Genomic DNA, 72,089 nt, shown 5'->3' with positions numbered 1-72,089 from the left:
GACAGCCTGTCTGCTGTTTTGACTGCTCTCCATGCCCAGAAGGGGAGATTTCAAATAAGATGGGTGAGTTCCTGCAGATAATTCCCTTCTCATGATCATTGATAGAGAAATAACCAACATGTTATTCTTCTGTGGTCACCCAAACCCCCCAGAAATGTTACTTTCTAAGAAAGAGATAATATGAGATTAAGGAACATCAAAGAAATATCCTGAAATATGTACTCAAGACAGGGTGTTTTTGATGTCTCTATACAATACAGGGGGAAAGTATTTGTTGTCTTATTTGTTTAATGAGCTAGAAATCTCTTAATCTTGTCCCAGAGGAAATGTTTTGTGTCTAGAGGGTATGTGTGAATGTGTGTGTGTGTGTGTGTGAGTGTGTGTGTGTGTGTGTGTGTGTGTGTGTGTGTGTGTGTGTGTGTAAGGCAAAGATGAAGAGACTTGCACATGTTTACACATTGATTAAGTATTGTAAGTAAGATTTGGATTCAGGCCTTCCTGACTCTAAGACCTGTACTCTATTCATGATGCTCCCTACTTATATTACATAGTAATATTACAGAGTTTCTTTTGGGATTTCTGTTATAATCAGCATTCAAGACTATTAGGATTTTTATCTGTAATGCCACAGAAGCTAATCAAGAGTTTGTGTGGAACTTGAAAAAATTTAAAGTTTAAAAAATCATAGATAATAAATGGAAATGAAAGGAGAAGAAAAGATGTTTAGAGAAGAGATGATTTTCTTACAGCAAAAATGGGAATAGGGAGCCAGAGAGAGTTTTGGAATGTCATTTCTAAAGCAAAATTCAAGATCTCATAGATCTGAATAAAAGGCAAAAATATGGTCAATCTGCTATTCCTAAAATAGGAAAAAGAATTACATCTATAATCTAATTAGAATTTGGCTTTAAACTATTAGTTAAACCTGATATTAATGGATTATGAAAAAGATAATTCAGTATATCATGAAATAGAATCAATTTCCTGGGGATTAATTGGAGGCTCACATACAAAATAAAAAGGGGTTCTCTATAAGAAATTTACCAACTATGCAATAAATCATCAAACACTGAATGGTCATTGATTATGTGACAGTCTTGGGGTGGGGGTACAAAGACAAAAAAGAGATAATTCCTGCATTCAAGGAGCTTTCATTCTGACGGAGACAATATGAACATAAACTATATAGGCACCTACAGAATATGTGCAAAATGAATAAAAATTAATCATAGAAGTGCACCAGGAGCTGGGAGAAATGAGGAAAGATAGACAGCTAAATTTGTGGTTGCACAACATGATTCACAAGAGAATATCTTTGCATTTGATACTGAAGGGCTCTAGTTTCTAAGTTAATTTTACTAAGAAAACATTTTAAAAGGAACAGGTATCATCAGTTAAGTAAAAGGAATACATTGAATTAATGTAATCTAAAACCAGCCAATAATCAAGGAAATGAACATAGGGGGACTAGACAGGTGCCATGTTACTTCTCAGTGACATTATCTCTCATCAAAGAAGGAAGGGAATTTTGCAACCTAGGGAGGCAAAAGGAATTGGTATATAATAGCTTTTTTCTACATCTGGCTCATTCTTAAAAAAACACTAAGCCCTTGTTTTTCTACTGTAGATGCAGAGCATTGTACAAAGTGCCCAGAGGATGAATATCCAAATAAACAGAGAGATCACTGCCTCCCCAAGATGATCACCTTCCTCAATGTGAAAGAGCCTTTGGGGATGATTTTTACTTCGATGGCTGTCTCATTCTCTTTCCTGACAGCTCTTATTCTGGGAGTCTTTGTAAAGTTCCAAGACACTCCCATAGTCAAAGCCAATAACAGGACTCTCAGCTATACTCTCCTCATCTCTCTTAACTTCTGTTTCCTCTGCTCCCTGCTCTTCATAGGCCATCCTACCACTGCCACCTGCCTCCTACAACAAACAATATTTGCAGTTGTCTTCACAGTGGCTATTGCCTCCATTTTAGCCAAAACCATAATAGTGGTTCTGGCTTTCAAAAGTATAAGGCCAGGGAGCAGGATCCACATGTTCATGAGTCCTAGATTGTCTATCTATGTTGTTCTCATCTGCTCAGGGATTCAAATGATGTTCTGTGGCATCTGGCTGGGCACCTACCCTCCCTTTCCAGAGACAGACACACACTCTGAATATGGTCATATAATCATTAGATGTAATGAGGGATCTGTCTTTGCCTTTTATTGTGTCTTGGGCTACATGGGCTTTCTGGCTCTGGCAACCTTTATTGTAGCATTCCTAGTCAGAAACCTTCCTGACACCTTCAATGAGGCCAAGTTCATCACCTTCAGCATGCTGGTGTTTTGCAGTGTCTGGGCCTCTTTTCTGCCCACATATCAGAGCACCAGAGGGAAGGCCATGGTGGCTGTGGAGATCTTCTCCATCTTGGCCTCCAGTGCTGGGTTACTGGGTTGCATTTTTATTCCCAAATGTTATGTGATCCTCCTGAAGCCACAAAGAAATACACAAAAACAAGTCAGAAATAATCAACATTCTAATGGCAAGATTTTTTCTGGAGCACAGCCTTATGCTTTAAGTTCTGGGAATAACAGGTTTGAAGATTAAACTACATTAATCTTAATAGCAATATTTTTTATTTTGAGTGATGTTTAAACCTTAGTTAATGTATGCTTCTATTCTTTCTGACTATTTTTCGAATTCCACTCATATAAATGAGTTAGATACACCAAATGCAATGATTATTGTTGTTTTTGAAATGTTACTACTACAAACAAAACCAATGTAAACATGATTAGAAGAGAACAAACTGGAAAAACATTTTCATAGCAAGTTTCTTTGATAAAGGACTAATTTCTCAAATTTATAAAGATACAAGCTATTTCCAACTGACAAATGGTTAAAGGATATGAATAAGTAGTTTTTAAATGAAGATATCCAAGCTTTTAATAATCATATGAAAAAATGTTCTAAATCCCTCTTGATTAAAGAAATGCAAATTAAAACAACTCTGAGGTACCAACTCACACCTATCAGACTGGCCAAAATGACAGTAAAGGAATGTAATATATGTTGGAGGGAATATGACAAAATTAGGACACTAATGGATTATTGGTGAAGTTATGAACTGATCTAACCATTCTGATGGGCAATTTGGAACTTACTCAAAAGACTAGAAGCGCATACCTTTTGATCTTGTAATACCACTACTAAGTGTATATCCCAAAGTGATCATAAAAAAGGGAAAAGGCCTACTTGTACAAAAATATTTATAGCAGTTCTTTTTGTGATGGCAAAGAATTGGAAACTGAGGGAATATCTATCAATTGGGGAATAGGTGAACCAATTTTGGTATATATTGATGATGGATTGTTATTGTGCCAAAAGAAGAGATGAACAGGGTAGAGCTAAGGTGGTGGCTGAATAGCAGGAGCTTTCTGAATCTCCTTCCAACCAGTCATTACAAAGCATCTCAAAAGGACAGAAATCAAAATTGGACAATAGTAAAGAGGCTTTCCCACTGGATGCAGTCTTAAAGGTAGACAGTGTTTGGGGATTTCCATGCTATAAGGGGATGAAATTACACTTATCAAAGTGAAAGCTGATCACCCCTCCCCCACAACACCTACCAGGCTAGAGTCAGAGCAAAGGCCAGGTCTAAATTCTTGAGGACTGGCTGAAGGCAACCCACACTTACCCCTGAGTGCAGTGCAAAGCCTTGGCAGCAAGACTTGTGACCTGAAGCTGAAGAGCACAGAGCCTGGTCAGCAGAGCACAGATATTGGTCAGAAACAAGGCTGGTCACAGCAGAGGCAGCAGGGCCTGGAAAAATAGCATTGTGGCAAAATGTTTTAAAGGATGATACACAAAGAACTGCCTGACCTCCTCACTCAGGCTTCTCACTGGGAAGGGAAGATACTACTAAGGCAAAGCCCTGTGAGATAGAAGCTAAGAAAGTAATGTCAACTAACCCCAGTCCACTAGTAACACTAGTAGAAAAGGAATAAGCAGAAGCAAAAAAAAGCTTTTGACCCTGGATAATTTCTAAAAAGAAAAAGAGCAAAATACAGTAGCAATGGCAGAGAGTGACAAACAAGCAAACACATCTAAATTTTCCTCCAAAATGTAAACTGGTCACAAGCTATCAAGGAACTCAAAAAGGAGTTGAAGACCCAAGTAAGAAAGATAGAAGAAAATTAGGAAGAAAAGCAGGAAAAAGAAATGAAAGTAATAGAAAAAGAAAATAATAGCTTAAAAGACAAAATTGCCTATATGGAAAAAGAGGCCTAGAAATTAAATGAAGTAATAAGTGCATTGGAGATGTGATAATTAGATTACGTTTACACTGCCCATCTTTAAATTTAATCACCAAAGGTGAGAACATCTCCAGATTTAGGAGGTCTGTAACCCATGTGTGCTAGAGTGGCTGATGAATCAGAATCAACTGACTGCCCCTTATCAAGTCCTAAGAGAAACATCTGTTGTGATTGGACATGCAAACTAGGAGGGAGGCACAGGAAGTGAAGCATAAGTGACTCTTTTACAAAGGGACCTCAGTCAGCTGGGCTCAGTCTTCTAGCTCTTTTGGTCTGTGGAGGACTGCTGGCTGGGACACTGAGACCTTGATGAGACTGCTCTTAATATTTTGTTTGGAATTCCACCTGGTGAGTATAAAAACTAAATCTTCCTGAACTTCTCTTAAGGAACTTCCCTTTAATAGAAACTCTGTGACTGCAGCTTTTGCTTCATCTGCCTCCAGGCCTCTGGGCCTCTGACTCTTAGCTTGGGTTAATTAGATCTACCTAGATTAATTAGAGAATCATAGTAATTTACCTACTGTGTTAGATTCTTATTTCCTTATTTCTTCTACCTCTTCTCAATTGTAAATAAATTCCTATAAAAGTCAATTTTGACTTGAGGTTATTCCTTAATTGGGGAAATTTCCCCTGGTGACCAAATTTTAATATATATTCAAAAAACCCTTTCCCCCCCCTTACAGAGACCAAAATTGACCTTCTAGAAGCCATGAAAAGCAGGACAGACCAAACCAAAAAGAAAAATCAAAAGATCATAGTGGAAAATCAGCCTCTTATCTTATTCTGCATCAGTTCATACATGTTGCCCTACATTTCTCTTTATTCATTTTGTCATTCCTTACATCACAATAACAACCGATTATATTCACATGACATCATTTATTCTACCATTCCCAAACTGATGGACATCAACTAAATTTCTAAATCTTTGCCACCATCAAAAAGAGCTTCTAGAAATAATTTTTGTAGATATAATATCTCTTTGCATTTATAATTTGTCTCTTTGGAAATAGAATTAGCAGGGGCCAAACAGTATGAAATTTCATGATCTTTTGGAAATAGTTCCAAATTCCTTTCCAGAATATCTGAACACATTCACAGTTCTACAAACAGTTCATTAATGTACCTATTTTCCCACACTCCCTTCAACATTGGTTATTTTCCGTTTTAGTTATTCTTGAAAATTTGATAAGTATGAGGTGGATTTTCTGGTTTGTTTTAAATCACATTCATTTTGCAAATGTAAAGTGCTCTATAAATCTCCTTTATTATTAATCCATCAATCCCAATGCATACACCAACACTCTCCTGTAAACTATTAAAATAATTATGGGTGAGCCACAAAAAAAAAGACAAAAACTATGGGAATACAGTTTCAAACTGTTTCTGATATTATTGATAGATGTAATCAAAAATATCTTCAGTAATAAGGTGAAGTGAAGCTCATACATGAACTTCCCTTCAGGGCCAGGCACAAGAACTATTCAGGAGACCCTTGTTATAGAAAAATAAACTATTTATTGAAAATATATAAGGATTTCTAATTCTAAGGGATTCTAACTCCACCCAACTAAAACTCCCTGGTTCCACAAGGAACTGCTTCTCCTGTGTTTCATAGGCTACACTAATCCTCCCTGATCTTACTAACCCAAATTTATACTATTCTAAATAAAATTACCACTATTATCTTTATAAGTCTCAACTTTGCCTTTACGATATAAAATAACAAAGGCTGGCTGGTTGAGTCTCAACAAGAACAAAGCTAGGACTCTGAGCCTTAACAGACTCAGAGTCCAAACCAAAGACCAGGTTTTCTTTGATCTTCTCAGAGTTAAATCAATTTACAAACAACAATAGATAATCAATAGTGTTTCTCAAGTTGGAAAAGAAAACACTGAGCTCCTTCAGGTCTTTCCCTCAGACAGTGAAAGAGAGAGGCAAAGATGTTACCTCCTCCAGCCCTGAGAGAGAGTCCCTGTATGTGTGTCTCTACCAACTGCAAGTGCCACACTCAGAAAGAATAACTGACAAGAAAGATGGTTAAACTGTCAACATTTGGAATAGAATACTCTCTCAGCTCTGCTTCAAACTCCAATTCTTTTCCAAGTCAGCTTCTTCACTTCTTATCTCTAAACTAATAAAACAATATCTAATTTCTAATATCATCCTTATAAAACATTTCCCCAGACAATAAAGATGTGTTTGCTCTTCTAGTATCACATTTCATTTTGTTGATTCCTCTAAAATCATGTATCGTGCAATACTAGGGATATAACTTTCTCTACATGTCTCATTACAGTGTCTTCTCCCCTACACCCTAACTCAGAACCTCATCACTGCCATTGAGGCTATTGCAGTAGCCTCTTATTGATCTCCCTGCCTTCAGTCTCCCCTCCACAATCCTATCTACTATCAAGGTTATTTTCCCAATTTTCTAAATTACTAATTACAGCATGGCCATGTCACCTCCCTGCCCAATAAATGACAGTCATTCACTATGTCCTATAGGACAAAAAAGTTACTTTCCTCTTGGTATTTTAAAGTCCTGCATAGTCAGGCCCAAATAAACTACCGTCCTTTTGGGCCATTGGGTAGAGCTAGCTTGAGAGCCAACACGGGATGGGAATCTCAAATCTACTATTACTTAAAATCCCTTACCTTCTGACTTAGAATTTATATTAAGTATCAGTTCCAAGGAATAAGAATTGTAAGGGGTAGACCACTGGAGTTGTCACTTGTCTAGGATTGCACAGCTAAGAAGTATCTGAGGACAGATATGAACCATGGTCCTCCTGCCTAAAAGAATAACTATCTTCTGAGCCACCCAGCTGCCCCATTCACACTGCTATTTTTAATACTCATGTGTACTTGAATCAGTTACTCTATTTCAATATGTATCAGTTTCCCTCTCTGTAAAATTAAATAATAGTGATAGATAAGCTCTAAGGTTCTTTAGGCTCTAAAACCCATGATTCAGCAGTTCTTCATATAACCTTACGTTTTCTGAAGTAATCGCTCCCCATTAGAGGAATTCTTGTCAGAAGGTAAGCAAAGGGCAATAGATAGATGTGAGCTCCATCTCTATAAAGGAAAAGGAAATCCATTGGCTTGTGACAGTCACAGTGAAGGACTCTTTCTTAGTCATTGCTTGCAATATCTTGACACTGAGTGTCTTAGTTGACTAGCCCTTCATCAGGAAGATGGCCATCTACCTGAGAGCCAGTGTGGTTTCAGAAAGGGCTAAGAAATGGTTGATATGGCATTTGCTGCCTGACTGCTCCAGGAGAAATGCCAAGAACAAAACACATCTGTCCATCTGAGTAAGGCCTTTTATACTGTTAACCATGAAGACTTAAGGAAATCCTGGGGAAATTTGATTGCCTAGGGAAGTTCTTAAAAAATGTGTGACGGGGCAGCTGGGTAGCTCAGTGGATTGAGAGCCAGGCCTAGAAATGGGAGGTCCTAGGTTCAAATACGGCCTCAGCCACTTCCCAGCTGTGTGACCCTGGGCAAGTCACTTGACCCCCATTGCCCACCCTCACCACTCTTCCACCTAGGAGCCAATACACAGAAGTTAAGGGTTAAAAAAAACAAAAAAAAGTATGACAACTCTTTGACAGAGAACTCCCATGGGTTCTAGATAATTAGCAATTATTATAGTTTCACAATCAACAATGGAGTGTAGCAGGGTCTTGGTTGCTTTCATACTTTCTACTGATGTTTTCAGTGATATTATCAAATGCTTTTAATGAGGATAGAAGTAGAATCAAAATCAGCTACCATACATATAGTAAATTATTTAACTTAAAAAGATACAGGCCAAGATTAAGTGGAGTGATATTTGGTGTATGACTTCCTGTTCACAGATGATTATTTATTCACTACAGCTAATGTAAAGTTGAAAAGACCTTGTACCCCTTTTAAAACTACATTACCCAAACTCCCTTTCACCATACCCTTAATTCCTTAAGACCTTTCCTATTGGTTGTGGGTTAAAATTACATTACTCAAACTCCCTTTCACCATACCCATAATTCCTTAAGCCTTTTCCTATTGGTTGTGAGTTTCACAGGTGGTTTTTGATATAGTTGTTGTGGGCGTGGAGAGGAGGCAGGGTGATTAAGGGTGAGTTAAGACTTTTTCCCTGTGCTTTAAATAAAATCCTTATAAGTATCATACTTTGGAGGCATTGAATATTAATTTTAAAACCAACAGTTGGAGACCACGAAGGGACACGTAAAGTTGTTCTCCTCTGGGTGACTGTTATTTCTATAAATTTGGACTTGAATTTGACCCTAATTTAGAACAGAAGACTACCTCCCAGAATTCAGAAGACGCCATGAAGATGCATGCAGAGATCACACACTGCACCAAAAGATCTAGAGTGAATTTTGAGACATGGCGAATTTGAACTTTGGGGGGTTGAATGTATTTATTTTGAATAGACACTTTATGCCAGAAAAGGGGACTGCCCCCTAAATGGCTTATTGTAAATGCAGCAAAAATTGGTTTTGTTCTTTCTCCCTTTTATTTCCCTTTTATCTCTGAATTATTGTAAACTTTAATTTGATTATGTTTTCATGATCCATTGAGGAAACTTGTCTCCCAAAGGATCACAGGGGGAAATGTAAAGTTGAAAAGACCTTGTACTCCTTTTAAAACTACATTACCCAAACTCCCTTTCACCATACTCTGAATTCCTTAAGCCTTTTCCTATTGGTTGTGGGTTAAAACTACATTACCCAAACTCCCTTTCACCATACCCATAATTCCTTAAGCCATTTCCTATTGGTTGTGAGTTTTGCAGGCAGTTTTTGATATGGTTGTTGTGGGCGTGGTGACAGGTTTTTTTTGGAGAGGAGCCGGCATGGTTAAGGGTGAGTTAAGACTCTTTCCCTGCGCTTTAAATAAAATCCTTATAAATATTATACTTTGGAGGCATTGAATATTAATTTTAAAACCCACACTGGTAAGACTGAGATGCAACAGAATATGGGTCATTTCTCTACTACTTGTGCTAATTTGGGTCTGGTAATTAACACCAATTCTACTGTGCTTATCCTTCCTCCCCCAGGCCATATAGAATGCCCATAATCAGTGGCAATAATGAAACCGGTTAGTCCCCAATCACTGACAGGCTATCCCAAGGTTTGCATTCCTTCTCCTCCACTTCTGAATTCAACCCATCTAATAGAATCCTCATTTATGTCACTGATGTATTATGCTTAATGACCTTTGCAGTACTTTATAACTCTGGTGATCCCTAAAGGTAAAATTTTTGTAATGGAACCACACAGACAGATACAGTTCCACTTACATTCTGAATGGATAAGCTAAGTTTATGCACTTCTGTAAGTGTCAGTAATGAGTAATTAGAAGAGTACTAGATTTTGAAATAGAAGTCAGAATTCACCTGATACATATTGTATAAAGGCAGGAAAATAATTTACTTTCTTGGACATCAATTTACTCATTTATAAAATGAAGGTGTTAAATCAATTTATCTCCAGGGTCTCTGGCAGCTCTAAATTCTTTACTCCCATCATCAAAAGAGTTAAATGAATATCTCTAGAGCCAGTTATTTTAACTTTACTCAGGTAAGGAATATGAGTTTTCATAAACCTGTAATGCTAGTCTTTGGAATGAGAACACCTCTTAGGTCCCTTTTATCTCTGAAGTTGTATTGCTATGATCCAGTCCAAGGAGAGAGAAAAGCAGAAGAAAGGATTTGTTGGAATTCTGCATACTATAATGTCTTCAAATAGACCAAATTGAGTTCTGAGTATGATACCTAGCTCACATTGCCCCTGGTGCACAGAGTAGGTAGAAATCAATATCATTAGACTGACAGGCTATAAGGGAAAATGTCATCACTGAAGAATTCTTTAAAAATTATATCACTTATGGAGGAATTTTTAATTGTCATTTAGCCATTTTGTCACTTTATACAATCTTATAACTGTGAGATTATATATGAGAATTATTTCTGTTTGCATTTCACTAATCAGTAGTAATTTATAACATTTTTTCATATATTTATATTTAAATTTTATTTCATATCAAAAGGACCTCTTCATATATTTTGTCCACTTATCAATGATAGAATGACTCATTCCAACATTTTACAAAGTTTTTTACATATATTTAAGTGAGACCTATAACTGAGAGAATATTTATGAAATTCTCTCCCTTAAATCCTACTTTCTTTATAATTTTGCCAACATTTGTTTTATATTTACAAAAACTTTTCAGCATGATATACTTAAAATTATCAATTTTACCTCTCCCAAATTTGTCCATCGGTTGTTGACTCATTAATTCCACTCCTATTCATAAACATAATAGGTAATATTCTCCCTGCTCTTCTTGTTTTCTTAAATATCCTTTGAGATATAGATCATGTATCCATTTTGATTTTATCTTTTAAGATATTCTTCTATGCCTAGTTTCTGAAAAAAAATATTTTCCATTTGTCCCAGAAATTTTTATCAAAAAGTGATTTCTCATACCAATAGCTAGATCTATATTTTTATCAAAAACAAGGTCAATATATTTTATTACTGATTCTTGTATGTCTTCGCTGTTCTACGGGCCTACCAATGTAAAGTTGGAATTTGGGATTTATATCAAGTTATTTATAATTTGTAACAAGTCACTGGGATTTATAGCAAGTCAGTGAGACTTATAGCAGGTAGTGAAGATAAGGTAGGAATTTGGATTTATAGCAGTTAGAAAATGTAGAATATGGATTTATGGCTGACAGAGAACCACGCCTTCTGGGAACTGTCTGCAGCACTCTTGGGATACCCTGTTATCTTACTTATGCAAACATTGAGGGTTATATAACCACTGTAATCCTTTCCCTGGGTGGCTCTACTTAGGGGCTGCCCTAGTTCACGCTAGTAATAAAGGTGTCTCCTGTAAACTTGCATTGTCTCTAGATCTCCATTCTGGGGTCACAATTCTAAACTCTAACACCTTTTGAAGCTGTCCAGCAGCTTCACAAAAATTCCTAGTGGGTAGGACACTCAGAAAGGGGAACCAAGGACTGAGTGAAAATGGGTTATGGGTTAAGGACTAATGGAAAGAACATAAGGTGAGAATAAAGTCACACAGACAAAGAAAGTTCTGGCATAAACTAGTCAGACAGCTCTGGTGGACAAGACCTTAATCCTCAACTGTCATATTGCTACTTTTTATTGGGGTTACAACAGTATAGAGGGAAGGGGAGAGCCAAGGGTTTGAAATATTAACATTATGAGGTAATCATCAGGAGATACAAACTGCCAGAACCTAGAACAATAGGTAGAGCTAACACCTGGATCAAGAGCTGATAGGCATCCACTGATGTTTGATACATATGTTAATTCATCATTGTAGGTAAAGTAAGGAGACTGAGATAGCTGACCAGTCTTCCAGAATGTAGCCTTAGAGAAGGGCTAGGAATTTGGCAAGGTTGAGATTCAATTCAACTCAAGATTACAGAAATCAATCAATACAAGAGTTAGTTTTTGAGCATTCTTAAAATAATATCAAAATTACTGTATACCTGGATTTCTACACCTTTCTATTTCTTAGCTAGTATGAAACACTTTTTTTTTACATTTTAAGATTTTTATTTAATTAATTAATTTAGAACATTAAGCCATGGTTATAGGATTAATGTTCTATCCCTCCACTCCTCCCACACCCTCCAATAGCTGACACACAATTCCAATGGGTTTTCCATGTGTCATTTATCAAGACCTATTTCCATATTGTTGATATTTGTGCTAGGATGCTCATTTTGAGTTAATATCCCTAATGATATCTCCATCCTTCCATGTGATCAGGCAGTTGATTTTCTTCCAGGTTTCTACTCCTACAGTTCTTCCTCTGAATGTGAATAGTGTTCTTTCTCATAGTTCCCTCATAGTTGTCCTGGATCATTGCATTGTTGCTAGTAGAGAAGTCCATTACATGATATTTTAACACAGTGTATCTGTCTCTGTGTATAATGTTCTCCTGGTTCTGATCCTTTTATTCTGCATCAATTCCTGGAGGTGATTCCAATTCACATGGAATTCCTCCAGTTCATTATTCCTTTGCACACAATAGTATTCCATCACCAACAGATACCACAATGTATTCAGCCATTCCCCAATTGAAGGGCATACCCTCGTTTTCCAGATTTTTGCCACCACAAAGAGCACAGCTCTAAATATTTTTGTACAAGTCTTTTTCCTTATTATTTCTTTGGGGTATAATCCAAGCAGTGCTATGGCTGGATCAAATGGCAAATAGTCTTTTAAAGCCCTTTGAGCATAGTTCCAAATGGCTATCCAGAATGATTGGATCAGTTCACAACTCCAGCAGCAATGCATTAATAACCCAATTTTGCCACATTCCTCCCGAACATTTATTAACTTTCCTTTGCTGTCATTTTAGCCAATCTGCTAGGGGTGAGGTGGTACCTCAGAGTTGTTTTTATTTGCATTTCTCTAAATAGAAGGGATTTAGAGCACTTTTCCATGTGTTTATTGATAATTTTGATTTCTTTTTCTGAGAATTGCCTATTCATGTCCCTTGCCCATTTATCAATTGGGGAATGGTTTGATTTTTTGTACAATTAATTTAGCTCCTTTTGAATTTGAGTAATTAGAACTTTGTCAGAGGTTTTTGTTATAAAGATTTTTTTTTCTCAAATTGTTGCTTCGCTTCTAATTTTGGTTGCATTCGTTTTGTTTGTACAAGACTTTTTAATTTAATATAATAAACATGATTTATTGTACATTTTGTAATTTATTATAACTCTTGCTTGGTCTTAAAATCTTTTCTTTCCCAAAGATCTGACAAATATACTATTCTGTGTTCACCTACTTTGCTTATAGTTTCCTTCTTTATATTCAGGTCATTAGCCCATTCTGAGTTTATCTTGGTGTAGGGCAGGGGTCGGCAACATATGGCTCTCGAGCCATATCTGGCTCTTTTGAGGGCCAGATATGGCTCTTTCTGCAAGAGCCATAAAGTCAATTTTTTTCAGGGGCTGTTTTCAGGAGCACGCACTTTTACAGGAGCGTGCACTGTGAGCACTGTATGGCTCTCACGAAATTACATATTAAAAAATGTGGCGTTTATGGATCTCATGGCCAAAAAGGTTGCCAACCCCTGGTGTAGGGTGTGAGATGTTGATGTAGACCCAATCTCTCCCATGTTGTTTCCCAATTTTTCCAGCAGTGTTTGTCAAAGAGTGCATTTTTGTCTCAAAAGCTGGGTTCTTTCGGTTTATCATATACTGTCTTGCCGAGGTCAGTTACCTCGAGTCCACTGATTTTCCCTTCTTTCTCTTACCCAGTACCATATTGTTTTGATGACCACTGCTTTATAGTACAGTTTAAGATCTGGTACTGCTAGGCCTCCCTCCTTCACTTTTTTTTTATTATTTCCCTTGATATTCTTGATCTTTTGTTCTTTCCAAATGAACTTTGTTATAGTTTTTCTAATTCAATAAAAATGTTTTTTGGTAGTTTGAAAGGTATGACACTAAATAAATAGGTTAATTTGGGTAGGATGGTAATTTTTATTATGTTAGCTCATCCTACCCAAGAGCAATTAATATTTTTTCCAGTTGTTTAGATCTAGTCTTAATTGTGTGAAAAGTGTTTCATAGTTGTGTTAGTATAAGTCCTGTGTATGTCTTGGCAGATGGATTCCTAAGTATTTTATTTTATCTAGGGTGATTTTAAATGACAATTTAACTCTTGCTGCTACAATTTGTTGGAAATTTATAGGAATGCTGATGAATTATGTGGGATTATTTTGTATCCTACAATTTTGCTAAAGCTGTTGATTATTTCCACTAGTTTTTTATTTTATTCTCTGGGATTCTTTAAGTAGGCCATCATATCATCTGCAAAGAGTGATAGCTTGGTATCCTCATTGCCCATTTTAATACCTTCAACTTCTTTTTCATTTTTAATTGCTACTGCTAGTGTTTCTAGTAGAACTTTAAATAATAGAGTTGATAATGGGTATCCTTGCTTCACTCCTGATCTTATTAGGAAGAGTGTTATTAGTGTCATAAAGAGAATTTGGTAGAACTCTTTCTTTGCTTATTATGTCAAATATTTTGTATAGTATTGGAATTAGTTGTTCTTTGAATGTTTGATAGAACTCACTTGTGAATCCATCAGGCCCTGGAGATTATTTCTTAGGGAGTCTTTTGATGGTTTGTTCAATTTCTTTTTCTGATATGAAATTATTTAAATATTTTTTCTTCTTCTCTTAATTTAGGCAATCTATACTTTTGTAGATATTCACCCATGTCTCCTAGATTGCCATATTTATTGCCATATAATTGGGCAAAATAGTTTTTAATGATTGCCTTAATTTCTTCCTCATTAGAGGTAAGGTTTTCCTTTTCATTTTTGATACCGTTAATTTGGTCTTCTTCTTTCTTTATTAGATTGACCAGTACTTTGTCTATTTTATTTGTTTTTTCAAAGTACCAACTTGTAGTATTATTTATCAATTCTATATTTCTTTTGCTTTCAATTTTTATTAATCTCTCTTAATTTTTAGCATCTCTAATTTAATTTTCATCTGGGGATTTTTGATTTGTTCACTTTCTAGTTTTTAATTTGCATGCCTAATTAATTGACCTCTGCCTTCCCTATTTTGTTAATATATGCACTCGATATAAATTTCTCCCTGAGTAATGCTTGGGCTGGATCCCATAGATTTTGGTAAGAAGCCTCATCATTGTCATTCTCTTCAATTAAATTATTAATTGTTTTTATGATTTGTTCTTTAACTGATTTTGGAGAATCATATTATTTAATTTCCAATTAGTTTTTGGTTTGCCTCTCCCTGTACTTTTGCTAATATCTATTTTTATTGCATTATGATCTGAAACTTTTACATTCATTATTTCTGCTTTTTTGAATTTGTTTGCTGTTTTTAAGTTCTAGTACATGATTAATCTCTTTGAATGTACTATGTGCTGCTGAAAAGAAAGTGTATTCCTTTTTGTTCCTATTTATTTTTCTCCACATATCTATTAATCCAGAGATCTATTTATCATCTCTGATAATTTGTTAAACATGGTTTAGTTGATAAGGAAGCAACAGACACTGAAGATCTTTTAGTTTATGCTTCCAGCTCTGTCTCCAGGAGCATGGAGTTTATTATATATATTACAAGACTCATTTCACACAAAAGAATCCCCCCAAAACTTCACAGATGTGCAGAAGTTACAAATTATGTCATATCAAAACACAAATCATCTTGTTGGCTTCAGAATAGAACAAGGCCAAGGCTGATTTTGTCTTGGTTCTTATCAGAAAGCCAAGTCAGGGAATATTTTCTCAGGGTTGAAATGCCCCTGCTAAAGTTTTGGCCTTGGCTGTACCAGGCAGCTGCATTCCTGGCCAAAGGGGAAGAGTGTTAACCTCTTAAATGTAGGTTTTCTAGGAACTTAAAGCTTTTCAATAAGGCCACAATACTTTTCAACAAGAAATCACAAGGATCACAAAAGGGGTCAAAAGAGGAGTTTCAGATTTTTCTATTCTCTTATTGGCTTCCCACTTATTAAGTCTAATTTTTCTAAGATTTCATTCACATCGCTTACCTTTTATTTTTTGTTTGATTTATCTCGATATTATAGAGGAAGGTTGAGGTAACAGACTAGTATAGTTCTATTATCTACTTCCTCCTTGAGCTTTACTAATTTCTGACTTTCCCCATAGGGTAAGATAGAATTTAATATCCTAATGGATCTAGCTGCTCTTCCTTCTCAGAATTGGTTCCACTGAGAGTAAGGTTTAAGTATTACCAATTAACACTCTCTTCCTCTCCTTAAAATAGTATTAGTATTCATCCCCTTCCCTTCCCATGTGCCTCTTTGTTTGGTATAGATTATCTTATTTTTCTTATTCCTTCAAGTTACTCTTGTTGCCAACTTCTATTCTCCTCCTTTTCTTTTATTTGCATATCGTCTTAGATAATTTTGTACCCCAACCTCTATGAATAATTCTTCTAATTACTATAATAGTGAATAGGATTTTTGAGAGTTACAATGTCATTTTTCCATATAGAAATACAAGTAATTTGATCTTATTGAAGCCCTTAAAGAAGCAAAGCATGAGAATTTTTTTCTTTCCCCTCTCTTTTTTATTTACCTTTTCATATGTCTCTTGATTTTTGAGGTTGGATATCAGACTTTTTGCTTAGTTTTGGTCTTTTCTTTACAAATAATTGGAAATCTTCTATTTTGTTGAATGCCCATACTTTCCTCTGAAAGTATATAGTCAGTTTTGATGGGTAGGTGATCCTGGGTTGTAGATGCAATTCCCTTGCCTTTCTGAATATCATATTCCAAGCCTTGTGGTATTTTAGTGTGGAGGCTGCCAGATTCTGTGCAATCCTGATTGGTGCTCCTTGATATCTGAACTGTCTCTTTCTGGCTTCTTGTAAAATTTTTTCCTAAGCTTGGAAGCTTTTGAATTTGGCAATTATATTCCTGGGCATCGTCTTTTCAGGATTTAGTGTAGAGGGTGATCTATGGATTCTTTCAATGTCTATTTTGCCCTTTTATTTAAGAACATAAGGGCAGTTTTCTTGGATAATTTCTTGTATTATGTTGTCCAAGTTCCTATTGATTTCTGGGTTTTCAGGTAGACAAATAATCCTCAAATTTCTCTTCTACACCTGTTTTCAAGGTCATTAATTTTCTCAGTGTGATATTTCATGTTTTCTTCTATTTTGTCATTCTTTTGACTTTGCTTTATGAATTCTTGCTGTCTTGCAAAATTATTGGCTTCTACTTGCCCAATTCTGGTCTTTAAAGATTGGTTTTTCTGCTATAATAATTTGATTTATTTTCAATATCATCTATCCTGCTTTTCCTAGCTTCTACAGGTCATTTCTGGTCTTCAATTTGCTTATTATTTCATTTGATTTCTGGACCTCAATTTCCAAGTGCAAAATTCTGTCTTTTAAACTGTTATAAACTGTTATTTTCTTTTTGAACTATTTCCCACGTTTCTTACCAAATCTCTTCCACCTTTCTCATGATCTCAGATTTTAACTCTTCAAGAGCTTGTGACCAATTTCCGTTTTGGGGGAAAGTTTGGATGTGTTTACTTGTTTGTCCTCCTCTGCTATCTGCTCTGTCATCTGGATTTTTCTCTGTAAAAATTATCCAGGGTTAGTGCCTTTTCCTTTGGTTTCTGGTAGTTAGTTCTTGGCTATTGCTTGCCATCACTATGCTGATTTTCCTTCTCAGCCACTAGTCTGAGGGAGGAGGGCAGTCTCTCTGTGTATGGAGTTAGGGATCAGTTTTTGCCAGAGGCTACTTTTCCAGTAGTCTCCTTGCCACTTCTGTCTACCACCCCTCTCCCTCTATCTCTGCACCCAAGGTCCGCACTCTTTAGCCTCCTGGGGTCTTAGATCTAGCTGCTTTCAGGGGTATGTCCCTGGTGCTCTAAGTCAGCTGCCAAGATGCTAGAGATTGCCCTACGCTTGCTGTTATTCTGGCATCCTGGATCTGGAACCATATGTGGAGCGTGGGAAGATTGATCACCTCTTGTTTTGGTGGGAGCTTTTTTTACCCCCTTTTAGTGGGGAAATGCCCAAATCCCATGTACCTTCAATGCTGGATTTTTTTTGTCTCTTTGATGTATCATGTATGGTCAGTCTTGAGGAGAATAAAGAGTCCTGTAACTACTCTGCAGCTATCTTAACCTGGAAGTCCTCAGTATCAAATACTTTTGATAATTACTACTTTATAATATAGTGTAATAATCTGATACCTCCAAATCTCCTTCTCTAACAACCTTTTTCATTTATTCTTGTGCTATTCTTGACTTTTTTATTCCAAATTAATTTTTCTCTTACTCACTAAGATAATTTTATTTTATTTTATTTTTATAATCAATACTATGTTTTGGTTCTAAGGCAGAAGAGTGTTAAGGGCTAGGCAATGGAGGCCAAGTGGTTTTCCTAGGGTCACATAACTAGGAAGTGTCTGAGGTCAGATTTTAACCTAGGGCCTCTTGTCCTGAGGCCTGGTTTTCAATCCACTGAGCTACCCAGCTGACCCCCTCACTAAGATAATTTTAAGAATTTTGATTGGTATAACATTGAATAATTAGATTAGGTTTGTTAGGTTTGTCATTTTAATGAGATTGGCTCTATGCATACATGAACAATTAGTATTTCCCCAATTATTTAGGTCTGATTTTATTTGTGTAAAAATATTTTATATTTATATTCGTGTAGTACCTATATTTGTCTTGGCAGGAATAACTCCCAATATTTTATCCTATATGTGTTTATTCTAAAAGGAGTATCTCTTTTATTTCTTCTTGCAGGATTTTGTTAGTAATATATGAAGATGCTAATGATTTCTGTGTTTTATTTCATGTCTGGATACGCTACTAAAATAACTGATAGTTTCAACCAACTTTTTAGTTGAACCTCTAGTATTTTCCACATATACCAACATATTTTCTGCAATAAAGTTATAATTTTATTACTTCTTGCCCCATTTTTGTTCTTCAAATTTCTTTCTCTTATCTTATTGCTAATACCAGCATATCTAATATTCTGTTAAATTCTGCTGTTGATGATAAAAATTCTTCTTTCATTTCTGATCTTATTAAGAAGACTTCTAGCTTATCCCCATTACAGAAAAACTCCATTTATACATATGTTTCCCAATGTTTTAAATAGGATAAGTGTTGTATTTTATTAAAGGTTTTTGTGCATTTATTGATATGAACATAAGTTTTTATTACATTTGTTAGCAGTATGCTCAATTATGTTGATAGTTTTCCCCACATCAAACTATACCTACATTCCTGGTATAAATCCTTTAGGGTCACAATGGATGATCTTTGTGATTTATTGTTGCAGTCTCCTAACTAGTGTTTTATTATGAATTTTTGCATTCATATTCATTAATGACAATGGTCTGTAATTTTCTTCCTCTGTTTCTGCCCTACCTGGTTTAGGTATCAGTCCCGTATTTGTTCCATAAAAGAAGTTTGGCCAAACTCCTTCTTTTCCTATTATTTCAAATAATTTATTTAATAATAAAATTAGTTGATCTTAAAATGTTTTGATGGAATTCACTTGTGAATCCATCTCATCCTGGTGCGTTTTTTTAGGAAGTTCATTTTAGGACTGTTCAAATCCTTTTTGTAAAATACATTTTTAAGACATTCTATGATATATATGCAGGATCTGAAAGGGATAGTTTTATATTTCTTTTTCTCTACATTTAACTCTAGTGCCTTTGTACCCAAATAAGCAGTTAATTTTTATAAAGGTACCATGTGCTGCTAAGAACAAGGTGTACTCTTTCTTTTCCCATTTAATTCTCTCCAGATAGCTACTATATTTAGTTTATCTAAAATTCTATTCATCATCTTTACTTCATTCTTTATTTGTTATATGGTTACGCTTATTCTAGTTCATTAAGGGGAAAATTGAGGTCCCCAATAATTATTGTTTTCTTATCTATTTCCCTAGGTCATTCTTTTGGGTTTTCCTCTACTAATTTGGACATTATAAAGTTTGATGCATATAAGGTTAATATTAAAAATGTTTCATTATTTATGGTACATTTTAACAATTATACTTTCCATATTTGTGTTTCTCAACTTCATCTTTTTCAGCTTTAATTGTGTCAGAGATCATGATGACTACTCTTGTATTTTTTGCATTTGCTGAAACATAGCATATTCTCTCTAGCTCTTTATCTGCTATCTGTATCAATTTTTCTGGGTGAATTCATACCATTCACATTCAAAGTTATAATTGCTCATTGTGTATTTCCTTCCATTCTATTTTTCCTCACTATTTTTCCTTCTCTTCTCCTTTTGCCATAACCTTTTTCAAATATCCAATATCTTTTCTCCACTACCTCTCCAATGAAAGTCCCTTCTTCGAATCACTTCTTTATAGTCTCCCTTTCCCTCTTAGTTCTAAACTGACTCACTCACCCTTATAAGGCTCCCTCCTGTGTCCTTTCCCTTCCTTGCTTGTTTCTATTTTATCTCCCCTTCAAAATGTTCCTCCTTTATCCCCACACTCTCTGCCTTTTTATTTCTTATTACAAATTCTCTTCTAAAATCTTTTCCTTATCCTACCCTGATAAACAGTCTCTTATCATCTCATCTTTCCCTCTTATTTCTTGAAATGTGCTCCCTTCTAGAAATTCTTCCCTTTTCTTATTCCCTTGCAATCTTTTTTGTTCATCCATATTCTTCTCTTTTAGTCCATTAAGTACCCTTCCTCAGTCAATTAAGGGAATTCTTAGTCTCTCTCCTATCCTATCTCCTCACCCTTCTATTTCTCTATAGGTTAAGATGACTTAAAATAGACTTAGATTGGGATGCTAGTTCCCTTTATGAATTGGTGCCTGATATGGGGTAGAGCTTCCTCAGATTGGTTTTTGTTAAAGCCTAGGAAATTTTCTAAATTTTCTATGAACCTAACCAAAATCAAGCTAGGGTGCTCATCCTCAACCTGCCTCATTTTTTCAAACTTATGCCACCATTTGGCATTTTAGCATGTATTTTTACAGCCTTGAGTAAATCAGTTCTACATTTCAGGAGTGCTCTCATATTTTCAGGTTCTGTCAAATCTATTGCTTCATGTCCACCTGGACACGAAACCAAATTTGGGTTGTCTCTTGTCTCAGCAATGAATTTGGCTTTTTCGCGGGGGGTGTAGAATTCATCTAAAATAAATTCAACGTCCTGGTAGGACAGATTAAAAAGGTTAAAGGTCCTTTTTAGCTCCTTGGCTGATTTATATGGGGACAGGGAATATTTGGGGAACCTCCTCTTCAGCACCTCTAAATCTTGTGCCATGAAAGCTTTGTATGTCTTCATGCTGATAGGTTCACCGTTTGGTCTGAATTGGTTCTGATCTATAATTGGCAACAATGACACGGTAGTAGGGGCAACTGCTCCATTTTCAGTCTGGGTAGCCTCATTGATATCAAAATCAGTCTGGATACAACTGTCCACCATTTTAGATCTGGGAGTTTCCTTGGTCTTAGGCTTGTATGTGTTCTCTATGATCTCTAACTGTAGTATGGTGTGTTCATCGAGAGTCTGTCCCTGCTTAATCTTATTATTGATTTCCACCATGAGTCTAAGCTGTTCCTTCATCACTGAAAACATATCCTCATTGTCATGTTTGCCTTTCCCAAAGAGAAACTGAAATATTTTCTTCACTGCCAAAATCCCATGAATCGTTGTCAGAAACATCACTACTATTGCTGGTAAGTAGGACAGGAAATCTGCCATGGTAAATGCTAAGTACTTTTATGCATCATATAATGTCAAAAACTTTATAAAATAGTCTGGGATAATCTGAAACCATAGCCTTATCACCCCTTGGGTAAAGGAATAGATGAACAGTGAGATGGTGGTAAAGATGAAAGTTGCCCTTGCAAACCCCATTTTATTTCCTTTCCTTCTAGTTAGCCTAGGTTTTTTTGTCCTCTGGCTCCACCAAAAAACTGTTATAAACAAAAAGGACCTAGGGACATATAGATATACAGTGATGTGAATGTATCTATCTATTCTCCCTAGTTGCAGATGATGGAGGAACACCAACCCCGATCACCCTTGATAGTTGTTATAATTTCCCCTTTTCTCTAACAGTTGCCCAGGGAGGACCCCGAAAGGTTAGGTGGATGGGTAACCCTTTCAGGTCCAACCTGGGGTTGGATACATTATTAGAGGGCTTTTGATTTGCCTTGGATCATGTTTGATATCTGACTGTGTTGACTTCCTCCCCAAGGGTCGTGATATAAAGACCACTCTGGAAGATATTTGTTAAACTCTCTTTATCTATAATCTATAATCAGGGAAAGAATAAACAGGACAGGAATGGGATTGGAGACCTTATCAACCTAATATCTATAAACCTACTTGACAATCAGGACTAGAGGCTATTGATCTAGTAGAAGCTGGAGTTTTATTCTCCACTATCCCTCTGGCCCAGCCTGGCCAGAGAATAGGGACTGCTATTGATGCAGCTGTGTTGGTTATCTTATTCTCTCAGCTTTCTCACTATCAGTGTTTGGTGATACACTAGCTCTCACAATCTTCAAGAAATATTCAGATTCTTCCTACCCTCTTCTTCATAGACCTCCCAGCCTCCTTTCACCTCCCATAGATCTAGAGACCTAAAGAGCTGGAGACCTAAAGACCTAAAGAGCCCAAAGACCCAAGACCAAAAGACCAAAAGACCCCTTTCAAGTGGCTGTCAGAGGAATTTATATTGCCAGGCCAACCAGCGCTTGCCCCTGGCTCACGGCACTTGGGAACATCCCATGTCTTTCAACTGCCTTCCCTGTCATTCAAGGTGGCATCCATAATTTCCCAGGATATGAATATAACACGCTATAGGTTAAGATGCCTTTTTTATCCTTTCAGTTTTATATGTTGTTTGCTATTTAACCCAAACCTGATAAGACAGGATGATTCTAGTTCTACCAGATCTTCAATTCTTCCTCCCCTTCTTTGTGACTCTTCTACCTCTTTTATGATTATTTATGATTACATTTATGATATATAATATAATTAATATGATATAATTATATTTATGATCATTATTCCATTTTGCCTCTTCCTACCTTTTTATTTTCATTGTTAGCTCAATCCATTTTATTCAACTTGACCTCATGTCTTCTATCTATATATACACTTTTAAACTACCCAAGTAATGATTTCTTTATTATATAAGGGACTATTTCATGATGTTTCTTCCTCACAGGCCATTTGTTGAACCCAGAACCAGGACGTTATTTTGCTTAGGAGGCACTTGTGTATTATAGCCTCTGCTGGGAACAAGGAAAAAAGAATCCAAAACATAATTTTGCATTTATTCTTTTCCCTTGACTATAAATACTCAGTTGGATATGCCTGAGGCAGTCTTTTCCCCCAGAGTCCATCATGCATGAAGATTTCTTTGTGGTGTCTGGAGTAGGAGGAGTAGTCCCCATCCAATGTCTAAAAATAAGTATCCTATTAGACAGAGTTCTGTCTAAAAGCAAACGAAACTATAAAAATTCCATTCATCTTGCACTTATTGTCCTTGTCTTGGACATGGACCTGACTAATGTCATATTTTGTTTTCTCAGGTGAGGCAGACAGTCCAGAGCCTAGGCAGCTACAAGGCAGGACAATTCTTTACAGCCTATGACTAAAGCAGCCAACTTTAGTCTGAGTGACTTATTGGTTTCCACAGCCTTAAAACTTTGGATAATTTTCAGGAAAATGTTGCCTCATATTCGGAAAAGTATTTCTCAATTGTTTTCTTTTCTTATTTTGTCTATGCTGCTGGAGCTTCCAGGCTCTGGGCACAGAAAAGGGAAGCTCCCCTGCTTCCACCAGAATAACCCCATCATTTCCCAGGATGGAGACTTGGTGATTGGCATCTTTTTATCCTTATTCTCAATTGAAGTGAACAGAGCAACGGGAGCAGAACTCTTTGAAAGTCTTCCTAACAAAGCTTGTAAGCCTTATCAGTAAGTGCCTTTCTATCCATGAGGGCTTATTTTCAACACAATGACTAAAATGATGTCTTTACACACAGCAGAAGGGTAGGCCCATGCATAGTGAGATAATGGTGCTCTCTCCCTCTTCTTGTCTCTGAAATCTTTTTTACATTCTTCTCAATTTCCTCCATTCTGATTCATTTTTACCATTGAGCAGAGAAATCATCTCACCTCTACTTCCCCCTTCACCCTCCCCTCCAAAGTACCTTTACCTAGGAAACTAAGTCCTGAGCAGGCTCAACCTTTTATTATCCTGCCTTGCCTTCTCTAACCTTATCTTGATACTTAATCACTGAAAGTAGAATCTAGGCCCCCTAGAACTATATTAATAACCTGAAGCAGCAAAAGTTCTTGAGGCCTGTTCTACTTTTTCATCCTCAGGCACAGTTATTGTTGTTAAATATTAATTATATGGATCAAGAAGAAGGGTACCCTATCCACAGGAATGAAAGCTGCCTAATTTCCTCTCCACATCTGCCTGTCTCTAAACAAGTGAATTTCCTGTTTTAGGAGACATATAACCTCCTTCTCCAAAGATGTTGTATTCCTTCCACTTCCCCAGACATTGGAAAAATACACCATCAGTCCCTTTCCCTCTCATGGGTGTAGGAATTGCTTTTCCCTCAATTCTTGTTGGTACCAGTTATATATTCATAATAGTTTAGTCTAGGCTAGGGCATCCTAACAAAACTGACTAGTTCAATGTGGGACAGAGCATAAAACTGAGGACAGAGTAGACTTGAGTTAATTGGGAGGAGAGAAGAATGTCCAGGACACAGTTTTAATAAAGATTGAGTGAGAGTTAGGAATGTGTTTCGGAGATGCCTCAGTGATGCTGGAGGATTCTAATTGTGTAATTATGGTAATATGTGAAGACTTTTTTTATTTCTCTAGGGCACTTCGTTTGAACTAAAGGTACTCAATAGAAGTAGAAACAGATTATTTTTCTTGGATTTTAACAAGATGTACTGGCATCTGTGCTGATTGCCAGGCCCTAGTTTTGTGCTTTGTTTTATATTAATTCCTTTAGTAGAAATCCTAGATTACTTAACAAGAACTCTGTGTCCACAAATGCAAACTCATATCTAAGTCTATGTAAGTCTGTCCTGTGTAAATTGGATCCAGACTAAATTACACCAATTCCTGGACAGTTTCACTTAGAGAAAGATAAGGAGAAGCAGATTAGGGTTTAACTTGGTCTTATGGCTGTGTGATATGTGCACTGAAATGTTCTTTGGAAAATAAACATTCTGACCTCTTCTTCTGTACCTTCTTGGGGCCAAATGCATCTATATAGCCTTCACTTTTAAAAATCATTAGTTACCTTTTTGAAGCTTTAGTATGCTTCTTTCTATTCTTGTTTCTGTCTTTCTTTTTCAACGAGGCAGAATGGATTTTTGGCTTAGAGAGAAAAAAAAGATTTTACTACTCCTTGGTAAAACTTTAAACAAAAATCCCGTTCTAAGTCAAATGCCCTTTTAAACTCTGTGCAGTCTTTTAATTTTCTTCTAAGACTAGCACTCCTTTGCAAAAGCAGGGGTTCTTATGTTCTCACTCATTCTAATTCAATAGTAGGAAAGAAGGGACACAGGATCTGAAATTCCCAGAACCCAAGTAAGTGACTTCTCTAAACAGAACTGAAAATTTTGTGGATGTTTTCACATTAATTGAGTTAGTCAGGACTTCAGATTTTGACCTGTAATACTTCAGCCTCTCTTAAAAGAGGACCAGATTTTCTACTGGTTCAAATCTTACTGGTTGGATATATTTTTACATTATCAAAAATGATAGAAATGATAGAAGTATTTTTCTTTTCTATTGACTTCCTGGTTAAAAACCTGCTACTTAGTCAAAATCTTTTAAAAGACAACTTTTCCAGTCTTTTTACCTGTGCCAGAAGGGAAGGGAGTTAGGAAAGAGGGAAGATTGAGTCAAGTTCTTATCTTGCTTTGGAAAGGTCATGCAGGACCTTTGTCTTATACCCAGAGCCCAAATTCATGGTACCTTCTTTCTGATAGTTATGTGAGTGTTTGTATCATTTCCTCCCCTCTTCCATAAATACTCATTTATCAATTTAATCATCACCTTTCATGGACCATAATGCCCTCCATAGAGTCTTCCCTTCTTTCTTCAGGAGTATGTGGTCTCCTTCTACTTATCTTTCTTAGATCTCAGTGCCATTGACCTTTAACATATCTCCTACTCCTCACATTACATTTATTGGTCTATATATTCTCTCCCCCATTATGCTATTTGCTTCCAGGAGTCAAAGACAATGCAGATTCTCTACAGGGTCTAGTATATACCCATGTTCGATGCCTACTGAGGAATGAGTGAGTGACTCAGGCAGGCACATAAGACCTTAAAGTCAGTAGTCATTACTATCTTAGTACTCACAAAAGGGGAAGAATATAGGAACAAGGCATGTGGGAAATGTGTTTAAAATACAAATAAAGTGAGCTGAAAAACTATTAGAGTCCTTTATTAGTTAGGTATTCCTTGACTAACATGGCTGGGGGGACTCTTCCTTCTGAAAAGTATTCTTTTTGAGACATTTATTAATATTTTATGACACCCCCATAGATGGCTGCACAAAAATTACCAGCTAGCCCTGTCTGTACTGTTTGCTGTGGAGGAGATTAACAGGGATCCTAATCTTTTGCCCAACATTTCCCTGGGATTCCACCTCTACAACACTTACCACAGTGATGAGAGAACCTTGGAGAGCTCTCTGAAGTGGCTGTCTGGGGAGGGTCAGGTCATCCCTAACTACAGTTGCAGGAAGCAGGACAAGTCTGTGGCTGTTATTGGAGGAATCACCTCAGCTCTCTCTGTCCAGATGGGGACCCTGCTTGATCTCTACAAGTATCCCCAGGTGAGTGATAATGAACCAGACATATTCCATGTCTTTGTAAACCAAAATAATAATAGCAACAATGAAAATAGCAATTATGAAATGCTTTAAGGTTTTAAAAATGTTTTACAGAAGTATCTCTTTTGTCTTCAGAACAAACTTTTCAGACACATGCTATTATTAGCCACACTTTACAAAGGGGTATACTGAGGCTTAGAAAAGCTAAGTAACTTGTCCAAATACTGAAACTAATACATTCCCATGGCAGGATTTAACCTCAGGTCTCCTTGATATCAGTTTAATGTTCTCATAACTGCACCATGGAGTTGCCTTAATCATCAGGAAAGGTGAACCTCTCCTGCAGCATTACCCAGAGTGTAAACTAAAATAGAATTGAAGCCATTTCTTTTCCAACACATGAAATAATCTGAGAGGAAACATGAATATTCTTGTCCATTACAGAGATGAAGTCACTGAAGACTGGAAAAGTTAAAATATTTACTCTCATTCTCTAATTCACTGGTGCAAGAGTAGGGACAAGAAATGACATGCCTAGATTTCCAGTTGAGTGATCAATCAGTATATTGCATCTATCTCTATATCTTCAATATCATTTAAGTCGTTCATGTTACTCCTGAACTTATTGAGAAGGGTATGATTTGTGAAAGGAAGACTGAGCATGAGCACTACTGAAGAAGGTACAAGTTTAGGGGAGTAATAAAACCCCTTTTTATAATGCAGTAGTAAAGTACCATAAGCACCTTTATGAATGAGCAGGTGGTGGAGTGAATTTATGACACTGGTCACAAATAGGTCATTAACTTTATTAATGGGTACAAAAGACACATAGATACCAGTGCTGGGAAAGATTTCTTTTCAAAAAATAACTTGACTTTTAAAGACTGGAAGGAATTTTCTATGTACAATGGCCTTTCAGGTAAGCAGTTGTACTTCTCAGCTTTACTGCTAATAGAGCTTTGTCATTGTTTGTCAGGAATAAAACTGACAGATTTGTTAGCTCAAAAACCAGGACAGAAATAGGAATGACTTCATGGAACAGAAATAAAAGAAAACATGAATCCCTGATTTAAATGAAATGGAGGGCACCTTTAAATGTAGAATTATTCATGTAAATAGAAAAATGACTCTCTTAACTCCCATCCTCATTTCTTATTTTAATGCTTGCATATTTTGATTTAATATTGTTTATCCCCATTAGCTCCAAAAACAAAGATTTAACATTTGTGGACCTTGAAGGAGTAGTTAAGGGAAGCTTGATGGTGTCACTAGCATTGGGGTTACAGAGAATTACTGTCATATACTTGGATACCAGAGTGAAAAATTAAACTCCAAGTTGAGTGAGGATTTAGAAATAGAATGATATCCCTAGTGTAAGGAGTTCATACAACAAGGCTGATCTTACACCAACTGTTTTCCAGTTTTCCCACATCCTTTAACACATTTGTCATTTTCCTTTTCTTTCATGTTATCCAATTTCTTCCATATGAGACGGTATTTCAAAGGTATTTTAATTTGCATTTCTCTAGTCAATAATGATTTATAGCATTTTCATATGACTATTGGTAGCTTTTATTTCTCCTCCTAAAAATTGTCTGTTCATATCCTTTGACATTTTTCATTTGGGAAATTGCTTATTTTTAATAAATTTTTCTCAATTCTCATATATTTAAGAAATAACACTTTAATAAGATACATATGATGTAAGAAGCTTGCTGCAATTTTACCTAGTTTCATTGAGGTTCAAGTATTGCTGCCTTCCTTCAACATACTATCTACAAATGTAAAATCTCTTCCTTGTACACCTCCTTCATGTGAGATAATTTTCCCATTCTTCTTCCCTCTTTGCCCTCTTCCCAGGATATCTCTTTCTTTTGCCTATCCATTTTTTAAATCACCTTAAAATAATGAAGTCATTCTCATACTCTTGTGTATGTAGAATCCTTCTGATAGCTTTAATAACGATAAATTCTTAGCATTTGCATATATCCTCTTCCCATATGGAAATATAAACAGTTTAAACTTGAGTTTAAATATATATAATTAAAACTCAGTTGACTCCAATATTCGAAAGTCAAGTTTCTATATAGCTCGGTCATTTCATCAGGAGTCCTTCAAAGTCTGCTCATCATTAAATATCTATATTTTTTCTTGAAGAATGATAATACTTTTTGTTAGGTTATTCTTTTTTTTAAACCCTTACTTTCCGTCTTGGAGTCAATCTATGTATTGGCTCCAAGGCATAAGAGTGGTAAGGGTAGGCAATGGGGATCAAGTGACTTGCCCATGGTCACACAGCTGGGAAGTGTCTGAGGCCAGATTTAAACCTAGGACCTCCCGTCTCTAGGCCTGGTTCTCAATCCACTGAGCTACCCAGTTGCCCCCTCATAGGTTATTCTTGATTGTAATTCTAACGTTTTTTCTTCTGAAATGTCATGGTCTAAGCCCTCCACTACTTAAATGTGGTACCTGCTAAATCATGTAGTCATTTGACTGTGGCTCCATGATGATTGCATGATTTCTTTCTGGCGTCTTTAATTATTTTTTTCTTTAAACTGGGAGCTCTGGAATTTAGTTATAATATTCCTGAAAGTTTTCGCTGTGGAAACTCTTCTAGAAAGTGATTGATGATTATTTCAATTTCAATTTTTCTTTTTAGTTTTAGGTTATAAGTGAATTGCTCTTTAATTATTTTTGGAAATATGATTTCTAGGTGCTTTCTTTGATTATGGTTGAAGCAGTCCAATATTCCTTCAATATATTTTTGAGGTTAATTGTTTATCCCATTGGATAGTTCACATTTTATTCTACAATTATTCTTTTGATTTCTTTTATTATACCTTGATATCTCATGAATTCATTAGCTTCCACTTGATTAATTCAAATTTTAAGGCATTGTTTATTTGAATGAGCTCTTGAGCCTCTTTTTTCCATTAAGCAATTTCTTTTTTGTTCAATGCTATTTTCTTCAGTATTTTTGTGCCACCTCTATCAAGCTGTTAATTGTCTTGTCATAATTTTCATTTCTCCCTTATTTCTTTACCCAATTATTACTATACCACTTTTGATTTTCAAAATAATTTTTAGACCTAACAAGAGTTCTAATAAGGGATCACTTCCATTCATGGTCTTTTTTTCCATTGAAACTGCTTATAGCATTTTTATTTGAAAGTTTTTATTTAATTATTTAGAATATTTTTCCATGGTTACATGATTCATGTACTTCCCCTCCCGACCTCCCATTCCTTCCCATAGCCAACAAGCAATTCCACTGGGTTTTACATGTGTCATTTGTCAAGACCTATTTCCATATTATGAATATTTGAATTAGGGTGATTACTTAGAATCTACATCCCCAATCTTATTCCCATCAACCCATGTGATCAAGCAGTTGCTTTTCTTCTGTGTTTCTATTCCCACAGTTATTTTGCTGGTTGTGAATAGCATCCTTTCTCTTAAGTCCCTCAGAATTGTCCTGGATCATTGCATTGCTGGTAGTAGAGAAGTCCATTACATTTGATTGTGTCACAGTGTTTCAGTTTCTGTGTATAATGTTCTCCTGGTATTCTATCACCAACAGATACCACAATTTGTTCAGTCATTCCCCAATTGAAGAGCATCCCCCCATTTTCCAATATTTTGCCACCACAACCAGCATGGCTATAAATATTTTTTACAAACCTTTTCCCTTATCTCTTTTCAATATAAACCCAGCAGTGGTATGGCTGGATCAAAAGGCAAACAGTATATTAAAGCCCTTTGGGCATAGTTCCTATTTGCCATCCAGAATGGTTGGATCAATTCACAACTCAACCAGCAATGCATTAATGTCCCAATTTTGCCACACCCCCTCCAATATTTATTATTTTCCCTTTGCTGTCATTTAAACCAATCTGCTAGGTGTGAGGTAGTATCTCAGAGTTGTTTTAATTTGCATTTCTCTAATTAAAAGGGATTTATAGCACTTTTACATATGCTTATTAGTAATTTTGATTTCTTTATCTGAAAATTGCCTATTCATGTCCTTTGCCCATTTATCAATTGGGAAATGGCTTGATTTTTTGTACAATTGATTTAGATCCTTATAAATTTTAGTAATTAGACCTTTGTCAGAGGTTTTTGTTATAAATATTTTCCCAATTTGTTGCTTCCCTTCTAATTTTGGTTGCATTGCTTTTGTTTGTACAAAATGTTTTTAATTTAATATAATAAAATTATTTATTGTATATTTTTTAACTTTCTTTCTAACTCTTGCTTGGTCTTAAAAACTTTCCTTTCCTAAAGATCTGACAAATGTACTATTCTGCGTTCACCTAATTTGCTTATAGTTTTCTTCTTTATATTCAAGTCATTCACCTATTCTGAAAATATCTTGGTGTAGGGTGTGAGATGTTGATCTAAACCTAATCTCTCCCATATTGTTTTCCAAATTTCCCAGCAATTTTTGTCAAAGAGTGGATTTTTGTCCCTAAAGCTGGGCTCTTTGGGTTTATCATAGACTGTCTTGCTGAGGTCACTTACCTTGAGTCTATTCTGATCCTCCCTTCTGTCTCTTAGCCAGTACCATATTGTTTTGATGACCACTGCTTAATAGCACAATTTAAGATCTGGTACTGCTAGGCCTCCTTCCTTCACATTTTTTCATTATTTCCCTTGATATTCTTGATGTTTTGTTCTTCCAAATAAACTTTGTTAGAGTTTTTCTAATTCAATAAAAAAGTTTCTTGGTAGTTCAATAGGTACGGCTCTAAATAAGTAAATTAATTTAGGTAGGATTGTCATTTTTATTATGTTAGCTCTTCCTACTAATGAGCAAATAATGTTTTTCCAATTGTTTAGATCTACTTTGAATTGTGTGGAAAGTGTTTTGTAGTTGTGCTCATATAATTTCCATGTTTGTGTTGGCAGATGGATTCCTAAGTATTTTATGTTGTCTAAGGTGATTTTTTCCCAAACATTTATTAATATTCATTTTTAACATGGTTACATGATTCATGCTCCTACTTTCACCTTCACCCACCGCACTCCCCCCACCCACGGCCAATGCACATTTCCACTAGTTTTGTCATGTGTCCTTGATCAAGACCAATTTCCAAATTGTTGGTAGTTGCATTGGTGTGGTAGTTTCGAGGCTACACCCTCAATCATGTCCACCCCGACCCATGCGTTCAAGCAGTTGTTTTTCTTATATGTTTCCTCTCCTGCAGTCCTTCCTCTGAATGTGGGTAGCATTCTTTATCATAAATCCCTCAGAATTGTCCTGGGTCATTGTGTTGTTGCTGGTACAGAGTCCATTACATTCAATTTTACCACAGTATATCAGTCTCTGTGTATAATGTTCTTCTGGCTCTGCTCCTTTCACTGCATCTGTTCCCGGAGGTCTCTCCAGTTTGCCTGGAACTCCTCCAGTTTATTATTCCTTTTAGCACAATAGTATTCCATCACCCACATATACCACAGTTTGTTCAGCGATTCCCCAATTGAAGGACATACCCTCCTTTTCCAATTTGTTGCCACCACAAAAAGCGCAGCTATAAATATTTTCGTACAAGTCTGTTTATCTATGATCTCTTTGGGGTACAAACCCAGCAATGGTATGGCTGGATCAAAGGGCAGGCATTCTTTTATAGCCCTTTGAGCATGATTCCAAATTGCCAGGCAGAATGGCTGGATCAGTTCACAGCTCCACCAGCAATGCATTAATGTCCCAATTTTGCTACATCCCCTCCAGCATTCATTACTCTCCTCTTCTTTCATTTTAGCCAATCTGCTAGGTGTGAGGTGATACCTCAGAGTTGTTTTGATTTGCATTTCTCTAATTATTAGAGATTTGGAACACTTTCTCATGTGCTTATTGATACTTTTGATTTCTTTACCTGAAAATTGCCTATTCATGTCTCTTGCCCATTTATCAATTGGGGAATGGCTTGATTTTTTTATACAATTGCTTTAACTCCTTGTATATTTGAGTAATTAGACCCCTGTCAGAGTTTTTCGTTATAAAGATTTTTTCCCCGTTTGTTGTTTCCCTTCTGATTTTGACTACATTGTTTTTGTTTGTACAAAAACTTTTTAGTTTAATATAATCAAAACTATTTAATTTACATTTTGTGATTTTCTCTAACTCTTGCTTGGTTTTAAAGTCTTTCCTTTCCCACAGATCTGACAAGTAAACTATTCTGTGTTCACTTAACTTATTTATAGTTTCCCTCTTTATATTCAAGTCGTTCACCCATTCTGAATTTATCTTGGTGTAGGGTGTGAGATGTTGATCTAGACCTAATCTCTCCCATATTGTTTTCCAAATTTCCCAGCAGTTTTTGTCAAATAGTGGATTCATGTCCGAAAAGTTGGGCTCTTTGGGTTTATCATACACTGTCTTGCTGATGTCATTTACCCCAAGTCTATTCCATTGATCCTCCTCTCTATCTCTTAGCCAGTACCATATTGTTTTAATGACTGCTGCTTTATAGTATAGTTTAATATCTGGTACTGCTAGGCCCCCTTCCTTCACATTTTTTTCATTATTTCCCTTGATATTCTTGATCTTTTGTTCTTCCAAATAAAATTTGCTATAGTTTTTTCTAATTCAGTAAAGAAGTTTTTTGGTAGCTTGATAGGTATGGTGCTAAATAGGTAAATTAATTTGGGTAGAATTTTCATTTTTATTATGTTAGCTCGTCCTACCCATGAGCAATCAATGACTTTCCAATTGTTTAGATCCAGTTTTATTTGTTTGGAAAGTGTTTTGTAGTTGTTTTCATATAATTGCTGTGTTTGTTTTGGTAGGTAGATTACTAAGTATTTATATTGTCTAGGGTGATTTTAAATGGTGTTTCTCTTTCTACTTCTTGCTGCTCTAATGTGTTGGAAATGTATAGAAATGCTGATGATCTTTGTGCATTTATTTTGTATCCTGCAACTTTGCTAAAGTTGTTGATTATTTCTACAAGCTTCTTAGTTGATTCTCTAGGATTTTTTAAGTAGACCATCATATCATCTGCAAAGAGTGATAGCTTAGTCTCCTCCTTGCCTATTTTGATACCTTCAATTTCTTTTTCTTCTCTAATTGCAACTGCTAGTGTTTCTAGTACTATGTTGAATAATAGAGGTGATAATGGGCATCCTTGTTTTACTCCTGATCTTATTGGGAAGGCTTCTAATTTATCCCCATTGCATATGATGTTTGTTGATGGTTTTAGGCATATACTGTTTATTATTTTTAGGAAAGGTCCTTCTATTCCTATACTTTTCAGTGTTTTCAATAGGAATGGATGCTGTATTTTGTCAAAGGCTTTTTCAGCATCTATGGAGATAATCATGTGATTTTTGTTTGTTAGACTCTTGATATGGTCAATTATGTGGATGGTTTTCCTGATGTTGAACCAACCTTGCATTCCTGGTATAAATCCCACCTGATCATGGTGGATGATCTTCTTAATTACTTGCTGGAGTCTCTTTGCTAGTATTCTATTTAAGATTTTTGCATCTATGTTCATTAGGGAGATTGGTCTGTAGTTTTCTTTCTCTGTTTTTGATCTCCCTGGCTTTGGAATCAGTACCATATTTGTGTCATAAAAGGAATTTGGTAGGACTCCTTCTTTGCTTATCATATGAAATAATTTGTATAGTATTGGGATTAGTTGCTCTTTGAATGTCTGATAGAATTCACTTGTGAATGCATCAGGCCCTGGCGATTTTTTCTTAGGGAGTTCTTTGATGGCTTGTTCAATTTCATTTTCTGATATGGGATTATTTAGGTATTCTATTTCTTCTGGTGTTAATCTAGGCAGTTTATATTTTTGTAAATATTCGTCCATATCTCCTAAATTGTTATATTTATTGCCATATAATTGGGCAAAATAGTTTTTAATGATTGCCTTAATTTCCCCTTCATTAGAGGTGGGGTTTCCCTTTTCATCTTTGATACTATAAATTTGGTTTTCTTCTTTCCTTTTCTTTATTAGATTGACCAGTACTTTGTCTATTTTACCTGTTTTTTCAAAGTACCAGCTTCTAGTCTTATTTATTAATTCAATACTTCTTTTACTTTTGATTTTATTAATTTCTCCCTTCGTTTTTAGTATTTCTAATTTAGTTTTCATCTGGGGATTTTTAATTTGCTTGCTTTCTAATTTTTTGAGTTGCATGCCCAATTCATTGATCTCTGTCCTCCTTAATTTGTTAATATATGCACTTAAGGATATAAATTTCCTCCTGAGTCCTGTCTTGGCCGCATCCCACAGAGTTTGGTAGGATGTCTCATCATTGTCATTTTATTCAATCAAATTGTTGATTGTTTCTATGATTCCTTCTTTGACAAATTGGTTTTGAAGAATCATATCATTTAATTTCCAATTAGTTTTTGATTTTCCTGTCCAGGTGCCCTTACTAATTATTATTTTTATTGCATTATGATCTGAGAAGGTTACATTTATTATTTCTGCTCTTTTGCATTTGTTTGCAATGATTCTATGCCCTATAACATGGTCAATCTTTGTGAATGTGCCATGTGCAGCTGAAAAGAAGGTGTATTCCTTTTTGTCCCTATTTATTTTTCTCCACATATCAATTAAATCTAATTTTTCTAGGACTACTTTCACCTCTCTTACCTCTTTCTTATTTATTTTTCGGATTGATTTATCTAGATCTGACAGGAATATTTAGATCTCCCACTAGTATGGTTTTACTATCTATTTCGTTCTTGAGCTCTGCCAGTTTCTCCTTTATGAATTTGGGTGCTATGCCACTTGGTGCAAACATATTGAGCAGTGTTATTTTCTCACTGTTTATACTGCCTTTAATCAGGATGTAATGACCTTCCCTGTCTTTTTTAATCATATCTATTTTTCCTTTGGCTTTGTCAGAAATCATAACTACCACTCCTGCCTTCTTTTTCTCATTTCACGCCCAAAAGATTTTGCTCAAACCCTGAACCTTAAACTGATATATGTCCACCCGCCTCATATGTGTTTCTTGTAGACAACATATGGTGGGATTTTGGTTTCTAATCCACTCTGCTATTTGCTTCCGTTTTATGAGCAAGTTCATCCCATTCACATTCAGAGTTATAATCATCAGTTGTGCATTTGCTGACATTTTCAAATCCTCCCCTATTCCTACCCCCTTTTCCCTTATACTTTTTCCTTTTAAACCAGTGGTTTGCTATTGAGCCACTATCCCTTATCCCCTCCCTTGATTAACTTCCCTTTCTACCCCCTCCCTTATTTTTCTCCCTCTTTTTGTTTTTAAAGGCCTTATGAATTCCCTCCCCATTCTCCCCTCCCTTTTTTTGACCTCCCCACTCCCCTGCTCCCCTTGGTTTATCCCTTCTAGCTTTCTCAGAAGGCTTAGATAAGAGTTTTATGTCCCAATGAATAGTATAGCTACTCTACCTCTCCGGGTTGATTACACTGAGAGTAAGGTTTGATTATTACCTCTTAATGCTCTTTTCCTCTCCTTCTTATAATAGTATTTGTCCCCTCTCCTTCCCATTCCCTCTTTGTGTGTAATAGAATATCTTATTTTCTTATTCACTCAAGTTTCTCTTGGTCTCCCCTGCTATTCACCCCCTCTTTCCCATCCCCCATGTCATCTTAGATTATTTAGTGTTCCACCTTCACCCTGTGAATTATTCTTCTGATTACTATAATAGTGAATATTATAACAGTGAATAGAGTTCACTACAGAGAATTATACATAACATTTCTCTACATAGGAATACTGATAATTAGATCTCACTGAGGCCCTTAAAAAGGCAAATTTAAAAATTATAAGTTTTCTTTCTTTCCCCTCTGTATCTTATTTACCTTTTCATGTTTCTCTCGATTTTTGTGGTTGGATATCAAACTTTCCATTTAGCCCTGGTCTTTTCTGTGCGAATACCTGGAATTCTTCAATTTTGTTGAATGCCCATACTTTCCCCTGGAAATATATAGTCAATTTTGATGGGTAGTTGATCCGTGGTTGCAGGCCCAGCTCTCTTGCCTTTCTGAATATTGTATTCCAAGCCTTGAGATCTTTTAGTGTGGAGGCTTCCAGATCCTGTGTGATCCTGATTGGTGCTCCTTGATATTTGAATTGTTTCTTTCTGGCTTCTTGTAAGATTTTTTCTTTTGCTTGGAAACTCTTGAATTTGGCAATTATATTTCTGGGTGTTTTCTTTTCTGGATTGAATGTCGCAGGTGTTCTATGAATCCTTTCAATGTCTATATTGCCCTCTTGTTGTAGGATTTCAGGGCAATATTGCTGAATTATTTCTGTTAGTATGGAGTCCAGGTTTCTATTAATTTCTGGTTTTTCTGGAAGACCAATTATTCTCACATTGTCTCTTCTAGACCTGTTTTCTTGGTCTGTCACTCTCTCATTGAGATATTTCATGTTTCCTTCTATTTTTTCAGTCTTTTGACTTTGTTTTATTTGTTCGTGTTGTCTTGAGAAATCATTAGCTTCTGATTGCTCAATTCTAGCCTTTTGGGATTGGTTTTCGGCTATGATCTTTCAGTTTTCGGCTATGATCTTCTGGTTTTGGGCCATAATCTTCTGGTATTCCTTTTCAATCTGGTCATTTCTGGTGCTCAATTTGCTTATCAGTTCATTTGGTTTCTGAGCCTCACTTTCCATTTGCAAGATTCTACCTTTTAAACAGTTATTTTCTTGCCATATCTCTTCCATTTTCCTTAAAATCTCAGTTTTGAACTCTTCCATAGCTTGTGAGGAGTTTTCCTTATTTGAGGATGGTCCGGATGCTTGTTTGTTTTCCTCCTCTGTTTGCTTGGTTGTCTGGATTTTCTCTGTGTAAAAGTTGTCGAGTGTTAAAGAGTTCTTTTTCTTTTTGTTAATCTTTCTCTTCTGAACTTCCTGAGACTGGGTAGCCATCATTAGCCCAGCAGCTTCTCAGGTTTATTCTCACACTCAGGGTCTGTCCACAGTCTTTTGGCTCCTGAGGTCTGAGTTCTGGTTTTTTCCAAGGTCAAGCCCCCTGGTGGACCCCCTTGCTTGATCCTCTACTGGAGGTTTCTTTACAAGTCTCAGGGCGCTGCTTCAATAGTCGTATACACGTCTGCACTGGCTCCCCACTCAGTGTTTCAGAGCTTTAGCTCATGGCTGTGTCTGCCTCCACCCATGCCTCCGCCCGTGCCTGAGCTCTGAGCCCGCGCTCTGTGTCCTGCGTCGGCTCTCTGCGGCCTGCTCCCGTGCTCAGATTTTGTGTGCATTCATTAGCTTTTTGGGGTCCTAAATCTTGCTGCTCTCAGGAACAGGCCCCGGAGCTGCCAATGACTCGATGGGTGCCCGAAACTTGCTCTATTTCTTTTTATCTGGCTTCTGCACTATAGGTGTTGTGTGTGGAGGGGGTGGGGGTGGGGTGGTTGCTCAGCCCACGATTTAGTGAGAGTTGTTTCACCCCTTTATAGCATGGAAATGCCTCGATTCCACATACCTTCCATGCTGTGCCCTGTTGTGGGGTTCCTCCGTTCGTCTGGACTTGTTTTTATGTCCCCTTGAGGAGTTTTGTGTGTTTTGGTCAGGAGAGGTTAAGAGCTGCTTCTTACTCTGCCGCCATCTTAACCCAGATGTGTAGGGTGATTTTAAATGGAATTTCTCTTCCTAACTCTTGCTGCTGAGATTTGTAGGAAATATATATGAATGTTGATTAATTATGTGGGTTTATTTTGTATCCTGCAACTTTGCTAAAGTTGTTGATTATTTCCACGAGCTTTCTAGTTGATTTTCTATGATTCTTTAAGTAGACCATCATATCATCTGCAAAGAGTGACAGCTTGGTCTCCTCATTAATTATTTTAATACTTTCAATTTCTTTTTTTCCTGTAATTGCTACTGCTAGTGTTCTTAGTAAAATGTTAAATAATAGAGGTGATAATGAGCATCCTTGTTTTACTCCTGATCTTATTGGGAAGGCTTCTAATTTATACCAATTGCAGATGATGTTTGTTGATGATTTTAGATATATACCATTTATTATTTTTATGAAAGGTCCTTCTATTCCTAAACTTTCTAGTGTTTTCTGTAGGAATGTGTGTTGTATTTTATCAAAGGCTTTTTCTGCATCTATTGAGATAATCATATGATTTTATTTTTGGTTTGCTTGTTGATATGATCAATTATATGAATGGCTTCTCTAATATTGAACCATCCTTACATTCCTGGTATAAATCCCACCTGATCATAATGAATAATCCTTGTGATCACTTGCTGGAGACTTTTTGCTAATATTCTATTTAAGATTTTTACATCTATGTCCATTAAGGAGACTGGTCTATAGTTTTTTTCTCTGTTTTTGATCTCCCTGGCTTTGGAATCAGTACCATATTTTGTGTCATGAAAGGAATTTGGTAGGACTCCCTTCTTTGTTTATTATGTCAAATAATTTTTATAGCATTGTGATTAATTGTTTTTTGAAAGTTTGATAGAATTCACTTGTGAATCCATCTGGTCCTGGGGATTTTTTCTTAGGGAGTTCTTTGATGATTTATTAAATTTCTTTTTCTGATATGGGATTATTTAAGTATTCTATTTCTTCTTCTGTACATCTAGGCAATTTATATTTTTTGAATATTCATCCATATCATGTAGATTGCCATATTCATTGCCATATAATTGGGCAAAATAATTTTTAATGATTGCTTTGATTTCCTCTTCATTAGAGGTGAGGTCTCCCTTTTCATTTTAGATACTGTTAATTTGGTTTTCTTCTTTTTCCTTTTTATTTGATTTACCAGTACTTCATCTATTTCATTTGTTTTTTCAAAGTACCAGCATCTAGTCTTATTTATTAATTCATTAGTTCTTTTACTTTCAATTTGATTAATTTCTCCATTAATTTTTAGGATTTAGTTTTTACCTGGGGATTTTAAATTTGTTCTCTTTCTAGTTTTTTAATTTGCATGCCCAATTCATTGACCTCTGTCCTCCCTAATTTGTAAATATATGTACTCAAGCATATACATTTCCCCCTTAATACTGCTTTGGCTGCATCCTATAAATTTTGATAGGATGTCTCATCATTATCATTGTCTTCAATGAAATTATTAATTGTTTCTGTGATTTGTTTTTTAAATAATTTTGGAGAATCACATTATTTAATTTCTAATTAATTTTTAATTTACCTCTCCATGTATCCTTACAAATTATTATTTTTATTGCATTATGATCTTAAAAGGTTACATTTATTATTTCTGCTTTTTTGTATATTTTTGCCATGTTTTTAGGCCCTAGTACTGATATGAATTTGGGAAGAAGGAAATTAATCAAAGGGGAAAGGCTGAGAATTGATGGAATGAAGGACTTCAAGGAGTACAGGGAAACTCTCATAATCCTGGCTGAGAATTCTGAGGGAGGTAACTGCAATAGGAGGAGTTAAGTTTGGACTCTGGAGGAGTGAACACCTAATAAACTCAGCTATTGGGTCCACCTGTTCCTGTGATTAACCAGCTATTTCCTGATATCCTCCTTTGGTCATCTAATCTGCTGCAACATCTGAAGAAGTCTCAAGCAAGAATTACCAGCACCAGTGACTGAACTGCTCAGTTGCTTTGGTGAGCCTTGGCTCACTGGGGTGACTTGGTCACACCTGGCATCAATTCTGATCAAAATCGATCTGCAGTTTAGCAGTGAATTTAGCATAGGTAGTCAGAATAGACAGGGAAATTGAAACATTGAGGAAGTCAGTATAGTCACAGTTTTGCTGAGGGCTGAATAGACTTTTTACAAAGTCTAAAGGTGGGAAAAGAGAGTTTTCATTAAGAATATGGAAAAACTCAGCCCACATACCTTACTTTACCCTTTCCCAATCTAACATCTTTACAATAAACCTGTTATTGTTTAACTGGAGTCAAAGTGGTTATCTCCTGGCCTAGTGAAGAGAATACCCATCTTGCTCTCTAAGCCTGAGAAGATCATTGCCCTAGACTGGATTCTGTAAACCTCCAGTCAATTATCTTATTTACCATCTTACAGTACAAGGTCAGTCTTTGTGGATGTACTCTGAACTACTGAAAAGAAGGTGTATTCTGTTTTATCCCTATTTATTTTCTCTATATATCTATTAACTCTAATTTTTCTAAGATTTCATTCACATCTCTTACCTCTTTCTTATTTATTCTTTCATTTGATTTTTCTAGATCTGATAGAGGAAGGTTCGAGTCTCCCACTAGTATAGTTTTACTATCTATTTCCTCCTTAAGCTCCAATAGTTTCTCCTTTAAAAATCTGAATGCTATACCATTTGGTGCATACATGTTGAGTACCGATATTTCCTCATTATCTATACTGCCTTTTATCAGGATGTGATTACCTTCCCTCTTTTAATAAGTTCTATTTTTGCTTTGACTTTGTCAGATATCATGATTTCAACTCTTGCCTTCTTTTCCTCAGTTGATGCTCAATAGATTTTGCTCCAGCCTTTTATCTTTACCCTGTGTGTGTCTACCTGCCTTGTGTGTTTCTTATAGACAACATATGGTAGGATTTTGGTTTCTAATCCACTCTGCTATTTGCTTCCATTTTATGGGTGACTTCATCCAATTCACATTCAGAGTTATGATTACCACCTGTGTATTCTCCAACATTTTGATTTTCTCTCCTTGTTCTGCCCTTTCTTCTTTCACTATTTCCTTCTACACCAGTGTTTTGCTTTTAACCAGTCCCTCTAATTCACACCCTTATTTTACTTCCCTTTATCCCTCCATTCTTATTTCCCTTTTACTTTTCTTTAGGGTCCTTTTAAATTACCCCTCACACTCTCCCTTCCTTGTAATGTTTCTCTCCCCACCAGTCCTTTTGTTACCCTTCTACTTCTCTATAGGGCAAAAATCAGTTCTCTGCCCCAGTGGATCTGATTGTTCTTCCTTCTGAGTCAATCTCAGTGCCCGTAAGAATTAAGTATTACCTGTCTCCAACCTCTTTCACCCTTCCATTGTATTGGTCTTCTCCCCTGCTCCTGCCATGTACTTCTTTATAAAATATAAAATTACCTCATTTTCTCTCTTTTCACATTTCTTAGTATTATCCTTTTTGCCTCTAGTTTTATACATACATATATACATATATATATATAGGCACACATATATATTTCAACCTATGTAGTTTGTCACTGTTCCCTCTAAGTATACTTCTTCTAGCTACCCTGGTGATAACAAATTTTAAGAGTTACCAATATAAGAATACAAATCATTTGAACTTATTGGGACCCTTAAAAAGGTTTTGGTTTTTTTTCTTTCTCTCTTAATTAAATTTGGGTGATTCTCTTGAGTTCTGTGTTTGGGAATCAAATTTTATTTTTAAATCCAGTCTTTTCTTTTTTGAATACTTGGAAGTCCTCTATTTTATTAAATGACCATAATTTCCCCTGCAAGAATATAGTCAGTTTTGCTGGGTAGTTGATTTTTGGTTGTAGACCCAGTTCCCTTGTTTTCTGGAATATCATATTCCATGCCTTCTGGTCCTTCAGTGTAGATGCAGCAAGATCCTGTGTTATTGTAACTGTGGTTCCATAGTATCTGAATGACTTCTTCTTAGCAGTTTGTAATATATTTTCCTTGGTCTGGTAGCCCTTAAATTTGGCTATAACCATCCTGGCCATTGTCCATTGGGAATTAAATGTAGTAGGTGATCTGTGTATTCCTTCAATCTCCACTTTCCTCTCTTATTAGAGAATGGTGGGGCAGTTTTCTTGGATAATTTCCTTCAAAATGATGTCCAGGCTTTTCCTTTTTTCATGATCCCCTTGTACATAGCCAATTCCTAAATTGTCTCTCCTGGACCAGTTTTCAAGGTCTATGGTTTTGTCAATGAGGTGTTTCATATTTTCCTCAATTTCTTCATTCTTTTGATTTTGTTTTTCTAGATTCTTGCTGCCGTGTGAAGTCATTTGCTTCTAGTTGTTGGATTCTAATTTTTAAAGACTGAATTTCATCCCTGGCTTTTTGATTATCCTTCTAGAGTATGTGTTAGGTTTGGGGTTCAGAATTTAAAAAGCCATTGATAAACTAAAGTGTCCAAAGAGGGATAACTTGGTTGTTGAGGAGTTTTGAATCTATGTCACATGGGAATTGGTTGAAGACTCTGAAGAAGGAGTTATGAACTAGGAAGGCAAATGCTCAAAGAACAATGCTACCTATTTTCCAGTATTTTAATTTTGTCATGTGAAGGAGGAAATCCATTTCTACTCTGTCACCTGGAAAGGCAGAATCAATAACAATTGTTGGAAATTACTGAAAAAAGGAAATGTAGGTTAGATGAAAGGAAAGGCTTTTGTTTTATAACAATTATAACTATACCAATTTGTGTGAGGTGGGATGGGCTATCTTTACATGCAGTAAGGTCATATAAATTAGAGGTTTTTGATAATATATTTAATGCCTACTACTCAGCTATATTAGATTTGGGATTTCAATTTGGATACTGTTTGGGTTAGATTCCACTAAACTTCTTTCAAACACTCATGACTCCTGTTCTCAAACAACCAGAAAACCATATCCCAGGTTCATGAGAATAAAATTAGGTATTCTCATTTGAAATAGAATATTTAAATCCAGCAATAATCTCTATAAATGAATTATGTTTTCAAATTTAAAAATACACTCAATGTCATTTATATATTTTCCTTCATTTAAAAAAGAAAGTCATGCCCCCAATTAAAGAATGTTAGCAGTTTTCATCTGGAAATTGACTATAGCCAAAAATGAAAATAAGCAAAGTAAAGTAGAGGTGGCTGGAGTAGAAGTAACAGAATCCCAGAATTTTATCTTAATGCAGTTATTTTCTTTTTTCTATCCTCAAAAGTGACCTGATGAGAATTTACCTTTTCTTTTAATTCTCTCACTATTTTGTGCAGTTGTTTTCAGTCATTTCTGACACTTTGAAAATACATTTCGGGAAAATATGGACTTCTGTGGCAGAATGAAGATGGAGAAGTAAACCACAGCAGCTCCGTGCCAACCCAAGAATCCTATCCAACCAAGTTTAAAATAGTGCCAGTAAACAAATATCAGAGTGAAAGCACCAACAAGGAGACAGTGAAACAACTTTCAATAAAAGAAAAAATAAAAGGTAGACAGAGAATATCTAGGGCACTGGGGGAGAGTAAAGCTAGTAAGATGCTGTAGCAAAGAGGGAAGAGCAGGCCAAGAGCTAACCATACCTGCCCCACCCCACATCTGCTGTCCTATGTTAGTAATGTAAGCCCAAGTCAACATTTAGATACTGAGATCCTGCCTGGGCAAATCATGGTGCAAGCCAACCCAAACCTTTTGAAATTTCATATCTGTGGAAGAGTCAGGAATCCCAGATCAGAGCAATCAGGGCTTAAGTGCCCTGATCTGTGTGGGCCCAGAGCAAAGCCAGGAATCTTAGTCTGGGCTTGGGATGAGTACTTACAGTTTGGGGTGAGGACACAGTTCACAAGGCCAGGGAAGGGGGCCAGATCTTTTTGCCCAAAACTAAGGACAGAGCTCCAGAACAAGTCAATCAAGGATGTGCCTGATTTGATTAGGTATACAATGAGACCAAAAAATGGAGTTTAAGCCTGGGGCTAGAATTTGATCAGCCCTTAACCTGATCAAGATCAGAGTGAGATCAAAAGCTTACACCCAAGCCTAATACAAGTCCTAAAACCATGAGCATCTTAATGGTCAATTGAATCTGCAGTGGGAGGTGGCACTCAGAGTCTCAGCCCTCAGACCATCACATCATACCCCCCAAAATGAAACTGGTAATAACCCAGAGAATAAACTTAAGATAACATCCAGCAAGGACTAAGTTTAAGGAAGTACCCCAACTTCTCAGAAAACAGAGTCTACCAATAATTAGATAGGAAAAATGAGCAAACAGCAAAAACACATCATTATAAGAATCTTTATGGAGAAAAAGAGCAAGGTACAGACACAGAAGGGGACAATGGAAGCAAAAGAAACACATGCAAATTTCAGATGAAAAATATGGAAGGACACAGATTCTGGAAGAGCTAAAAAACCCTTCAAAAATCAAGTAAGAGAGGCAGAGGAAAAGTGTGAAAGAGAAAGTAAAGTGATGCCAGAAGAAATGAAAGTGATACATGGACAAATGAAAGTGATACAAGAAGAAAAGGGCTAAATTAAGAAAAGAGAACCAAAACCGACAGAAGAAAATCAGGTCTTAAAAACCATCTAGAAACTAAGGATTTCACAATAAAGCAGAATTAAAAGAATGAAAAAATCGGATGAAAACATGAAATATCTTGTTGCAACTGCCCAGAGATCCTCAAAAAAGAAAATAACATTGAAATTGAAATAATTCACAGATCACGTCCAGAAAGAAATCCTCAAAATGACAACTTCCAAGAATATAATAGCTAAATTCAAGAGCCACCAAGCCAAGGAGAAAAGCCCCAAAAGGCAAATAAGAAAGAGAAAATTCAAGAGACTAATTAAGGCAAAAGTATATATATATATATCTACAAGGAAAGAGAATTTCTGAAATTCTCAAAAATTATTCTTAGTAGTAGAGAAGATAGAAGGAATTTACTCAACAAGAGAGTGGGGAAGTAAGCTGATTAGGATATGATTTATATGTAAATGTGATGATATAGAACAATATATATATATATATGATATGATATATATGCATATGAATGATATGTAAAAAAATCAATCAAGTGCTGAAAGAGAATGTTACACTGAGAGAAAAGGGAAGGGAGAGATAGAATAGTATAAATTTTATAATATAAAGAGGTATGAAAAATCATTACAGAGAAGGGAGGATGAGATTGGTGATGGGCAATGCTTAAACTTTACTCTCATTGTAACTGGTTCAGAGGGTGAAAAACAAGTATGCTCATCTTACCCTACTCATTGGGGTACAAAATTCTATCTTACCCTACAGAGAAATAGAAGGGGAATAAGACAAAGAAAGAGGGAAATAATTGGAGAGAAGGGGAAGGAGTGAGACAAAAAGTAAAATATTGGTGAGTAGAAAGAGAGGGAAAGGCAATAGAGCAGGATCTAAAGGGAATAATATGATGAAGGACAATACACAGTTAGCAATCTTAACACTGAATGTTAATGGGATGAACTCACCCATAAAATGGATGTGGATAGCAGAGTAAATTAAAAGCCAGAATTCTACTTGTGTTGTTTACAAGAAACACATTTGAAGCAGGGTGAAACACAGATTAAAGGTAAAAGAATGGGGCAGAATTTAGTATGCATCATCTGAAGTATAAAAAAGGAGGAGTAGCAATCATGATACCAGACAAAGCTAAAGTAGAAATTGATCTGATTAAAAGATATAAGGAAGGAAATTACATTTTGCTAAAAGATACTATAAACAATGAAGTAATATCATTACTAAACATTTATTAACCAAATGTCATAGCATCTTGATTTCTAAAGGAGAAATTAAAGGAGCTTAAGGAGGAAATAGATTGTAAGAGCATATTAGTGGGGGATTTCAAACTTCCCCTTTTAGAACTAAACCAAAAAATAAATAAGAAAGAAGTAAGGGAAGTGAATGAAATTTTAGAAAAATTAGAGTTAATAGATATCTGAAGAAAATTGAACAGGGATAAAAAGGAATATACTTTCTTCTTAATAGTATATGGTATATACAAAGATCAACCATGTACTAGGGCATAGAAATATTGCAAACACATGCAGAAAAGCAGAAATAATAAATATAACTTTTTCAGATCATAATATGATGAAATTATAATTAATAAGGGCCCATGGAAAGGCAAATTTAAAATTAATTGGAGACTAAATAATCTAATTCTTCAAAACTGGTGGGTCAAAAAGAAATCATAGAAATAATTGAGGACTTCATTAAAGAGAAGGACAATAATGAAACAACATATCAAAATCCATATATGGGATAGAGCCAAAGCAGTACTCAGGAAAATTTATATCTCTGCGTGCTTATATCAACAAAATAGAGAAGGAAAAGATTGATGAATTGGGCTTGCAACTTTAAAAATTAGAAAAAAAGAGCATATTTTAAAACCCCAGATAAAACTAAATTGAAATACTAAAAAATTAAAGGAGAAATTAATAAAATTGAAAGTAAAACAACTATTGAACTAATAAATAAGACTAGGACCTGGTACTTTGAAAAAACAAATAAAATACATTAAAACAGATTAATGAAATAAAAAACAAGAAAGAATAGAATCAAATTAACAGTATCAAAAATGAAAAGGGTGATTATACCTCTAATGAAGAGCAAATTAAGGTAATTATTAAGAATTATTTTGCCCAATTATATGGCAATAAATATGACAATCTAGGTGAAATGGGTAAATATTTGCAAAAATATAAATTATCTAGATTAATAAAAGAGAAAATAGAATACTTAAATAATCCCATCTCAGAAAAAGAAATTGAACAAGCCATCAAGGAACTTCCTAAGGAAAAATCCCCAGAACCAGATGTATTTACAAGTGAATTCCATCAAACCATTTAAAGAACAACTAATCCTAATACTATACAAACTATTTGACAAAATAAGCAAAGAAGAGTCTTATTGAATTCTTATATAACACAAATATGATACTGATTTCAAAGCCAGGCACCAAAAACAGAGAAAAAAAACTACATTCCAATCTCCTTAATGAACATAGATGATAAAATCTTAAATAAAATACTAGCAAAAAGACTACAACAAGTCATCACAAGGATTATTCACTATGACCAAGTGGGATTTATACCAGGAATAAAAGAATGGTTTGATATTAGGAAAACCATTCACATAATTCACCATATCAATAATCAAACCAATAGAAATTACATGATTATCTCAATAGATGCAGAAAAAGCTTTTGACAAAATACAACACCAATTCCTATTGAAAAGAGTAAAAAGTATAGGAATAGAAGGGCAAGTCCTCAAAATAATTAATAATATATATTTAAAACCATCAGCAAGTATCATTTGCAATGGGGAAAAGTTAGAAGCCTTCCCAATAAGATCGAGTAAAGCAAGAATGCCCATTATCATCTTTATTATTACATTTTGTGCTATTAACTCTAGCAGTAGCAATTAGAGAAGAAAAAGAAATTAAGGGAATCAAAGTAGGCAATGAGGAAACTAAAGTAGCACTTTTTGCAGATGATATGATACTATACTTGAAGAATCCCAGAAAATTAACCAAAAGTCTAGTGAAAATAATGAACAACTTTAGCAAAGTTGCAGGGTACAAAATAAATCCACATAAATCATCAGCATTTCTATATATTTCTAAGAAAACTCAGCAGCAGGAGTTAGAAAGAGAAACTCCATTTAAAATCACTCTAGACAATATAAAATATTTGGGAATCTATCTGCGAAGACAAATACAGGAACTATATGAACACAACCACAAAACATCTTTTACACAATTAAAATTAGATCTAAATAATTAGAAAACATTAATTGTTCATATGTAGGATGAGCTAAAATAACAAAAATTGCAATCCTACCCAAATTAATTTGCTTATTCAGTGCCATATCCATGAAACTGACAAAAACTTTTTTATAGAATTGTAAAAAAATTAAAGCAAAGTTCACCTGGAAGAACAAAATATCAAGAATATCAAGGGACATAATAAAAAATGTGAAGGATGGGGTCCTAGCAGTACTAGCTCTTAAACTATACCATAAAGCAGTGGTCATCAAATAAATATAGTGCTGTCTAAGAGACAGATGGGTAGATCAATGGAATAGGCTAGGGACAAATGACCTCAGAACGCTAGTGTTTGATAAGCTCAAAGATCCCACCTTTTGGGACAAGAACTTACTATTTGACAAAATTTACTGGGAAAACTATATGGGAGAGATTAGGATTAAATCAACATCTCACATCCTATACCAAGATATATTTGAAATGGGTAAATGAATTAAAAATAGGGAATGAAATCATAAACAAATTAGGTGAACATCAAATAGTATACCTGTCAGATATGCGGGAAAGGAAGGAATTTAAGACCAAATAAGAGATAGTAAACATTACAAAATGTCAAATGAATGATTTGGGTTACAACAAATTAAAAAAAGGTTTTATACAAACAAAACCAATGCAATCAAAATTAGAAGGAAAGCAACAAAGTGGGAGGGGGAGGAATTATAACAAAACTCTTTGACAAACATTTAATTTCCCAAATATAAAAGGAACCAAGTCAAATTTACAAAAAAAATACCAAGTCATTCCCCAATTGACAAATGCTCAAGGGATACTAATAGGCAGTTCTCTCTTGAAGAAATCAAAACTATCAATAATCACATGAAAAACTTCTAAATCCCTCCTGCCTAGAGAAATGCAAATAAAAACAACTCTGAGCTTCCACTATATACCGATCAGATTGGTCAGTATGGCAACAAAGAATAGTGATAAATGTTGGAGGGGATGTGGCAAAATTGGGACATTAATATACTGCTGGTGGAGCTGTGAATTAATACCACCATTCTGGACGGCAATTTGGAACTATGCCCAAAGGGCTTTAAAAGACTATCTGCCCTTTGATCCAGTCATATTACTTCTGGGATTGTACCTCAAAGAGATAATAAGGAAAAATACTTGTACAAAAATATTTATAGCCACACTCTTTGTGGTGGCAAAAAATTACAAAATGAGGGTGTGTACATCAATTGAGAAATGTCTGAACAAATTGTGGTATCTGATGATAATGGAATACTATTGTGCTGAAAGGAATAATGAACTGGAGAATTCCATGTGAACTGGAAAGACCTCCAGGAATTGATGCAGAGTGAAAGGAGAAGAACCAGGAGAACCTTGTACATAGAAACTGATACATTATGGGACAATCAAATGTAACAGATTTCTAATAGTAGTAATGCAATGATCCAGGACAACACTGAAGAACTTACGAGAAAGAATGCTGCCCATATCCAGAGAAGGAACTGTGGGAGTAGAAATGCAAAAGAAATACATATGATCAATCATGTGGTTCGATGGGAATATGATAGGGGTTTTGGCATTAAAATATCATTCTATTAAAATATGAATAATATGGAAATAGGTTTTGAATAAGGATACATGTATAACCCAGTGGAATTACTTGTTGGCTCAGGGAGGGGGAAGGAAAATGGGGTTGAAAAAATCATGAATCATGGAACCATGGAAAAATATTCCAAATAAATAAATAATTAAAACTACATTTGGGGTTTTCTTGACAAAGAAGTTGAAATGGTATGGTATTTTCTCCTCCAATTCATTTTACAGATGAAGAAACTGAGGCAAGTATGGTTAAGTAATTTACCCTGGGTCACACAGGTAGTAAGTTTCAGAGATGAGTTTTGAACATATGAAGATGAGTCATTCTGACTCCAGGCTTAGCACTCTATTTGGTTCACCGCCTAGCTGTCCTTCTGTCATCATTACCTTAAGTCCAACTGATTCATGTTTCTTTCTCATCCAGATCAGCTATGGCCCATTTGATTCCCTTCTTTGTGACAGGGTCAAGTTTCCTTCCCTCTATCAGATGGCCCCCAAGGACTCTGCTCTTCACCAAGGTGTTGTTCGCTTAATAGTATATTTTAAATGGAACTGGATAGGTATGATTATCTCAGATGATCTGAGAGGTGATAAATTTCTCTGGGAAATTAGAGGAGAAATGGAAAAGAATGATGTTTGTGTGTCCTACACAGAGAAGATCCCTGTCAGTGAGAGAAGACTAGTAGAATCACATGACGACTTCATGCCCAGGATCATGATGTCGTCAACCAATGTGATTGTTGTCCATGGTGACACAGATTCATTGATGATTCTGAGATACTCACAATCACCAGTTTTTCCTGCCTGGAGGGTGTGGATTGGCACATCTCACTGGGACATTACCATGAGGCCCCTATATATCCATGGTTATACTTTCAATGGGGCTCTCACATTTTCTTATTTGACAAGTGAAATTCCTGGATTCAAAACTTTTCTTAAGACAATTACACCATCTAAATATCCAGATGACATTTTGCTTAGGGGATTCTGGCTCTCAGCTTTTATGTGCCCAAAGCATCCAGAAAAATCAGAGCAAGAGATATGCTCACCAAATGCTTCCTTAGAGACTTTGCCTTTGTGCTATTTTGACATGGCCATGTCTGGCTTGAGTTACACCATCTACAACACTGTCTATGCTGTGGCTTGGGCTCTCCATGAAATATTTATGAGAAAATCAGAGAAAAAATTAATGGATGATGAAGAATATTTAATACTTCCTTCATGGCAGGTAATGCTTAATGGGAGACCAATTTTAGATATGTCATAATGAGGATGTATGTAGAGCAAGAGTGGTATAAGATAGATTATGAAGTCCCAATTCTCATATTCTCTGATTAAATGATCCTTAAAGATTATATTCTTAATGGCCAGTACTTGTCAGTCTTCATGTGAAGTCTATGATTTTATTTTCTTTCAAGTCTATGAGTCTTGGAGCTGGAAAGAAACTCAAGCACCATTTAGAATATATATAGAACCATATACATTTGTATGTATATGTATTTTTACAATAATTTTGTAGTGTGTTTTTGTCATTGTCCCAAAACACCTAATACTGGGTAACCTACCACCTCCAAAGGTATCATATTCCATTTTCTTTCAGGTATAATTACTGAAAAAAATATTCATCATTAATCTAGTTGGGGCTGGCAATGCTATAAAATTTCCTACACTGGTTGAAAACCAAACCAGTAAGCAGACCTCATAAACTCTCTATGTGCTAGTGAATAGTTTTTTCATTAATTTCATTCTGACTTCTTAAATCAAACATAATTTTATGATGTCATTTCCCCATAAGTTATTAGTGATACACATTTTCTTATTAGTCAACCAACTAATTCTGAACTTTCATCTAAGTTTGTAAAAGAACTGGGGACACTTCATTTCCAATAAATTTTTAATGTTATCTTTCATCAATTTTTGAAATCAGGCCTAGACAAACACAAGTGCTATTGACCATATAATTTATGAAAAGTAAAACAAATTGCATAAAGAAACATTTCAATAACATGTTTATGAAGAAAAAGATTCTATATAAAATCATCTTTAGCCATTAATGGAAGCTACTGATTTTGTCACAATTATGGAAGCAATTGCTCCCACCAATCAATTCTTTCCAGATATCAAAGTCTTTCAAAAATTCTCCTCATTATATTTTCACAGGTTGATGTAAAATCAGTTCTCTCACATTTCTCAGTTCTCTCACTTTCTCATGACCGATAACTTAGTCTCTCAGGAAAGGTGTTCCCTTAGTCCTCTCAGTGCCTTCAGTTTCCCTCATTTTGACAACTGACTTTTTTCCATATGGTACCTAAACTGACTCTATGTTCCTATTCCCTTTTAAAATAAACCAGTGAAATATATCTTCAATTTCTGTGAAAGAAGCTATAGAAACAATAAGTCCATCTTTATAAAAACAAAACTAGATTATTTCTATTATTCATATTGTTGTTGAAACTACTGATAGGGATAGTCATGAAAGCTAAAGTGACCCTAGACAATGTTACAAAGGCAAAATTATGTGGATAAGAAAGAGATAGTCCCACATCTAACATCCTGTATTCATATTTGGCAAATTTAGTTTAAGAAAGATTTTCATAGCTGATGCTGTGTAGTAATTTTTCAGTGCTGTCTGACTACCCCACTTAAGTTATTCTTGGTAAAGACAGTGGAGTGGTTTGCCATTTCCTTCTCCAGACCATTTTACAGATGGACTGAATGAAGCAGAATTAAGTAACTTGATCAGGGTCAAAAACTAAATAAGTGTTTAAAGCCAAATTTGAACTAAAGAAGATGAATATTCCTGACTTCATGCTAGACAAACTATCCACTGCATCACCTAGCTGCCCCTTGTTGCACAAAGTAGGTGCTTAGTAAATGGTGTTTGATCAAGCACGGAGTGGTTCATACTTTAACATATTTTGGATAAGAATTATTTTAGATGTGAATTAGAAAAGAAATTCAATGAAGACAATCATTTACTTAGAAATCTTAGGAAGTAGTTTTTTTTAAAAAATGTATTCATTAGTAAATGATATCATCAATTTTAGTTTCCCTCATTACCTCCTACAGCTAGTTGCTCTGAGAGGACTATTCACTTGACTAAACACTCTCAATGTTACCCTGAGGGGAGACAGACATATACATGGAGACACATATGTGTCAGACAAGTCTCTAGGCATTGGGGATTGCCTTGACTGGATGTGAGTCCAATATAAAAAGGATCATATTTTCCTATTTAAAAGGAAACCAACTTGACCCAAGATTTGAGTGATAGAATGGGCCCTTTCTTCTATTTTTCAGTACCATCAGTAAATTCATGGTCTGGTGAATTGTAGTATTTAATTAATCAGTTAACAGTATTTATTAAGTGCCTACTATGTGCTGGGCACTGGAGTAAGCCCTGGGGATACATGAGAGTCTTTGCCCTTGAGGGGTTAACAAATTAATGAGGGAGGCAATAAGAAAATAAATGTGGACTAACAACCTATGTAATGGATAAAAAAGAAATAATTAATAGAGGGAACACACTAGAAACAAGATGGATTGGCAAAAGTCTTCCTTAATAAGGTGGGGTTTTAATTAAAACTTGAAAGTAGCCATGAAATGTAGGAAATGGAGATGAGGAAGGAGAGGTACCCAAGAATGGAAGACAACCAGCGAAAATGTCTACTGGAGCCAAGAAATGGACCATCTTAATCAAAGGGCAGCAAGGAGGCTAGTGTCATTGGATTAAATAGTAGATAATGGAGAGTGGTTTAACTAAAAGAAGACTGGAAGTAAATGAGAGCTTAGTACATTTAGTGCTTTGAATGTCACACAGAAGATTTTATATTTTATCTTTGGGGTATTAGAGAATCACTAGAGTTTATTGAGCATAGGACTGACAGATTTAGATTTGCATTGGAAAGATTAGTGACTGAGTGGAGAGAATGGCCTGGAATGAGGAGAGATTTGTGGCACACAGACACAACAGTAGGCTATAAATATTGCAGTAGTCCTGGTGTGAGATAATGAAGTTGTAGAAATATCAGAGGCCTGGAAGGGAGAATATTTGAGAGATGTTGCAAGAGTAAAATCAATAGACACTGGCAAAAGAATAGTAAAATTAGATGAGAGATAGTGATTCAAGGGTAAGACTGAAATTCTGAACCTGGGAGATGTTAGCAACATATGAATTCTAGAGGTTCATTTATGTGTCCTAGTAAAAACCAAGTTTTTTCACACATCCAAATAAGACTACAAAACAGGACTCTCTCATATAACTCATAGGTTATATTTTGAGGGAAGCTCTTCACTCAAATTCCATCAAGTGATGAGAATTTCTCTTCCCTTTCAGCTTCACTCCGTACTGAATAACATCCAATTTACCAACAGTGCTGGTGATGAGGTGTTTGTGGATGAGAATAGAAGCTCTGAGGCCCAATATGCCATTTTAAACTATATGTTCTTTCCTAATGAGACTGATACTCTGGTTAAAGTGGGACAGTTTGTGCCTAAGGCTCCACTTGGTCAAGATTTCACAATTTGTGAAGATGCCATAGAGTGGGGCTGGTGGGATTCAAAGGTCAGACACATTTTCAATGTTAAATTTATACTTCTAATCACAGGAACAATTTCTTTTAGATTTAAATATTTTATTTTTTTAGAAAAATTTTCCGTGGTTACATGATTCATATTTTTACTTTCCCCTTCACCCTCCCCCATATCCAACACACATTACCACTGGTTTTAACATGTGTCATCAATCAAGACGTATTTACATATTATTGATAGTTGCATTGGTGTGGTTGTTTCAAGTCTATATCCCCAACCATGTCCGCATCAACCCATGTCTTCAAGTGGTTGGTAATTTTTGCCTTTTTTTGGGTTACTCTGCGTTATATATGTATTATTAATAGAGGACATTAAATGACTACTTTAAAAAATAACATTTTAAATCTAGATAATGAACAGATCTCACAGCCCATATAGTACATTGCCCTCCGTTTGCACCTGAGGAAACTGATATTCTTGGAGGCAGAGAGATTTATTCAAGGCCATATATATAATGTATACCTTGGTAGTATTTGGTTTTGCTGCTATTATATAAAGTGTGCACATATAAGGGCATATGTGCCTGTATATCTTTTTTCAATCAGCAAAAAAAATTCCAACTTCAAGTTGTCCCTTTTCCCAACTGAAAATGAAAAACGAACAAAACCCCTAGTGAAGAAAAGAATTTCCATATTAGCCATGTCTAAAAAATATGATGTCTTATTTTGTATTCTCAGCTTGAGCCTCTCTATCAGAAAGTGAGTGTCATGTTTCATCTTTAATACTCTGGATTTGTGTTTGTATAACACACTGAACAGATTTCCTAATTCTTTGAAAGTTGTTTGATTTAACCATATCATTGCTTTCATAGAATTAGTTCACCTGGTTCTGCTCTGGTCACTTGGTAGCTGTTCATATAATTCTTCTCTGAAATTCTCTAGTTTCTTTGAAATTAACTTCTTCCTCAATTCCTACAAAACAATAGTATTTCAAAATAGATACAGAGGTACATATGTATGTGCATGTAAATTCTATATATCATAAAAATGTATAGCCATTCTTCAGCTTATATACTTTATCCCAGATTCTCATTCTTTGTTACTTCAAATAGAGCTTGAAATATTTCTGCCCACCTTTAGTCACAGTTTATTTTGCTTAGGTCTTATCACTCCTTTAAGCTACCTTCTCTATAATTCCTAATTTCCCCTCCTGTTGTATTCTTTCCTTTTTAAAATTTATTTTTAAAATACATTTCCATGGATATATGTTTCTTGTTCTCTCCCTCCCTTCTTTCCTTCCCCTCCCGGAGCTGACAAGCAATTCCACTGGGTTATATATTTATACTCATGACTTATTTCCGTATTATTCATTTTTGTAAGACAGCAATCTTTTAAAACCTAAACTCCAAATCATACACCTATATTAAGTAGTGATGAATCATATGTTTTTCTTCTGCTTTCCTACTCCAATAATTCTTTCTCTAGATGTGGATACTATTCTTTCTCATAAGTGCCTTGGGATTGTCCTGGATCATTGCAATGCATTTAGTAGCAAAAGCTATTTCATTTGATCATCGCACAATGTTACAGTTTCTGTGTACAATATTCTCCTGGTTCTGCTCATTTCACTCCACATCAGTTCATGGAAGTCTTTCCAGTTCTTATAGAAATCAAACAGCTCATCATTCCTTATAGCACAATAGTATTCCGTCACCATCCTATACCACAATTTGTTCAGCCATTCCCCAAAGGACACCCCTCATTTTCCTAATTATTGTCACCACAAAAAGCATAACTATATATTTTTTTCTTTTCTGAGCAGTTCATATGAATCTAGAAGAAGTGTCAGTTTGTCCCTACCCCACTTCTTCTTTGTATAACTATATCATCGTGCACCTGATCATGTAGGATAATTCTTTTATCGGCTGAACACCTCAGTAGCTCTCAATTCGAGATGTGCATTCCACTCTCCTGTTTCTGCTTTAGGTTCCCCGTGGTGTATGCAGTGAGAGTTGTCATCCTGGGTTCAGAAAAACCTCTTTGGAGGGGAAGGCTATCTGCTGTTTTGACTGTTCCCCATGTCCAGAAGGGGAGATTTCCAGTCATATGGGTAAGTTTCTACAGGGAATTTCTTTCTTATGCTCCTTGAAGTAGAAAACAGCCAACAAGTTATTCTTGTACATTTACCTATAACTCCCAGGAACATGAGTGTCTAGAGAAAGAAATCAAGGAAAACCAGAGAAATATCTTGAAATAAGTAGTCATGACATGGTTTCTGTGATTCTACTACACATTGAGAAGTGTAATATTTTTAGAAAGGGATTTGCTGTCATTTCTTTGATCAACTCAAATACCCTAGTCTTTTCCTGAATAAAAGTTTGACTTATCTCAGAAAGTATGTGTTTGTGTGTAGATAGATATAATGAAGATGAATAGATGAACAGAGTGAACCTGTTCTTCAGTGCCATATTACTTACCAGTAACATTGTCTCTCAGAAAAGAGGCAATGAAATTGTGTGTCTTTTAGGGAGAGAGGAAATTTTTGTAGCTAACATGTCTGTTTATTATATTTGTAAATAGGGACAATTCTTTAAATCTGAAGTTTGAGTCCTTGTTTTTCTCCTGCAGATGCAGAGCATTGCATAAAGTGCTCAGAGACTGAATACCCAAATCAGCAGAAAGATCGCTGCCTCCCCAAGGTTGTGACCTTCCTGAATGTGAAAGACTCTTTAGGGATGATGTTTACGCTTGTGTCTGTCTCATTCTCTTTCCTAACAGCTCTGGTTTTGGGAGTCTTTGTAAAGTTCCAAAATAGTCCCATAGTCAAAGCCAACAACCGGACTCTCAGCTATACTCTCCTCATCTCCCTCATCTTCTGTTTCCTCTGCTCCCTGCTCTTCATAGGTCAGCCTACCACTGCCACCTGTCTCCTCCAACAAACAGTATTTGCAATTATTTTCACAGTGGCTGTTTCTTCCATTTTAGCCAAAACCATAATAGTGGTTGTAGCTTTCAAGGGTATCAGGCCAGGGAGCAGGATACGCATGTTCATGCATCCTAGAGTATCTGTCTATGTTGTTCTTATCTGCTCAGGGATTCAAGCGATTTTCTGTGGAATCTGGTTGCTAACCTCCCCTCCCTTTCCAGAGGCAGACACACACTCTGAATATGGCCACGTAATCATTAGATGTAATGAGGGTTCTGCCTTTGCCTTTTACTGGGTATTGGGCTACATGGGCTTTCTGGCCCTGGGAAGTTTTACTGTAGCTTTTCTGGCCAGGAACCTGCCTGATACCTTCAATGAAGCCAAGTTCATCACTTTCAGCATGCTGGTGTTCTGCAGTGTCTGGGCTTCTTTTCTGCCCACGTATCAGAGCACCAAAGGGAAGGCCATGGTGGCTGTGGAGATCTTCTCCATCTTGTCCTCTGGTGCTGGGCTCCTGGGTTGCATTTTTATTCCCAAATGTTATGTGATCCTCCTGAAGTCAGACAGAAATCCCCAGGGAATGATCAAGAATAAACAAGATTCCAGAGGCAAGATTTTTGCTGGAGCACAGCCTTGCACTTCTAGTACAGGCTTCTATAATAATCCACACTAATCCAGCATAGCCATATTTGTGTGTTTTTGTGATATTTATACTCTAGTTGGTATAAGTGTAGAACTCTTTCTGGCTACTTTTTAAATTCTACTCACATTTATAGGCTTTTCCAGTGTACAAATTACTATTGCTGTTTTGTCTGTTGCTACTACTTTTGGTTGATACTGTTACCAATTCAGTGGTTAAAACTGGGGACTCCAGAATTTCGGCAGTTCTGAGTGTCATTCCTTGGATAATTGTGAAGTAGAACAAAGGTTATGAGGAAACTTCATTTCCCAGGCCCACTGTCAATTCTCATTAAGAATTTCTTCATCACTGGACTCAACCACAACTTAAATGTTTCAACTTCTAGAACTTTTGTGTGCTAGCCATAGTTCCAGAGGATATAATAAGAACAATATATGAGAATAAAAAGAAACAACTTTAGTAGCTATTATTCCAAAAATAGAACATTCTTCACTCTAAATCTATCATCTCTATCAGGAATTAGGTAGGGAAGTAACATGATTCATCTATGACTGATTAGCATTATTAAGTCTTTCAAAAATGTTTGTCTTTACTAGATTGTTGTTAATGCATTAATCACTCTCCTTGCATTGCATCACTCATGAGTGGTTCACATTTTATTCGGCATCCATTCATACATGCTTTCCCACATTTCTCTTTAATTATCCATTTTGTCATTTCTTACAGCTCAATAGCATTCAGTAATATTCACATACAATCATTTATTCTTCCACTCCCCAACTGATGGTATTGCCTAAGTTTCTAGCCATTTGCCATCACTGAAAAGAGCCTCTAGGAATAATGTTTGTATAATACTGCTTCTCTTTCTTTTGTCTCTTTGGGAATAGGACTAACAGGAGTTTCACAAGATCAGAGTATAAAATTCAGTGACTTAAAGGGAATAGTTCCAAATTGCTTTCCAGAATGATTGAGCCAATTCACAGTTGTACCAGCAATGTAGTAGTGCCTATTTTCCCACAGTCCCTTCAATTAGCCAACTAAATGCCAATGAACTAATGGGCAGAACTAGCTTGAGAGCCAGTACCTGACTGAAATCTCAACTCTGCCATTTTAAAAAAAACACTTACATTCTGTCTCAGCAATGATCAGATCCAAGAAGGAAGAATGGTAAGGGGCTGACCATTGGGTTTAAAGGACTTGTCCAAGAGCCCACAGATGGGAAGTATCTGAGGCCAGATTTGAACTACAAACCACCTGTCTCCAGTTCTGACTCTTTCCAATAAGCCGCCACACTGCCCCTTCCATTCTTCTATTTTTAGCACTTGTATATCCTTAGATCAGTCACTTCATTTCCCTATCTTAGTTTCCCTTTATGCAAAATGAGAAAATAGTAATAAGTAAGCTGTAAGGCCCTATAGGGTCTAAGTTCTATGATGCATGAATTCTTCATGTAACCTTGGGGGTTGTGAGGTAATAAGCTCCCGATAGGTGGAATTCTTGTCAGGATATAAACAAAAGGAAATAGACCCTTCCAGGTCTGAGATTTCTGTGATTTGAAGGTTCCTTTACCTCTTGCTTATTCATACTTTAAATCCCCATCCAACTCTGAAAATATGAATTAAAATGAGTCACTCAGACACATACTAGGAACTAGTGTCCTCACCTTGTTGCCCTGGGGAGACACAGCTCTGCTCTCTCCATTCCTTTCAAATCTGACTCTATGGACTATTCCCTGAAGAACTCACATTACAGCAGACTCAGACTTCAGCTTAATGATACCACTTCTATTATGCTCACAGCATGGGGAGCACCCAAGCATGGAGGCCAAAGACTATACCCATGACATAACCTGCAGGAGGACCAGGAAGGATGATGCTTCTTCTCAATGACATTTCTCATCACTGGGATATTCCTGTATAGTGACTCTTGGTCATGGTGAATGGGGATTCTCATTTCTCCTCCTGTGGCTTGGGTAGATATGGTCTATACCAGTGATGGGCAAACTACGGCCAGCAGGCCAGATGCAGTCCCCTGAAGTGTTCTATCTGGCCTGTGCAATATTATTCCTAATCTGACAAATACAATGAGTAGAATACAATACAATGAAACTTTGAAAGAGTTGCCTTAGAAACAGACTGACAGATGAGCATTTCCTTTCCTTTGGCCCCCTCTTTTAAAAGTTTGCCCATCAATGGTCTGTCTACACAATCTAGAAGAAGAAGGGTCAAGCTGAGGCTAGGAGATGTCTCCCCAGATCTCCAAAGTTTCTGAGATTAGGAGATCTATCCTCCCACTTCTTAAATAGGTACTATTTTAGGTTCACACCAACTTTCTACCACCTGGACTATCTATAGTCTAGATGTGAAATTTAGTAGTCGAAATGGAAGACCACCTCCATGATCACATATAAAAGAGAGGGCAGCCCTTAGTGTATACTTGCTAGTTAACATCTCCCCACCAAATTGTGGGTATTAGTAAGATCACAACAAGAAAACCCACTTATATAAGGCAAACAATCCTCAGAATATGGAGAATCTCTACAAATTAGGGCATTCCAAGGATTTGTAAGATTAAAAAGTAATATCCAAATACTCTAAGTACACTTTATAAAGTTTATTAAAAATTAATTCTAATTAAATTTAATTAAAATTTAAAAATATTAAAATTTTAAAAATAACTTGAAGCAAAAGGAAAGTGATAGCATCAGTAAAAAAAGAAGTTTCCCAGGACAGCTGATTTAAGTAGGCCAGCATCAGAGGATGATGTGGCCCAGAGCAAAGTTAAGGATTTCTCCATCAATTCTAGTGAAATAGAGCCATCTAGAGAGCAAGTTATTGTGGCTCTAAGCTTGCATAAGAGATCTCTCCCCAGTAAATTTATAGGGGAACCTGGCATCAAGAGGAAAGTATGCTCCACTTACAAGGGTTCTATGGACACCATCCTAGGGAAAAGCTTTGTAACCTTTAGTGGTATCCCCAATACCCCAACTACATTTATTGAGCTGATGGAATTGCAGTCTAAATCAGGTGTGCTCCTCAATACAGACTTGGAGGCTTCAGTGTCCAAAAGACAATCATATTAGGGGTTACCAACCTTTAATGTTATGTGGGGTTTATCAGTATGAGGGAGCAGTGAATATGGGTGACGGATAGTAAGATATCAGGATCTGGAAAATCAAAGGTTGTATCCTCTGACTCTTGTGTCCCAACCCTTCCCCTACTCATAAGATTTGCCCAGGGTCACACAGCTGCCTGAGGCCAGTTCTGAACTCAGGAACTTCCATCTCCACCCCTGGCTATCAATCTACTAAACACCCTAGCAAGCTAAGACTGAATTTTTAAACTCATGGGTTTTTTCCACTTAGAGACAAAGAAGGCACTTAGATGTGTTGCATGGATTATATAATATGCTAACAGTATAGAATCAATTACAGAGTGAAATAAAATACAAAATACAGGCTCCATCATTAATTTTTCACAATTCCCATATTTGATCAATGTGAGAGACTTTTCTCCCATAGACCACTTATCTATAACCTACTCCCATAAGATCTTTAAATAGTTTAACATTACTTTTGGGCTCCTCTGGTGTAGGGTCAGAATGGGCATTAACATAACAACTAATTCAGAGTCTATACAGAATAATAAGAGAATAACAAGTGCATATTCACAAATTAAGTAAATAGGCAGTTTCCCTACTGCCAAGTGAACCCAGAAGAGAGATTCCATCAGGGATTACCTAGAATAAATAGCTCTGTCTCTGCTAGAATTTTTTGAGACCTATGCAGGTCTGTTATAGTTTTCCCTGAACAATTAATGTGAGAACAAAAAGGTTGATTAATCAACAAGCCATAGTGAGAGTATCGAAAACCATGGACTAGTAACAAATTTTACTAATCACCTTTAGGGATGGATACAGTTCTCATTACTTTCATCTTATTGTAGCAAGTTAGCAAAAAAGGTTCCTGGGTCTGCCAAGGGCCATCAAACCCTATCCTGAATGATAAGGTCTCAGATGGGATTCTAGAACAGCAGAGTGGATTCTAGGGAGGATGGTTACCTCTATTTAAGATTCCCCCGTGTGACTCTTCTCTTATTAATACTCCTTATTACTGGAATTATTGTGATCAATATCCCTACTCAGCCCCAGGGAAATATAGAAGAATAGTAAAGGCTGTTACTAGAGCCCTTACAGACCCCCTACAGACTCCTAGGAAATCCCCATATACATGTATTATTACAAAAATTCCCCTAAAAGTCACTCCATAGCAAAACAGCAATTAGTGAGTTAATGTTAAAAATCTTAAAGCCTCAACAAAACTGCACCTGGATTTCTTACTTCCATGCACAGAGGCATGCAGACCAAAACTGCTTCTGAGTTTCCCTGATCCATGATCTGGAATGCTAAGTGAATAATGAGAATTGCCTCCCTGGGAAAGCTAGTACACCCCCATTTCACTGAACTATTTTGATAACCTTGCAGACTAGCCAACACATCAAATATACCTTTGAAAAATACTGAATAATGAAGGACTGTTATTGAAATAATTGGACTGGATTAGGGTTATTATATCATTCAAAATCTGAAGCAATGATGTGAGTTTAATTATGTAACGAATCAGTGTAGTGAATCACTATTGATTGATTATGTTACTGAATAGGGCAAAGAATAATCTTTCCTGACTTGATTGGACAAAGTGTAATTAACCATTGTACTAGCTGTAATGCATAATCTGTACCTTGTGGGTGGGTGAAAAAATAATTTCCAGCCCAATCACCTGCAATGAACATTTCTTGCCAAGCTTTTGCATCCTTTGTATAATCCAAGAAAATAGGATAATTATGAAATGTCAATCAAATTATTTTGTAATTCAGGAGAAATTAATGTATGACTTAATCCATTATCTCTAAGAAAAGATGTATGGTGAGAATGAAACATGTATGTAATCTTAAGAAAAGGGTATAAAAAATAAATCCAGCCTGAGGCTGACCAGAACAATCTTTGGGATGCATGATTGAAATGCTGATTGTATTCATTTGTTTTAATCTGCTGATGCTATCCCACCACTGAGATTACCTGAACCTGTGGGAGTTTGACTCCCACATGGGTCTTCCAAAATTCATTCAATTTCCTTTTCTGTGCACCACTTCTCCAATGTAAACTCATCCTTCTATAAAATCAATCAGTAGAATAATTTTATTCTGTAATAAGATGTTTTACTCAATTGCAATGCAAAAGAGAATGAACTAAAAAGATGAAAAACACTTTACTAATCAGATGATGCTAATATAGTCAAATGCCTTTCCAAACCATGTAACATAGAAAATCATTCATTCCATCATAACTGGCTTTATGGGGGAAAACATTTTAAAGAGATAAACCCATGGCTGCTACTGTAAATTATCCCTCTTCTCCCTGATAGGATTGGTTGATTAACCTGTCAGTGACTCCTTTCTAACAGTTGCCCAGGTGAGGACCCCTTGAGAGGTTCGGTGGATGGTTAACCTCTCTAAGCCCAAACTGAGGTTGGATTGATTGGTAATAGGTTATTGATTGGCTTTGGATAACTATTGGGATCTGACTGCGTAATTGAGTCTCCCTTCCTAAGGGCTCTGATAGAGTAACCACTCAGGAAGGTACTTGCTGTTAAATCACTGTTTATCTATTGATGGGGAAAGGATAACAAGGTACAAGGTTTGGGGATTAGAAACCCTGTCACTTTATTTGACTATTAAACTAATTAATGATCAGGACTGGAGACTGCTAGGCTGGTAGAGGCTTGAGGACTTCACCCTCTCACTATCTCTGACTGGACCTGGCCACAGCCGCGCAAGAGAATAGAGAAGGCTATTGATGTAGATATGAATTGATAGTCTGTGTATTCTCTCAGCTCTCCTATTGATGGTTCACTAGCTCTCTGAGTCAAGCAAGGATATAGGTTTAGGTTCTGGTCTACCCCTTTCTTCTTCCACCCTTCAACCACCCTTCACCTCCCTCTGCCCAGTTTGATCCAGATGTTTGCTCAAGTCCCATCTCAGAGATCTTAGACCTCTAAACTGTAGTTGTTAGGGGGTATTTATAGGGTGGGGGCCAACCCCTGGCTCACGGCACCTGGGAACATTCTGAATCTCTCAACTGACATCCCTGTCAGTCAAGGTGGCATCCATCTTATCCCAGATTAATGATTTTAACACTGTCAGGGATAGGGGGAGCCAGGATGATAGTCAAACTTCGGTTCTTGACTGAGAGTATTTCACAAGCAGTGTGATACAAGGCATCCTGTGTGTTAACATATGTCAAGCTCCACAACCACGAGTCTTACACTAGGTTCAAGTCCTTTGGTGTTGGCATAGAAGTTTAAGAATGCTATCCGTATTGGTTTGGTCCTTTTGACCTTTGCGCTCCTTGACACTGTGCAGGTTAACTTTGTTCTTTCTTGACACTGTATAATGGCTCTTTTGTTCCCTTCTCCTGGAATCAGACAATCATTAATCACAGTCCCATAACATTTAACAATTCATGGCAGGTTTCTATAGTCTAAAGCTTTTGGGTATGCATAGTTATTAGGGCTGATACTGTAAACTTATCGTTTAAGTCAAAAACATTAATACTGATTCCATGTACTTCAAGTTCTACAATGGACAAGAAAGAAGAAAAAAAATCAAATATCCTATTTCAAATATAAATAAAAAATAGTAAAAAATTATAATTTCATAGTTCACATTCCATAGTTCACATTCCAATGTGTTAAGCTAAGCAGAGGGAAAACACAAAGGTTTCTCAAAAAAAAAAAAAAAAAAGAAAAAGGTTTCTCTTTTAACTTGGCCATGGTCCACAGTGTGAGTGTACATGATTTTTTTTCACCAGGTAAAAGCCTTTTTTTTTAAATTTTAAACCCTTAACTTCCGTGCATTGACTCTTAGGTGGAAGACTGGTAAGTGTGGGCAATGGGGGTCAAGTGACTTGCCCAGGGTCACACAGCTGGGAAGTGTCTGAGGCTGGATTTGAACCTAGGACCTCCAGTCTCTAGGCCTGACTCTCAATCTACTGAGCTACCCAGCTGCCCCTGGGTAAAAGCCTTTTAAAAAAATAATACAACAACAAATGCAGAGTCTAAGAAATAAAAAAAAATCCCCAAAATTATAAGAGCCCAGTTAAATGACAGTAGCAAAAAAAACCACTATCATATTGGATTCACATGAGTCTCTAGCTACTTGCTATGTGCCATTTAAAAGCTTTTTAAGAGGGCAGCTGGGTGACTCAGTGGATTGAGAGCCAGGCTCAGAGACAGGAGGTCCTGGGTTCCAATCTGGTCTCAGACACTTACCAGCTATGTGACCCTGGGCAAGTCACTTGACCCCCATTGCCTAGCCCTCACTACTCATCTCATGGATATTTGTCACAAGTTCTGCATATCTAGCCAATCTTTCAACTTTGACTAAGATATTTTTAACAAAGTCTATTACTACCTTTATTCCAAAATTTGGTGAGAGAGTCCAGAAAAACAAAAACACAAAGCTCTGTAAAACTGATAAAAAACCTTTTGGGTCTAAAATGTCACCAAGAATTTAGATTATTCTGGTGGAAGGGTAGAATAAGCTGAAGAGTTACAAATATTATAAACCACTTCGAAGCTTCACAGGGTAACTAAGCCACTTGGGCACCTCCCTCCCTCTGGTATGAGACTGCACAGTGTAATAGAAATGTCTCCATTATGGCCCATCCATTTTCACGTGGAGCTGAGGACTAAACGGTGAAAATTACTACAGATGTCTCATCCATTACATCTTCAATAAATGCAAAGATGGGGAAATGCAACAGTGCTATTGCACTTTTACTTCAACTACAAATGTACCCTTACCTCTTGTTATAATCAACTCAGAGGCAGGCAAATAATCAGTCAGGTAGGGATACTACTAGATATCTAAAAATCACTTCTCAAAAACCTTAAAATCAATTTAAATATTTAGCTCATTAAATTCTCCAAAACTTGTATTCAGGTTGAAACCACTTTGATGGAGTCCATCCATCATCTATGTGACAAATAACAAATGGAAAAAAGAACAAAAGACTGAATAGGCAACATGTGACTTCGATGGATCTGGTAACAAGCTCAGTATCCCTAAGGACCTGTGGTTTTGCCTCTGAAAGGAGTTTGTGTAAGGTGTTTATGGGCTTTCACAATGATATGTTCTTCAGTGTAATCATAGGGGGTAGGGTATAAATAAAGACAATATAACAATATATATCTAATAGCCAAAACCCAGTAACTGAAAGTGACATAGTATAATGGAATGTGATAGATTTGATTAATATATGAACTTAAAAAACAAAATTAAATCTTAAAACAATCAGCGAATACAATAAATGTGACAGGATATAGTTATTCAGTGTCAATAGAAGGTACCTGTTTTACATAGGAGCAATGAGTCAAATAGTTCTGCTTACCAATTTTGATAATATGTGAAGTGGTTAACAGTAAATTACATACGTCTTGTATTTAGAATTTCGTTACAGAGATTTCTTCATTATGGGGAGGGGAACACACTGAAATAGTTGACATCAATAAGTCAGTGTGGTCTGAAAAGGCTTAAAATTCACCTCCAAACTCTTTGAGGTCTCTTCCCTTCCTGAGTACCATCAAGATTCCTTTGTAGGAATCCACACCTCTGGGGTCCCCCATATTGAGGGGGGTTCCTGCACTGAGTACAGATTTTGGGTGTCAGTTTTGATATGCTTTATTTGAATTATTATTCCTCGTATTATTAACATAATTCCCGAAGCTTCTAATTATTAATTTCCTGATTTCTCTTCTTACAATTAATAATTACATGACCCACCTTTCCACAAAACTTATGTTAGGGGTCAACTGGGTGGCTCAGTGGATTAAGAGCCAGGCCTAGAGACAGGAGGTCCTAGGTTCAAATCTGGCCTCAGACACTTCCCAGCTCTGTGACCCTAGGCAAGTAACTTGACCCCCATTGCCTAGCCCTTACTACTCATCTGCCTAGGATGCAAGGTAAGGGTTTAAAAAAATAAAAAAAATATTAGTAGTTTTGTGGATTCTTGTAAGGGAGCCATGACATCTCCCTACTTTGTCTTTCCAACTGTTTCAGTTAATTCGTTTATTTCCTTCCCCAATGTCTCCACTAAATTAGTGTTCTCTTTATCGTTATCTCCCTGTTTAGCAGTTAATTCTTTCATTTCCTTCCTTAATGTTTCCATTAAATCAGTGTTCTCTTTCTCCGTTTCCTTATGCCCCTCAAAAGCACAAACTGCCATTCTTTTTAATTCTTTGAGGTCCATAGGAGACCAGTTTGGACAACTGTCATAAAATAATTTTTAACTATCTTGCAACTATTTTTCATAAATTATACCCAGATTTGTTCAATATCTCTTTCTCTAGAAAGATCCAAATGTATATGTCTGCCTCCCAGCTCAATAAACCTATCCATAAACTGAGAGGGATTTTCATTATCTTCCTGCTTTAGATGTATGAAATTAGTCCACGTACCAGGCCCATCAGAACAAGCTCTTATTGCCTTTAGTAATGCCTTGCTAGCCTGGCATAGTTGTAAGTAAACTTGCTATGAATTTTGAATCTTCAGTTGGCCAGTGAGTTGATTCCTTTCCCTGGGCCTGATTAACAAGAGAAAGAATCTTTTTTCTTTCCCTTTCTGTTAGCAAGGCATGGAGCAGATCTTCCACATCAATCCATGTGGGATTATAGGTGCAGAAAATGCTTTCAACCTTATGTATGACTACCATGGGCTCGTTTTAGAAAGAAGATTTTTCTTTGAATCTCTCAGTGTCTTGTGGAGGGAAAGGTGTATGATTTCTAATATTCACTAAGTCTTCATGTCTATTATAAATATGAACATCTTTGAGAGGGAATAGGCCTTTATTCGAATCATCTGTGGTTACTGCAGCTTGCCTTTTGTGTGGATTGCTTGGGCTGTTGTGGAGCAGGTTGGGGAAGGGGGAGATGTGGGTGTGCAGAGAGGGAGGGATTGGTCAGGGAGTGGGGAGGCAGGGAGAAAGGATCAGGTATGAAGTTGGGAGTGAGCTGGAGAGGAGGGGGTGGGACTGAGGGCAGGGCTAAGGACATGGAGGAGAGGAACAGGGATGGGGCTGGGGCAGGGAAGAGATAAAGGTTGAGGATTGGGAAGAGAGGAACGAGTGTGTACTGCTCAGGGTTTGGGGGGAGAGAAAGGAGGAGAGGGAGAGGAAGAGCAGGTCTGGGAGCAGGGAGAAGAGTGAGGAGATACTGTGTGAGGGCAGAACTGGGGAGGAGAAGAGGAGATGTAGTAGGATGGTGTGGTCAGTCAGTGGAAGGAGGGTAGGGAAAATGATGGCCAAGAGAATAAAGACAGGTATATTTTTGGGTAGGGATAGGGAAGATTAGTTTGGACTCGGGAGGGAGGAAACTCTGAGGTAAGGATAGTAGGATTGAGAGTCATATGGTAAGTGAGGGTAAAAGTATAGTGGGAGGAAAGGAACTGGGAGGGGTGGGGGACAATTGAAGTCTGACAGGGAGGGGGAACTGAAGGGTTCAAGTTTTCATTTGGGTCAGTAGGAGGAGAAACTTTCTCACAGTCCAGGTGGGATGATAAAGTGTACTTCATGTTAGATCTAATCAAGGGTTCAAGAGGAGGAAGTGAAGGAGTTATGCCAGAGTGGTTGGATTCAAAAAGAAAGAATGGTTTTCACACTGGAGATCATGGTTAATTTATCAACATATGTCCGCAAGAGCCAGTATTTATAATCTGTGGAGTCTTTAAAATCTTTGAAATCTTTGTTTTTAATGGTTAACTTTAAATCTTTTAAAATCTTGAAGTCAAAGGAACCATACTTTGACCAGGTATAGGTCCTGTCCATCCAGGCTTTGCAGTTTTTAGCTTCCTTTGTTGTCATCCAAATCTCCTTAGGAAGATTAGGATCACCCCAAGAATTTAAGTTTATGCAGAGGTGAATCTGGAGGAATTTTTCTGGATTTCACTTGATTTGTTGCAATATTTCCCATAGTGTCTAGCCTATCTGTCTTAATATGCCTTTTTAAGCTAGTCAGAGTATTGCTGAATGGTCAATTACACAATGAAAGGTTCCTAAAGCATAAAAAATGGAGACAAATTTCTTCAACATTCTTGTGGAAGGCAGCAAGAGTTTGGTTAATAAGAGGCTAATGTAAGACACTAAGTAATTGTTGCATGGCAATAGTACCAGTTATGAATATATTTATTATAAGTTTTGTTATTATTAATAATTAACAATCATAAACAAATATATACTATTAATAATTATTAATCACTAATGATAACTATTAGTGACTAATAGTCATTAATAATTGTTGTTATTGATAATATTGTGTTCCAAAATTATTATTTTTAATATTGCATTGAATTAATTTGGTTTAATTTTTGGTTTGTTCAATTTTATAAATTTGATTTTAATTTAATTCAGTATTTTTAATATTTAATTATTAATAGATCCTTTATTTAGATGTATTCAATTTAATGTTATTACTTTAGATTATTATTATTAGTAGTAGTATTTTAATGCCTTCAGCTTTACTTCTCACCTGTGGGTGGTGCTATACCTTTGTGTAGAGAATAGGACAAGGATTAGGGAGAGAGAAAAAGAAGGGAAAAAATGCCATGGCTATAGATAAGCCCTAGGGGTCGTGGTCAATCTTTAAGGAAAGTTTGAAGGGGGGAGAAAAAACTTCCTTCTAAAAGTTCTGTCCTGTCCCCTCCCCCAGTGGCCACATGTTTTCAAGGTTAGGAGGTGCTGGGTCTTAGGGACACTTGGTGGGGAGCTCCGGACTGCCAGTGGCTCACCCAACTTGTGTCTGAGACCAGATTTTGAACCCAAGGACCTCCACCTCTAGGTTTGGCTCTCAATCCAACCAATGTCTAAGGACGGACCTTGAACCCAGGACCTCCCATCTCTAGGTTTGGCTCCCAATCGACTTAGCTAGCCACCTAGGTGGGATCAGGGGTTAGAGGATAGCACAGGAAACCCTTATGGGAACCAGCACCTTAGTCTCCCCCCTTGACCCTGCACAGCCAGGAAGCAACGCCTGTTAGTTTACTGTCTGTTTGGATGGGCTGCTATCTGTGCTGGGAGCTAGGAGCAGGTTTCAGCTCTCCTCCAACCCTGCCCCCAAGGTTTGATGTTGGGGGAGGTGTAGAAAGCCAGGGGGCTGGGCAGGAGTTCCAGCTGGGCCCCAGAGCCACCCGTGATTTACGTGGATTTTTGGTGTGGCTCAACCTAAACGGGTCTGTGCAAAACTTAAGTTTTGGACTCCTTTCTCAAACACCCCACCCTCATTTAAGCAAAAAAAAAATATGAGGGTGGGAGGAACCACGTGGGGGGAGATTTCTTACTAATCTGTTCCATGTGGCAGGGAAGCAGCCAACACAGAGACCAGATGGAGGCAGTAGCTTATTCTCTCTCAACAAGGGTGTGTCAGGCATATGAAAGCACATGGAGTAAGCAGGCACTGCTTTTTAATAGTCACCATACTCTACTTTCTCAGAAAATTAAGAATTCTTTCCAATAGTGGTTACCATTCTGTTAGGTTTAAAATTAATATCTTCTATGTTCTTGTTTTATTCTTTTTCTTATTCTACAGTTTAATAATCACTCTAAATAGAAAAGATAGCAGGATTCTTCCATCCATCTCCTGCTTGCTATGGGAAGTGAGCCTAAAAGACCCTGTGAGCTCCACCCAAACTCTTTTTATCTGTGGGCCATCTAGGAGAGGAAGGGGATGGAATTCCCTCTGCACATAGGAGAGCCAGATTTAAAAACCCTAATCTCTCACTCCCATACACAAATGCCTGCAAAAACAGGCCAGAACAGTCTCCAAGTTTTCCCCCCTCCCTGATCTCTAATCTGGAATGTTAACACAAGAAAAGGACAATGGAATTAATATGGGAACTTGCTTTCCCTGGGAAAGCAAGTACACCTCTCCGTACTGGATTATGTTGATAAGCCTGTAGGCTAGCTGAAATTTTAACTCACCTTTGAAAAATATTGAAAAAGAAAGACTGTTATTGAAACAATATTTAGGTCAGGTTAGTGTTATTGCATCTTTTAAAATCTGCTAGTGTAGTGAATCACTGCTTGATTAATTATGTAAGAGCAAAGAATAATCATCCCTGACTTTATTGGTCAAAATGTAACTAACTATTGTACTCAAGCTGTAATGAATGAATTGTAATGAATGGATGGACAGAAAGTACAATTTCTAGCCCAGTTACTCCATGATGAACGTTTCTTGCCAAGCTTTTGCATCCTTTGCATAATCAAAGAAAATAGAATAATTAAGAAATGTCAATCAAATGATTTTTTAATTCAGTAGAAGTTAGTGTATGACTTAATCCATTATATCTAAGAAAATATGTATGGTGAGAATGAAAATCATGCCAACATGTATGTAATCTTAAGAGAAGGGTATAAAAAATAAAGCCAGCCCAAGGCTGCCAGAAACAGTTTTTGGGATACATCATTGAAACGCAGACTGTATTCATTCATCTTAACACACCAAAACTGTCACACCACTTTGAGCCCCTGGACCTGTGGGGAGTGGGCTCCCTGAAGGCTTCAAATGAGAAAAAGAAGGCAGGAGTTGCAATCATGATATCTGACAAAGCCAAAGTAAAAATAGATTTGATTAAAAGACAGGAAAGGTAATTACATTTTGATAAAAGGCAGTATAGACAATGAGGAAATATCAGTACTTAACATGCATGCACCAAATGGTATAGCATGCAAATTTCTAAAGGAGAAACTGGCAGAGATCAAGGAGGAAATAGGTAGTAAAACTATATTTGTGGGAGACCTGAACCTTCCTCTATCAGAACTAGATAAATCAAACCAAAAAAATAAATAAGAAAGAGGTAAGAGAGGTGAATGAAATCTTTAAAAAATTAGAGTTAATACATATGTGGAGAAAAATAAATAGGGACAAAAAGGAATACACCTTCTTTTCAGCAGCACATGGCACAGTCACAAAGATTAATCATGTACTGGACACAGAAACATGGCAAACAAATAAAAAGAGCAGACATAATACATGCAAACTTTTCAGATCATAATGAAATAAAAACAATAATTAGTAAGGGTAAATGGTTAGGCAAATAAAAATTTAATTGGATATTAAAACAATATGATTCTCCAAAATCAGTTAGTTAAAGAACAAATCATAGAAACAATAATTTCATTTAAGAGAATGACAATGATGAGACATCTTACCCAAACCTATGG

The 72,089-nt window shown here is 36.3% G+C and overlaps 2 protein-coding genes across 2 annotated transcripts in view; both read left to right on the top strand.

Moving 5' to 3' along the window:
- The window catches only part of LOC123232485 (vomeronasal type-2 receptor 26-like), a 36,600-nt gene extending 34,002 nt beyond the window's left edge, over positions 1-2,598 (top strand). Inside the window, exons 5-6 of the mRNA XM_044658937.1 lie at positions 1-63; positions 1,628-2,598. The exon at positions 1-63 is cut by the window's left edge and continues 61 nt beyond it. Coding sequence (XP_044514872.1) covers positions 1-63; positions 1,628-2,598 — 1,034 coding nt within the window. The remainder of the gene's footprint in view (positions 64-1,627) is intronic.
- A 21,025-nt stretch (positions 2,599-23,623) lies between these two features.
- LOC123232484 (vomeronasal type-2 receptor 26-like) lies at positions 23,624-57,851 on the top strand. The gene is made up of 6 exons (XM_044658936.1): positions 23,624-23,838; positions 26,452-26,743; positions 50,145-50,948; positions 54,057-54,284; positions 56,239-56,362; positions 56,881-57,851. Exons 1-6 carry the CDS (start codon positions 23,645-23,647, stop codon positions 57,849-57,851), a joined length of 2,613 nt encoding a protein of 870 aa, XP_044514871.1. The 5' UTR covers positions 23,624-23,644.
- The last annotated feature ends 14,238 nt before the right edge of the window (positions 57,852-72,089 follow it).

The sequence above is a fragment of the Gracilinanus agilis genome, chromosome 1 (assembly GCF_016433145.1).
Source record: "Gracilinanus agilis isolate LMUSP501 chromosome 1, AgileGrace, whole genome shotgun sequence".
Taxonomy (NCBI): domain Eukaryota; kingdom Metazoa; phylum Chordata; class Mammalia; order Didelphimorphia; family Didelphidae; genus Gracilinanus; species Gracilinanus agilis.
The sequence above is the reverse complement of the archived record's forward strand: the minus strand, read 5'-3'. Positions and strand labels throughout refer to the sequence as shown.

Excerpts from the sequence above, each read along its gene's own strand:
- LOC123232484 (XM_044658936.1), top strand. The coding sequence starts at position 23,645 with ATGCTGCTGGAGCTTCCAGGCTCTGGGCACAGAAAAGGGAAGCTCCCC. Across the intron at positions 23,839-26,451 it reads AAAGCTTGTAAGCCTTATCA|ATGGCTGCACAAAAATTACC; the intron begins GTAAGTGCCTTT and ends ACACCCCCATAG. Across the intron at positions 56,363-56,880 it reads GGAGATTTCCAGTCATATGG|ATGCAGAGCATTGCATAAAG; the intron begins GTAAGTTTCTAC and ends TTTCTCCTGCAG.